Source organism: Dermacentor silvarum, chromosome 9 (genome assembly GCF_013339745.2).
Source record: "Dermacentor silvarum isolate Dsil-2018 chromosome 9, BIME_Dsil_1.4, whole genome shotgun sequence".
Lineage (NCBI taxonomy): Eukaryota > Metazoa > Arthropoda > Arachnida > Ixodida > Ixodidae > Dermacentor > Dermacentor silvarum.
Genome location: NC_051162.1, coordinates 88,243,738 through 88,315,826, shown reverse-complemented (window position 1 = coordinate 88,315,826; position 72,089 = coordinate 88,243,738). Strand labels below are relative to the sequence as shown.

General features: G+C 46.6%; 3 protein-coding genes and 1 long non-coding RNA gene across 4 annotated transcripts in view; all 4 read left to right on the top strand.

Annotated features, from left to right (window-relative positions):
- LOC125940229 (uncharacterized) overlaps positions 1-1,587 on the top strand; it is a 3,718-nt gene extending 2,131 nt beyond the window's left edge. Inside the window, exons 2-3 of the long non-coding RNA XR_007463453.1 lie at positions 128-195; positions 1,453-1,587. This is a non-coding gene — a long non-coding RNA (uncharacterized LOC125940229). The remainder of the gene's footprint in view (positions 1-127; positions 196-1,452) is intronic.
- A 14,969-nt stretch (positions 1,588-16,556) lies between these two features.
- LOC119463726 (dnaJ protein homolog 1) lies at positions 16,557-17,881 on the top strand. The gene has a single exon (XM_037724550.2). The coding sequence runs from the start codon at positions 16,557-16,559 to the stop codon at positions 17,616-17,618; it is 1,062 nt and encodes a 353-aa protein (XP_037580478.1). The 3' UTR covers positions 17,619-17,881.
- A 10,059-nt stretch (positions 17,882-27,940) lies between these two features.
- LOC119463725 (uncharacterized) lies at positions 27,941-30,566 on the top strand. The gene is made up of 3 exons (XM_037724549.1): positions 27,941-27,964; positions 29,081-29,237; positions 30,100-30,566. The coding sequence occupies exons 1-3, from the start codon at positions 27,941-27,943 to the stop codon at positions 30,564-30,566; spliced, it is 648 nt and encodes a 215-aa protein (XP_037580477.1).
- A 14,072-nt stretch (positions 30,567-44,638) lies between these two features.
- Positions 44,639-46,977, top strand: LOC119465367 (acanthoscurrin-1). The gene is made up of 2 exons (XM_037726153.2): positions 44,639-44,858; positions 46,249-46,977. Exons 1-2 carry the CDS (start codon positions 44,853-44,855, stop codon positions 46,933-46,935), a joined length of 693 nt encoding a protein of 230 aa, XP_037582081.1. The 5' UTR covers positions 44,639-44,852; the 3' UTR covers positions 46,936-46,977.
- The last annotated feature ends 25,112 nt before the right edge of the window (positions 46,978-72,089 follow it).

The following is a 72,089-nucleotide window of genomic DNA, read 5'->3' as shown; positions in this document are numbered from 1 at the left end:
CTCGTTCCTTGGTACAAGTACATGCTTTTCGTTATCATCAAATATACGACAACCACCAATTGCTAAGCACTGCAACGTGACAACAAACATTGTTTCGGACATGAGACGCATCTTTTTAATCTTGCAGGCATGGTGTGAAAACGAAGACGCTGCACGGTCGCGTCCTTTAAACCCACACCCACGTAGCAGATACAGGTTTGTGCTCCTATCGTATTGTATGGCGTAAACGTGGTAAGGCATTGAAGTATTGATGTCGCTAACTGGTTTACTGCTATATGTAGATGCACCAGCCACTTGAAGTTGCTATATTTGCTCAATATTCTTTGTGAAACACATGATAGCAACAAATTTTAAAGGGTGCTTTTACAAACCTGTGACCACCGTCAGTATTGTTACATTTTATTGGCGCGTGCTAGCAGACATTACGCATATTTTAAATGCCTAAGCATTTCTTGCCGGCGGCTTTGTCCGTCGCTCCCGCGTCGCACACCCATACAGCGCATGCGCGTCCCCTCCCCCTTTCTCTCCTCTCCTATGCTACCCCCTTTCTCTCCTCTAGGAATCCTGTACGGAGTGGCGCCCACGTGCCACACCCCCACAGCGAATGCGCGTTCCATCCCCCTCTCTCTCCTCTCCTACGTTCCCCCCTTCCTCTCCTCTAGAATTTTCTACGGAGCGGGCCCGCGTGCCACACCCCCACAGCGCATGCGCGTCCCCTCCCCATGTCTCTCCTCTCCTACGCTCCCCCCCTTTCTCTCCTTTAGGAATCCGGAGCGGCGCGCACGACAGGTGGTGCGACAGCTGCATACTCCGCTGGGGGCGCCACGGTAGTTCCGCGGTATGAAAATGATGGAGCGCGTGCGCCTCATTCTCTCTCCTGCGCAGCGCCGCAATGAGCGCTCGGGCCGCTGCCGCGAAACCATCTACCGCTCAAGCTAACCATCTCCCCGCTGCTTCGCATCCACACATGGTTCCCTTTAGCGGGAGATGGAGTAATTTTTTTTTACCATGCACGGGTCGTCATGGTGCGCCATGACAACTAAAGTTAAAATTAAAATAATTAAACAGTCAGGAAAGGCGCCTGATTTTAACTGCGGTTTACTAAAGCCGCGCAGCTGTGTGCAAAAAAAGAAGGCAAAACAGCAAACATGAGGTTTACAACTGCAACTTACCGAGGCTGGACAGCTGTAGGTTGTTTAACTTCAAATAACTATAAAACACAATTCTAGGGTAACTTTTGATGGAGGCGTTAGAATAGCAGCCCCCGTCTGGGTTATCTACATGTATTGTCTTATAAATTTGCAATCAAATTAACTTTGAAGTTTTGCGCAGTTCATGTATCTCACTTCTCGTCCCTATCTATCGTGCCCCGCATGTTCTATTGAGAACAATTTTCTTATTGTGAAGCGCCGTCCAGTTTATGAAAACACATGTGTTTTTGTTCGATTTCAGAGTCAATGTACCACTGAAAAACATGGAAGAGTTCTCTGCCGCCTTCCGCTGCCCTAAAGGCTCTCCTATGCGACTTCCAGATGAAGAAAGATGCGTAATGTGGTGATGCTTAGAGCATATGCATCATAAATTCAGTGGACAAAGAGCAATTCTCTTGTTACGGTCTATTTTATTTCCATCCGTTTAACACTTCATGTGTCTTCGAAACGGAGCCCTCAGGTCTGTCAGAGTAAACGCAGCTCCGACTACTGTTTCAGACTGACATAGTGCGTATGGGTTGGGAGTTGGTAGAGAGTTCCTTGCCTACGCCTCAAAAAGACTGCCTCGCGTCGTGTCATAGATTGACATAAATTGGGATAAACTCTGTGGTATGTACGCATTCTGTCTAATCTTGCACGCCCCGGTCGGAACGCACCAGACCAGGTAATTAAGTACGGTTCACTGGATTGATCCGGAGAGGGAATGAAGTGGCACATGCCACGTCTCAATATATTTTAAGAAGCACAAAGAAGTGTTTGTGTGTGAGTTTGTTATTACATTATTCTGTGTAGATGCTCTCGCGAGAGGAAGAATTAAAGAAGGTGCAATGTTTTATCCCCCGTCGGTAAATAGCTGCGCAGTTGCTATGGACGGAATGTGTTGTCGACAGTGTGGTTATTAATCAGTCATGGGGAACACGAAAGAACGTTGATGGCTTTGATTTTCACAAGACATTCTACAAGATTGGTAAGGTTCAATAAATGAATATGAAATTGATCGGCAATAATATGAAACAGTTCTCGCGCGAGGCTAAGCTACACGACCTTATGTGAACGCATTACATTACGCAGCGCGAACCGCCAACCGAGGTCTATTGAAAACATGCGAAAGGGAAGTGCAACCCGCAGTACTTCTAGCACTACTATCAAATGTTATTGCTATTCATTCTGTATTGAAATACGCAATAAATGTAAGTAAAGAAGGCCATGGAAGTGTGTTTTGTGAATCCATGGTTTCAGTCACTTTGCACGAATTTAATGAGAACAAGAATTACAGACTGGCAAAACCACGCCAACACGTTGGATATAGATTATATTAAGCGCTCTCTGCAGACCACCATGGACTCACGAATAAATTTCCGGCTACTATGAACAGCACGTGCATGACTCCAGGAGATTTTTGCTGTAGGTAAACAGCGAAAGCTACTTTCATATTTGAGTTGAACGGTGTTCCACCAATTTCGGCGGGATTTCTTGTCCTATCACAGCAAATGCTTGAGAAATGGCAGAAAACGTACCGAGCCCCATAGACAGGGTAGAGGTATGGAGAAGGAAATTTGTTGTTTATGTAGTTCATTGCAACGAGCGCAGAGCTTAATGAACGGGCGTATTAGCGTTTGCGGACGCCAATTTTCTGCGAATCCTCTACTTTTATAACCATAAATTCAGCACCTTCAAAGGCTGCGTAGGTTGCATTTCGGCCTGCAAGTGCGCCTATAAGCAATATCACCACGACACTTTAACTATTTGTCTTGACTTACCCAGCAATTCATTCCACATAACATCTTTCTTTCGAAGGCATGAGCATGAACACAGCAGAAGAATGTCTCGTGTCGAAAGTTCCGACTTCAGCGTTACCACAGTAGGGCTTGAACACATGATTTGACTGTTCAGAGTTAGAAATTGTATCGCTGAAATTGACTCAACGATGATTCCAACTTGCAGGCTAGTGTTTTCTTGAATTCAATGTGAAGAGCCCTATAAAACAAGCCAAATAATATCAGCGCAAGCTTTTTTTTGTCAAAACTGTTGAAGTTTGAGCACTTGTGGCGCTGATATAAACGGCTTTAATTAAAATAGTGTCCTCAAGGTCTGCTTTCGACTCCATCTAATGGAACATAGAATCCAGACCGCACTTCATGATGTAACAGAGCTAGGAATTATGGTGACGACCGTACATCCATGCCGGGAGGCCATGCAGATAACTAGGCGAGAGTCTTCGGTTCCAGGGTACATCCATAGTAGGAGCACCCCCTTAAGACGCTCTTCTGCACCCGCATAGATGGGGCGGGCACTCCATTTTTCCACTCCTTCGGCATCTCAGTGACACTCATTTTAGCTTAGAATTTCATTCTACTTCAGTTGTTTTGCAAAGAAGATGTAGTGATTACATGAAAATGTCATGCATCAGCAATAGTGTTTGAAACATGGAAGTGTGTGAAAAAGATGATACATCATGGTATTATGTGGTGATCTCATTAAAGCATTCAAAACAATGATCTGCTCGTTTTTGTGCAACGGAAGTTGAGACCTTGAAACAGCTTGGGTTGGCTATCGCCATCAATTCGTTTGCGTTTCGCCGTCCTCGTAACGTCGTTGACATTAGGCCATCTCCTCACTTTGTCACCTTCCCATTTTTTTTAATTAAATGTATTTAAGGAGAGGTTGGTTCCTATATGTGGCGCCGGCTACTCCTCTTCTCTTGCATGATAGTTGTCCTCAGAATGTTGTCAAAACTCATATAACTCACAAAACTCACAAAACACATGTACGAACGTTCACGTAGAAAATCCTAACTGAAATATAAATAAATGTTCGCACTACAAAAGAGTTCACATAACATAAATACTCACAAAACTGAAGTGTTCACACACAACACATGAGTTCACAAAGCATAAATGTTCTCAAAACCAAGTTCACAAAGATGATGTTGGGCACTTGCGAATTAGGTCCCTCTTGAATGCCGTGCTCTAATTACAACAGTCTTGTGCGCAGACACAAATGCCACATGAACACGAAGACACAGTAAACATGTAATCAAGAGTGCCTGCTAATAATAACAATACCAGCAATAACTAATATCCGACTCAGTATTCTTGTGATATTTTTGATTCCTGCAAAAATTGTACCAAGGCGCGCGCGGCGATGTTTTGTTGTTTTTCTGTAGGCCATGGACCCAAAATTTTTCCTATGGATAGTGGTCGTCTGTCCAAGCCACGTAGTTTTTCTGAAAGCTTCTTACGGGAAGCGTCATGTTTTTTACAGCGTAGAAGAAGGTGTTCTATGTCTTCTTCAGCCTCTCCACATGAGCATGTAGCACTATTAGTTTTTCTTATCCTATACAGGAAGCTTTTAGTATAGGCAGTGCCTACACGAAGCCTATGTACTGTTGTTTCAACCGATCGGTTAATTTTAAACGGAATATTGAATTCTATTCCGGGATCAATATTACATAATCGAGAGTTCTGCGCATCATTTATGAACCAAGTTTCCTTGGACAATTTACCGCATAGTTTGTTCAATAAACAACGCGCGTCACTCATTGTTAGAGGAACTAGTGATAATTCATTCTTTTGATGAGCCTCACGAGCCATTTGATCAGCCGTTACATTTCCTATGATTTCACAGTGACTTGGAATCCACTGGAAAGCTATGTCATGTTGCAGATCTTTCGCTGTGGCATATGTCTTCTGTATTTCATATGCCAATGTGCTGTTTCTTTTTCCTAAGCTGATTTCATTTAGGCTCAGCAATGAGGGTTGCGAATCACTCAGAATTACCCAGCGAAGAGGTCCTGAATGCTGACATATGTAACGTAAAGCAGAAAGTATTGCGTAAAGTTCTGCCGTTGTGGACGTTGTAAATTGGCAAAGCTTATAAGATTTTTTCTCTTGGTATGTAGGTATATAAAACGCTGATGTAGAGCTTTGTTTCCAGCATGATCCATCGGTATATACGTGAATGCGATCTACGTAGTTAGTGTAAAGATGTGATAAAGTTAATTGCTTTATCGCAACTACGGGCATATCACATTTACGACCTACTCCAGGAATTGAAGTGACTATTTCTGGAATTGTAAGTCGCCATGGGGGATGAGTTGCGCATGCAGGCCAGTATTCGTAAGCAGGTAGTAAGTTTTTGCACCGCCGTATTTCATCATGTATGCGTGCACCGGTTCTACCTTGAAGGTTTTGGCATAATGGATGATTAGCGTGTTGTGTTGCTAAACGAAAAAAGTGACGACAAGTTTCCGTAAATCTTAGTGCATGAAAAGTTGGTTGGCGGGACTCAGCAATTACCAAAGCACTGGCAGATGCACGGGGAACACCAAGACATATGCGAAGGCTTCTGGCCATTAATCTTTGAATGGTTTCCTCTAGATTACGGGATATTCCATGTAGTACAGGAGCAGAGTATGCTATTCTTTGTCTAATGATCGCCGAGTGAATGCGTAATAAAGAAGAGGTTGAACTACCCCATCTCACTCCAACAAATCGACGAAGAATGTTGATTAGGGAGTTGACTTTCTCCTCTAATGCTTTTATTTGGGGAGCCCATGATAACCGTCTGTCTATAATAATACCTAAGAACTTGTGTTGTCGCACAAGTTGCAAACGCTGAGAGTCTAGCACAAGTTGGAATCTCTTGAGGCACTTCCTTGTAAAAGGAAGTACAGCAGTTTTCTCAAGTGAAATAATCATACCTCTACTTTTCAAAAAATCATTAATCACTGTTAGGCCAGCTTGTAACGTTTGCTGAACGGCTTGAGTACTCGTGTCAGAAGTCCATATGCACAAGTCGTCTGCATATAGTGAATAATTCAAGGTAGCAGGCAAGATATGGGGTAATTCAGCCATAACACAGTTAAATAAAAATGGACTGAGTACACTACCTTGTGGAACGCCTTGATTCACTTTATGCTCTGTGCTTTTGCCATCAGCAGTTTCAATATAGATTTTCCTGTCTCTTAAGAATTCCGCAATCCATCTCAGTGTTCGGCCAACTATGCCCAACTGAATTAACCCATGCAGTACGTGAGTGTGGCTGGCTGTGTCAAATGCACGCTTTATGTCTAGAAACACTGCAATGGTGACTCTTCCACAGCTCCTCTCGTGATCTACGTATGTAACAAGATCTAAAATTGCATCCATCGTACACCGGCGCCTGCGGAAGCCCGCCATATTTTCGGGCAGTGCGTTGGTGCATTCTGTCCACCATTGAAGCCTAGCATCAATCATCTTTTCCATAAGTTTACAAACGCAACTTGTCAGGCTTACAGGGCGGAAAGAATCTAACGATAAAGGAGTTTTACCCGGTTTTAGTATCGGAACTACTCGCGCAATTTTCCAAGAAGGAGGAAGACATTCCGATATCCATGCATCATTCAGTAATTTTAATAAAGTATTTGTGGCTACAGGACCCAAGTTTTTCAGGGCAGCATATGTGACTCCGTCAGGTCCAGCTGCTGTCCTCTGGCGACACGATACAAGTGCGTTCTTTAATTCTTCTAGTGAAAACGGTTGATCTAGGTCATGATGATCGCTTCTAATAGAAAAATTGATCGTTGCTTTGACTTCTTCGACAGAATTACTGTATTCAGATGTGTTTACTGCTGCACTTGGGCGAGTAATAAGCTGACAAAACTCATTTGCTATAGTTGTTTCCGGTACTTTCTGGACTAAAGCTAGTGCTCTGAATGGCTGTTGGTGCGTTACTGGTCCACTTAAAGAGCGCAGAACATTCCATAATTTTGATTCAGGTGTAAAGGGAGTGAGTGAAGTGCAGAATTCCTGCCAGCGCTTTGTACCTAGTCGCTCTAGCTGCCGACCCATTCGATCATACACCTTTTGGCATTCTCGGTAATCTTCAAGAAGGCCTGTGCGTCGATATTTTCTCTCAGCTCTGCGTCGTATAGCTCTGAGCCTCTCGTATTCAGCGTCTACACCAGCGTAGCCATCAGGAATCTTAACAAATTTTGAACAAAGATTTAATTTGTCTGTTATAAGCGATAATAGACTGTCTGTATCACTGACAGCATCAGCTTGACTTGTAATGTGATATCGAAATGCCTGCCAATTTGTTATTTTTGCAGAGCGCCGATAAGTCAAAAATCGTAGTCTAGGATGCTGTATTAGGATAGGAAAGTGATCACTGCCCCTTGTTTCAATGTCTGTTCTCCATGTTGCTCCACATGCAATATCGTTTGAGCAGAGCGTTAGATCGAGGCAGCTGGAGTAATTAAAACCCCGTAGGAAGGTCACTGAGCCGTCATTCAACAAACACAGACCACTCTTCTGAATTGCCTTTTCTAGCTCATTTCCACGACGGTCGCAGTAAGCGCTTCCCCACATGACATGGTGTGCATTGAAATCTCCGCAAAATATTACATTTTTTGTGTATTTCTGAAAGAGGCCCGTCAATGTGGAAAATGAAATATTTGTAGAAGGCTGTAGATAAACGCTGACAATAGTGATATTTACTCGGCCAAACCGAACTTCGCATGCTACGTATTCTGGGATGTCTGACGCTGTAGCACTTAATAGCGCTGACGGCAGGTCTCTTCGAACACAGATCATCGCTCTGCTCAATCCTGAAGATCGAGAGGATGTATAAACAACGTAGTTAGCTAGCCGAAAAGCGTTGTCTACACCGGCCTCTGTAATACATAACACTGGAAAGGAGAACTGAGCCACCAGTTTTCTAAAATCCGCACACTTAGAGCGAAGACTATTCGCATTCCACTGGAATATGGCGACATTTTGATAACAATTATTCATGCCTCGTCTGCGCAGTGGCTGACGTAGCGTTTTGTAATATCACTTGTTCCATCGACAGTACGGCCTTAACCTCCGGTAGGTTATTTGCCTGTGGAATTGCGACAAGTATGGCTTTTAAAGCAGAAAACAACATTGGAATGACAAGTTCAGCAATAGACGCTGAGGGGGTTCCCTGTTTCGTTACACTTACTGGTTGCGGTGTGCTGGTATTCTGTCGTATGTTAGTCACGGGGTTGTTCTTTTGACGAGGTCCTTCCTGAGGTTCTTGCCGAGCTTGCTGTTGGCTTGGTGATGTCCCAAAACTTTGTCCTCGGTTTTGTGGTCCCCTTGCGACTTTCGCGTATGTCATAGAGGCGTCCTGATGCTTAGGCACTTGTGGCCGAGGTGGTTGCGCTGGCTTCATCGTATTCTTGTTTGGTTCCGGTGCACCACGCTGTTGGGTGCGACCATAGATGATGTCGTGTTGATGTTGAAGAGCTGCTGCCTTATTCTGCGGGCATCCCGAAAATGATGCAGTGTGGGGTCCGTTGCAGTTCGCACACTTAGGCTGTCTTATGGATTTGCAGTCTTTGTGATCGTGGTCTTCTGCACATATTTTGCAGCGCCTTGTTCCTCGGCAGTTTTTCGCTAAGTGACCAAATCTCTGGCAGTTATAGCAGCGCCTGGCTGGCCCCAGATATTCCTCGACTGGATGACTAGTGAAGCCAAGATACACTCGCTCTGGAATTGGTCGGTCATTGCGGAATTGCAGAATCACACTTCTCACTGGGCGCGATTCCACAGTGCCATCTTCTTGGCGTATATAACGGGTCTGGCGTCTAGCTGATGTCACTCCTGCCTCTCTTAAATATTCTGTTAATTGTTCTTCTGTGTATTGTAGCGGGACATGTCTGATTTTGCCAACATTTCGTATGTATGACTCCGGAATAAATGGCTTCACTAGTAAGCCAGCTACTTGCACACATGATAACAAACTCTTGGCTGATGCGAGAGAACTCACAGTCACTGAGAAGCTTCCGTCTTGGTTCACTCGGAAAGAGCTTACTTTCTCCTTTGCTAGCGTAACGATTTCTGAGGCGACAACATTTGGGTTTACTCTCCAGAACGTTTTCGTTTCTTCAATTGGTTGAAATACCACAGGAATACCCTCGAACCTTCTCTTCTTATATGTCACAAGAGTGAAGGGATCTGCCTCCTCATCACATTCAATCTCAATATCTTCTTCTTCTTCGTCGCGAAGGGAGTACGTCGATGTTTTCTCATTCATGTACTCGTTCTGATCTTCGACTCTCACCTTTTTCGCACTGCTTGCTTCGTCCGACATGCTCTCAGCTTTCCTCGTCGCATCCAAGACGAGTGTCGGGGGTCGAATGTAGGAGAACTTGGCGGCTCCAGGCTGGCTCACAGGCTCGTCGGCTCCGAAGCCATGCTGCGGTAATGGCGGCCCTTGCCACGCTTGCACATCTCCGTTGCTGCCCTCCGCCACGGTGGCAGTCGAACGTTAGCGCTTGGTGTCGTCGCGCCGCTCACCGGTATCAGTGATCGCAGCTGATGTTGTCCTCGAAGCCGTAAGAAGTTGACACGGCTGGCTAATACTGATTTGCAGGAGCACAGAAGGCAAAGCGGCGTTCTCCTCACCTTCCCATCTTCGCCACATGGCAAAGGAAAGAAAATTGAGGCAGAAACCATCTTTCACGATTTCCGATGTTGCGCGACGCATTTAGTGAGAGGTGTAGCTTAGGAAAACATGTGCCAAGAGTGGCGACGATGGCGTGAAGACAGTAGTGTAACGAAAATGTGATGGTGACTCTATGATGACCTTGAGATGACGACGCCTGAGTGACGACGATGTTGGGACGATGATGGTGGGACGGCAACTTCGTGATAGTGGTGCTGGGGTTCTGCCTGTGGGATGACAATGTTAAAATAATTGCAGCGGTATGACGACGGTGGCATAATAAGAATTGAATGAGGACGACTGTATGACGACGACCTTGTGTCGACGATGACATAGCGAGACAATAACGAGAACGGTAGAATCCCGGCTATGGCGTCACGACAAGGGTATGATGACAAAGGGTTGACGACAGCGCAGTTACTACGCCAAGTGACGACAATTGAACGACCATGATGGCATGACGACGATTGAATGATGGCGACGACGGCTCGAAGACGGCGTACCGTAACAACGGCGACAACAAGACGATGACAAGACAGTGAAAGAATGATCACAATGTCATATAGGCAATGACTACGACTGAATGACGATGACACCATGAGAACGACGGCATGTTGGTGTTGAAGCTGAAGTCTGCGCTCACGTGTAGCCCCTGCCAACGCGGGTCGCCTTAATTCGTACTATGTCCGGCGTTTGTTTGCAATATGTCCGATATTGGCCAATCACACCGCCTTAATTCGCACTACATCGGGCGTGCGTTTCCACTATGTCCAGTTGTTTTTTGAACCCTACTATCTTCTGGATCAGAACACATTTTTTGGAGACCAAAATTGGCGCGTCCTTGAGCATGACCTTGCTTTGAACTTGGCTTGGACTAGGCAAAGAAATATAGTGCGCGATTAAAAATTTTCCTCACCCTACGATGGCGATCTAAGTCCCTGAGGTAATCTGCAGTTCGTAACCAGGAACAATAGCCACTTTGCTATCGCGTATCCTCCACTTACAATATTTTGCGGGGCGTTGTGTACGACGAACAAGTTGAGATAGGTGCCATCTGCGCTCGTGTTTCAGAGGACACACACTTTAGCGGGCGAAGATCACGCTGCGTTTGGAAATCATATTGTCATAAGCGCCATAGGTAACAAGAGGCTCTCCCAGAAATCTGTGTGCATGCTCTGGAACGTTGCAGGTGTCGAAAATCCAAGTAGTCTTCGATCTCCTCGGAGCCCATGCGCTGCTACGGACGGTTGTAATATACAAAAACGGTCCAGCAGAGCTAGCCTTCTCCAAACGCATATCGCGAAGAGCTGTTCTTTAAAAGGTGGCGATGACCGATGTGATAACCAACCGCATTGAAGCACGCCGAAGGCTTTGATACGGTTCCACTACAATGCGCCCGAGGAGCAAACTTGTAGTTCGGTTCAAAAGTTTATTTGCTGCGGGCGCTTTAACGCAGCAGTTATCCTCAGCATTCTTCTTCCAACGAGTACTCTTCGCTGTCTTGAATGTTGTTCTAGCATTACATTATGGATCAAGCCCACGAGAACATCGGCTATACCAGAGGTCATAAAAATACCATGAAACAAATAAAAACGGTAAATTTTGTAATATCAGGAGAAGAGAATTTCGACAGGGTAAGCTTCACACGCCGAGAGGAAAAACCACAGTCGGAACCACTAGCAGCGTAACCTTCCGAGCGTTTCAACGAACTTATGCAGAACTCCTGTAATGAACCTGCGGCAAGTACGGAAATGGCACGCACCAAAGGGCAATATATTTGATGCTGATAGAGCTAAGCCTAGATTACCAGTCTGAAAAGCGACAAACATCGGCGCAGCGAGGAAAAGTAGGGGCAGGAAAAAGGAAAACGAATAAATGTTTTTGTTACAAGAAATTTGTCGGGATAGAGAAACCAGGTCCACGAAAGATAAAACTCATACGCGGAACACTGCAGTGGAAGCTAAATACTGTCACCATGCATTGTCGTGAAAGCCATTTGCTCATATCGTGTGGCAATTGCAGGTTCCTTAAGTCGTCTATGGTTGGAATGCAATGATTTATTAATGGGGTTTATTGGCACTAGGGCATCTTTGGCCAAACAGCGACGATGAACTTCAGACACGTAAATAGTATAAATCTGAAAAGCTGGAGATCTTGCGTTGGTCTCTGATTCCACTTTCAAAATTACGATGGTTGTAAGAATGGTTTTAAAATAAAGCGAGTCACGTGCCAAACCACTTCGTCGCCCTAGTGTTCCTGTTCTGAAGCAACAAATGACGCTTGCTGCCTGTCATTCAGTATTGGCCGAAAACATTTAGCCAGAAACGTACAACTCAGTACGAAAACTCAGCTATAAAAATCACTTATTTCTGTCAATTGCTTGGAGAAATAATGGTCAATAAAGAGTCGAACTTTTCTTGTGAGCGTCCGTTTTAGCACAGCATTAAAGGGGGCTCTTCACTGCGTTAGATGCAGTTGTGGTCTCAAAACAAGGGTCATGCGAGGGTATTGCGAGTGTATTGGCTATACCACCGCTCATGAAAAGTACACACAACAAAACACATAAAACAATAAAAACGAAACATTACGCAATATTACAGCAACATAATTTTGATAGAGCGTAGTCTCTATACAGAGAGGAAATAATTATTATGCACCAACTGTGCTGGTGTATAATAATTTATAAAACTTGTTGTAATAATTTATTAATTTATAAAAGTTGTTACGCTTCAACAAACTTATGCAAAACTTCGGTAATGGACATGTGGATGGTACCAAACTAACACCCACCAAGGAAAATAGGATGGCTGTTGATGAAGTTACGCTTTGAATTACTATTTGAGAATACCAACCTCGGATCCCCTAGCCGCGTAACTTTCCTGAAGCATCAACCAACCATTCTGCGGATGGAGAAACATTACCGGCAGGAAAGAATAGAATGAATAAATGTTTCTGGTTCCATACATAAAGAGAATAGTTTAGTTATCAAGAAATCAGATTCTCGAACAATGAAATTTAGACACGGAATTCTACATTGGAAGCTTCATATATAGAGCACCAAGCACCACCGTGATAGGCATTCGCTGGTGTTCCGCGAGCGAATGCCTATCACGACGACAATAGGCATTTGATAATAGCAAAATTGTAAGGTGTTAAATTCATATGATGAAACCAGGGTTGGGATATACAATACACTTCAGAAACAACAAAAGGTTACGTATAACGCCGGTCATAAAAGAAATTTAGGACAAATATTTAAAGCGTACATTTGAGTTGGCAACAACCTGTCACCATTGTCGGTATTATGCTGCGCCATCTTCGTAGTTGTCACAGAGGCACCGTCATCGTTGTTACAAAAAAGTTACTCGAACAGGAATTAAGAGTCTTGCACAAGGAAGCGTTGGAGTATTCGGCCGACGAACTGCTGCCGCCGTAAATCATTTCAGCCCCAGAAGAAAATCTTCTGTGTTTAAAGCTAAGCCTTTTGAAGACAATTTCTTCTATGGCGAGTTACCACCACTTTTCCGTATCGGAGATGTCTATTTCTAGCCTGTTTCTTAAAATTAAACTATGGGGTTTTACGTGCCAAAGCCACGATTTGATTGACTATGAGGCACGCCGTAGTGGGGGACTCCGGAATAATTTGAACCACCTGAGGTTCTTTACCGTGTACCTAAACTCTAAGTAAACGGGTATTTTCGTATTTCGCCCCCATCGAAATGCGGCTTCAAACCGCTTTCGTGGGTTGATCCCGAAGACAGGGCCCTCTAAATATAAGTGCCACTGAGGCTATAATTAAGGCATGGGCAAAAGACGCCGTTGGGTATCTGCAACTAGGGTTACTGTGTATGTTATGACTTTGATGATGATTCTGATTACGATGACGGTAATGATTGTGGGGGAGACGACGACGACGACGATGTTGATTGTGATGACGAACATTTCGATGAAGATCATCATTACTGAGGACCAAAATTAGGAAGGCGATTCAGCCTCTAGTTGACGTTGATCAAACTTCGGTCCACCGCGGCTGTCACAATAAGTCATGCTGTTCATGCAGCCAATTCGCAACCCCAACTCGCCTATAAACATCTCGCAAGCTGGTTGCAGCACTATATAGTTCCATGCGTAACTGACAGATTATTGGCCATGCTAGAGTGTTATTTTTGCTAGCTACATAACACTACAGCGATACGTGACATGTTAGGACCTTTGGGCATGCACGTCGTATACCGAGAATTACTGTGACAGTTACCCCCGGTAATCGTAATAGCAACCCTAACCGTGGCAACATGGCGGCGCACATACAGCGCCGACCACCCGCTTCCATCGGAATTCGCGCTTGTTTCTGGCTCTCCGCCCTGTCAGCATGAAACAAGCGACAAAAGCCGTCATCGCTAAGTCTCAGTCAAGTCATTAGGTATGTTTGGTGGTTATTATTGAGGTCGGCGGTTTGTTTTCGAGCTGATAGGACTCCAGACACGGCCCCGAGCCGTAAAACTGGTTTGAATTCTAGTTAGCAGATGGCGCCGTAGCAATAGCATTGCTGATTCGTTGACGATGCGGAACGCTATAAAAGCCTAATTGTTCATTGCATCAATAAATTACAACACCGCTCTAGCATGGTACGCGATGACGAACGTTGATGACGGTAGCAGAGAAAAGCCAAGTAGACGCCGAGCACACGCTGTGGCGCAGGTGAACATTTGTAAGGGCATTCGACCGTTGACGCGCTATACGGAGGCTGCTAGGTAACTGCAGAGAAAGCGTACAGGTAAAGTGAAGCCCCGCTGTCGCATGCATGTAAAGCCAGCTTATGGTTACGGCGTCAAAATACTTTTTTGCGTCAATCCACCAACCATGAAGCACGTAAGTGGATGGCCAGCAGACGCTGAGCAGACGACGCGGCGCGGTTGAGCACACCTCGAGGGGCATTCGGCCTTCCTATTCGCTAAAAATTCGTGTAGCTTCCACAGTTCTGCATCCAGCTTGTGAGTTACATAGGAAGACATTTTCTTTCCTCGACTTCAACTATAGACTTTGAATAGGCCTTCCAACTTTTATTTTTTTGCTTTTCCTCCCACTTTAACTGTTCTGCTGCTTTGACGAGGAGTCCACTTGAGTCGCTGGTTATGTGCTACTGAGTACGTGGCCACATAGACAGATTGCTGCTGGCTCTTTGCTTGCCAAGAAAACATCTTGGGCTACTGGGTATCTGTCTGAATAGACAATTTGCTGCTAGTTGCGACCATCGCAAGTAAACAACGGGTGCAAGTTCCTGTCCGAACAAACAAGTTGGGCCAATGGTAAGTGGTTATGGGTCACTGAGTATGCGCTCGCTTTTGGCCAATCGTCCAGAATGGGCGTGTGCCACTGTAACACAAGGGTGTGTTGCTAAACATATTTAGATATGCGCCGTAATTCCTTGTGCTTAAGCATCTCATCAACATTGGTCGCATAACGGGCGTCAAACATCGCCTTCGTTCTAATGACAGAAACAGCTTACAGCTACAAGCGACGAGGCTGTACTCACGTGATCCGCTACGGCTGCTACCTCTCTAACGCAAACAAGCTTGGTGTCATTTAGACTCCAGTATTGCTTTGGATCGGTTCGTTTCGTTCGGCACATGAATATTTCGAGGCTACAACAAACAAAACGAGAATTAGACGAGGTGGCTTTACTTGAAAATGTTGTTTCGGATAGTCTGACCGCTCGCTATTCCTAATTTTTGCGTATTCTTCTTCTACTTTTCGTTTCTGCTCTTGAATAAAAATTTCAATTTTACGCTACCTCCAGCCGCCCAATTCCTGGCCTATTCCCATAGTGGGTACGCGCCATAAATTCGTATCATGATCATCATCATGATCACCATGAAGCGCAACTGCAGCGCTTACCCACAACCATAGAGTTTCTCACTATAACACCTAGAGGGATAAACTGGCGCCACCAGTCTATGCGAGTTTCTTAAAGGGCTGCCGTGCCCTCATGGGAATGACGGGATATGTGTCTGCGAGGCTTGTGTTGGCTGGTGTTGTACGAGGCTTCGTCTAAAACGTGGATATGGCTACACAAATAACGCGTTCTTAAAATAAAATCTACATAAAAGGCTTTCATTCACCCATATTACATCTCTCAATAAAATTTACTCACCTACATTGCAGCATCAAGCGAAGAAAAGCAAGAACAAATGACAAGTTGTTCCAAAGCGAGCGAGAATCTTGTCGTCTGCCCTCCAACTTTAGCGGCCAGCTGATACTTTTTACGTTTCATAGAATGGTGGATCCAATAGTATGTCCTCAAAATTAAGCAAAACATGTTTTTGTGTAATAATAAAGCTAAAGCAGCTTGTTACGTGCTGTTTTAGCAGGAAATGAATCATTGTGACAGACGGAACAGTGCTAGCCGGGCGCGTCTTCAAGGCGTTCGGGTTCTCCAAGAACGATGCCAATCCGAATCCACAATATACGGCATTCCCTTGCATACCACGGCGCATCAGCGTCACATTTCCCTCTAGGTTTTATAGTTTGAAACTCTATGCCCACAACTGACTGATTACCGCAAAACGGCCGTCGTCTATGGAAGCGCCACTTGCGTAAGGTTAGAATCAGCATGTTGAGGGTATTGACAACCCTCACCAAGCGCTAGGCAACCACGGTATACGGCGTTACCGCAGAGTAGCGGCAGCAGAAAACAAAAGTTGTTTGCACTCTTAACATAATGATTTCGAGCGGCGTTTGCAGGCGGTTAAATAGCGTTTAGTGTCCAGCCGGACCCGGACGCCCCGGGGTTTGGTTGCTAGCGTTCGTATGGAACGCCGCTTTGACATTGCAGTTCGTTGAAGAAGAAGCAGAAGTGTTCGGAGTGTTTCCCCGCCTCAAGGCCTAAACAATATGACCAAGAACTATTACAAGATACTCGGCATCAGCACGACGGCTAGCGAGGAAGAAATCAGGAAAGCCTATCGGAAACTCGCGCTCAAATACCATCCGGACAAGAACAAATCCTCGGACGCGGAAGAACAGTTTAAGGATATCAACGAAGCGTACGGGGTACTCAGCGACAAGCGGAAACGACATGTCCACGACTCGATCATTGACGGCCATTTCCACGGAAACAGCAGCGTCAACAGCAGCTCCTGCAGCAACTCTAACAGCGGCGTAGGAGGCTGGCAGAGCAGCGAGCCCTTCGGCACCACATTCTACCCATGTCATGGGACAACGTTCGAGCCGTACCTCCGCGCCGGCGGAATCTACTGGCAGAACTTAGGACCAGGAGGCTTTTTCGCTCAGCCCTTCGCCGCCGAAAGCAAGGTGAAATATTACTTCAAGTTCACAACGCAGCAAAGCGGCGTTCCATGCGAATGCCAGCAACCTAGCCCCGGGGTGTCCGGGGCCGGCTCGTCCGAAGCCTCTAGGGGAACGCCTTCTAGCAGGGAACCATCTTCTGGAACGCCGGACGGTGACAAGCAGGATCCGGCCGTAGAGCGGGATCTCTACGTTACACTGGAGGAGCTCCTTCGGGGTAGCACCAGGAAGTTCAAGGTCATAAGAACAGTGACAAGTCCCGATGGTGGAGAGGAGTGTCAGGAGAAAGTCATCTCGGTTGCTGTGAAACCTGGCATGGCAGCGGGAACCAAGATAACGTTCGAGCGCCAAGGAGACCAGGTGCCCGGACGCTCGCCAGCGGACATCGTGTTTGTAGTACGCGACCAGGTACACCCGCTGTTCAAGAGGGCCGGAGTGGACATTCATTACGTGGCGAAGGTGACCGCTCAGCAGGCGAAGTGGGGAGCAAAAGTAGACGTGCCTACGCTCACGAAGGGCAAGATTTCCCTTTGTCTCACGAAAGACACCAAGTCGGGTGACGTCTGCCGCGTCGTGCGTGAGGGTCTGCCTTATCCAGTTGACCCGAGGAAGCGCGGTGACCTCGTTGTCACATTCAACGTCCAGTAGTAGGCCGGGTCGTAGCGGGCACGGATACAACTTTCTGTGGCTCACAAAATTGAAGCGAGCGGAGAACGTCGCGGAACATTGGTTTAGAATTGTGTTCGGCGAAATCACGGCTGCATAAACAAATGTATGCTTGTTCTTTGCATTTGGCGAATGTAGTGATGTACGCGTAGGCAAAATTAGGCGTAAATAATCTATTCTCACGTGTTAGCCGGTGCTGTTGCTTATTTATATTGCACTAATAAATACCGACGTACGCAGAAAAATCCAAAGTAATTGTTCCAGCTTGTACTCCTGTCTATCAAGTAGTGTATTATTGCTGCAACGTCTCGGCGCTGACCCTCAGACGCGCGCATTTCCTGCGGCACTCTACTCAATTAACGAATTATTTTTCAATGTATCTAGGTAGAGTCGAGCATTTTCTTTTGAAGATTTGTATCCCGTCGGGCATTTACCAATAGGCGCAAAATTTAATGCATTTGGGAATTGTAAAAAAAAGTCTACCAATTTCAAATAAGAAATGCTTTCGTGTACTCTGACGAAAGCAGCTTGAAGTGACGGAGGACAGAATGCGATCAATAGACAATGTCGAAACATTTTGCTATAAGCCCACTAAAGCTGTGTGGCCGAATGAATAAAACTGTTCTCATGGTCCTGTTTCAATTTCCATGCTTTCGCAGATGAATCTGCATCAGTAAAGTTTGACAAGGCACATCATTGCCAGCATAGGCTTAAGAAGTACGCTTGCTGTCGGAACGCGAATATTCTAAAAGATACCAAGAAAAATTAGAATATTCACTGATGCTTTGTTGTTCTGAGTATGTTCTGCTCGATGGTGGCCGTTAGAGTTCATCACACCCCATCGAATATATATATATATATATTGTAACGTAATAAAGAAGACACAGAGACAGCACCCGTTCCTGGGTCCAGCTGCTCCATCATCCGCCCACCTCCACTTCCTCTACTTCGCTCCTCGCGCAAGCAGCCGAGCCCCGGTTCCGTTCTTCCACATCACAATCGGCCACGCTGCGGACCTGGCAAAAAAAAAAACGAAAGTTCAGTCCAATCAGCGTAATCTTTTCTTGAGGCGTGACACGTGCACGGCGAAGTTATTTCTTTTCCGCCGGTCGAGTCCAAAGCTCGAATCCGAGGTGCTAACGCGCCATGTATTATCTCCTACGCGCTCGGTAATGGTGAAGGGCCCCTCAAACTTTGCGAGTAGCTTCTTGCCCGCGCAGTTGCCGCCTCTTTGCACCCGCACCTCGTCTCCGATGTTGTACGCAGGGGCACGTCGACGGCGGTGGCCATAATAGCGCTTCTGTTTTGCTTGCGCTTGTGTGGCTTTTTCCTTCGCCGCAGCTCTGATCTTCTGGCAGGCGAATGTGCGACTGTCCGAGCCTGTGACGCTAATGGGAGCGTCACAGGCTCTGATCTGACAGTCGCACAGACAGCTGAACGCGGCCTTCCGGCCGCGTTCAGCTTGGACAGCGTCCCATATACTATTGCATACGGCGTCACAATATATATATATATATATATATATATATATATATATATATATGCATGCACATGTTGGAATCCGTTTGAAGTTTGTAGTAAGTATGCTTGTGCATTATTATGGTTACACACTGCAAGTTACCAGAGCCAAATTAGGCAAAAACACAGTGTGAGACATCCACGCAGCGATTTCATCAGGACGAAGGTCATGCATGGCACTTGTCAAGAGGATAGTGGTATGCGCGCAAAGTACAACACATTGTATCTTGTAACGCACAGACCCGCACCCATTCTGGAGAACAGGCCTAGAATGGGCAAACGTACACTCGGTGGTCCCTCTCGGATAGCTAAATAAAAGGCAAACAAGTGAATCATTCAATCAATTGAATACAACGCACTGTTCTAATAACAAGTCGGTGTGTTTCTAGTGGTACCTAGCTACGAGTCGACAATACATGTTCAGGTTTCATGTGGGAATTTATTTCATTATTACACATAACACAGTTGCGCTAACCCACACTACTTTGTTGATCGGCATGCACGGGTAATATAAGCCCGTTTGCTGATAATAACATTTGGCGTACTGCCTCGCTCACTGCTTCGCATAACATCGATTCCCACTGGGCGTGGGATCTGCCGGCTTTTTTTTTCTTAAAAACCAGAAATTAACTTTCGCAAGTCTTGCACTAAACAACGTGGACTGCAACATGCGATCCTGCTGAAAATTTCAGCAAGAACAGTGCAGCAGTGAGCGCAAAACCTTTGATTCGAACATACGCAGTGAAATATGCAGCAGTCTGTATAGTACAATGGCCTTTGGGGCTCTTCACGCCAGCCTACAAGGAGAGCCAATCAGTGTGCAGACGGAGTGAAAGTCTCACCTTTCTACAAGCAGGCGAGGTCTCGTCGCATGCATGGACACAGCTTCATCGGGTCGTCGTACGGTGATTAGAGGTAGACGGAAGATTTCAGCTGTCACTTACAAAGCGCGCATTCGTTGTCAAATCTGGTATATCTTTGGCGTTGATTTTGGCTTACAATTTCGGCAGACAATTTCGGTCGAAGCCATCTCACGATGAATCTCGACGTTAATGCGACTAGCCTCACTGTATTGGCGCACCGTATTGCTACCGCTACTGCCGAAACGCATAATGAGGTGTGTACTGCAGCAGAACTTCTCCCTCGAGCTTTCTTCAGGACGCGTAATGCCACCTAGCGGGCCCGCCGCGACGCTTGCGCGTGGCCTTCGCGATTCGTGGTGCGCCGTGCGTGCGAACGCTCAGACTTGTTTCCTCGCTACCCGCTCGCATTCGTGGCGCAGAGCTGGTGCGTCGTGCTGCGGTGCTTGAAGAATCCATTTGACGCGGGTTCGATTCCAGCCATCACTGCATGAAATTTAAAGGACTTGGTTTTGTCGGTGAAGAACGGCGTGAAATAGGTTAGATATAGCCGTACTACATACATACGTACATACACGCGTACATACATACATACGTATATACATACTACATACGTACATACATGCATACATACGTTCTTCTTTTTGGGGTTTTACGTGCCAAAACCAGTTCTGATTATGAGGCACGCCTTAGTGGAGGGCTCCGTATTAATTTTGACCACCTGGGGTTCTTTAACGTCCACTACAACGCAAGCACACGGGAGTTTATGCATTTCGCCTCCATCGAAATGTGGCCGCCGCGGCCGGGATTCGATCCCGTGACATACATACATACATACATACATACATACATACATACATACATACATACATACATACATACATACATACATATCGAAAATAGTTGAAGCTCCCCAACTCCACTTGACTTCTACGTAATGCGAAACATGCTTGCAATGGTTTGGTAGAAAATTGCTATAAGGAATCATAAGCGTTCTGCAATGAATGGTTAATGATGTCGCGACTTGTGAATCCGACGGGTCTCTCTTTCTCTCTCTCTCTCTCTCTCTCTATATATATATATATATATATATACATTTTAAAGGGTTTAGTAGAGATCGGCGCAGCGCAGCATCGGCAGTCAAACGAGCCGCAGCTTCCAAGCACGAGCACCGTTACTTCTCGCGTGATTGCGTTTCTGTTGAGGATGAATGGTGAGGCACTGTGTCATGTCTTCCTATTTTAGCTTTGAATTTCTTGCTATTGAAGTGTCTAACGTGACGCTGATCCTTCTTTCGTTACATTTTTGTGCTCGTTACTATTGTTTTAAACGTACAAAAGTAAGCCTTGCTTACTCATCGCTTCTGAGCAATATATGGGTGGAGAGACCCTAGTCAGGCAGAGTTCATCTGCCGTTAGTCTCTTCATCCCAGGCAAGGTACGTTTGAATAAATCGCAAAACGAATATGCCACCATGATTGGAGTCAATTCCACGTAATGGAGCTGAAGTGACATTTCGCGACATTTATTGTTACATTCCATTTTAGACGCCAACACTGTATCAATCGCTGTATTGTTGAGAGTAGCAAGTATCTCAGAGGCAATTTACAGAGCAGTTGATTATGCAATCATTTGCGTACAATGTGACCTTGCATGTTTAGCGGAATCTTCAGCTCGGCCGGGGCCAACTTCGATGCCACCTATTCAAAGAAATACTTTCTGATATAACCCCTGGAGCGATTTGAATGAAATTTATTTCATTTGAGCGATAAAGTAAACTCCTTGTGTCTGTAAGAGTTGTATTTTTTATTGAAGGCCTGAATTGTTTTTACAACAATTTTAAGAGATTCGTAAGCTTCAATAACATGGAAGACGGAAGTTTAGAAATCTGTACCGATATCATATTCCTGGCATAGCTACAGAATTGCACACTTAATATACCTTTTTTCGCAATTTCTAACATTTCTCTAATTGACGGCCTAAATAAAAAAAAACATATATCTTTCCACAGTCCCTCGATCCTAACTTTTTCTTTAAATTGTAACGAACCTCATCGAATTTGGCGCAGTGGTTGCCGAAAAAAAAACGATTTCTCCTTTCCTATGTATTTAGATAGGAGACCCAGAGCTAACGCTTCCTCTTAAGTCTCGAACAATGTCGTTTATGTATAGACCAGGAATAAAAAATGTCCTGATCGCAAGCGCTGTTGGCCTTGCCAGCTCTATCTCAAGTTCCGGAGTTTTGCTGCGCTCTTCCACCATCCTCAGATTTCATTGCCTTTGCTCCAGTGTGCAAATGAAATTCTACCTCGTCGCTGCTACCATCTCCAATCTCACTGCGCTCACTCGCCATCCTGTGTTTTTTTTTTTAAGATACGTAAGCATTTATATACCTACCCAACGAGGAAACCTGTCCGTCCGCCACGTAAGGCTAATGCAATGGCTCATACCCCATAAACAATGGCTCATTATCCCGTAAATAATGGCTCATATCGCCATAAGCAAGCAAAAATACAATGGCTGGCTCACATCCCCGTAAAGCCTACTAGCGCTCAGCAAAGTGAAGCGAACAGTGCATGCATTCACTGAAATTGATATCTCCTAATTGTAGGAAATCAATTTTTTTAGACAGTCCGTCTATTTTTGAAGATTTTCTTAATTGCAAAATTAAAAGAAAATTACCGTAGCTTGCACTGTAGGTGGAATGCTAAAGAGACAGCGGAGCTGATGGGCACCTAGCGAGTCCTGGCTTTTGGGTTAGGCTAAGCCCTACCAAGTCAACCTCAGTATTTTCCGGAATTTATTGATTATTGATCAATTAGCTATTGATTAGCATTCGATTGGCTATCGTAAGGTTGTTATCATCATCATCATCAGCCTGTATTTATGTTCACTGCAGGACGAAGGCCTCTCCCTGCGATCTCCAATTACCCCGGTCTTGCGCTAGCTGATTCCAACTTGCGCCTGCAAATTTCCTAACTTCATCACCCCAGCTAGTTTTCTGCCGTGCTCGACTGTGCTTCCCTTCTCTTGGTATCCATTCTGTAACTCTAATGGTCCAGCGTTTGTCCATCCTATGCATTACATGGCCTGCCCAGCATTGAGAGACCGTGTCTCCTTGCCTGACCCCTTCCTTGATAGGTAACGTTCTACTATTCTTGTGTATCGCAAGGTATTGGCCACGTACTTGGGCTAGACTAAGCACCACGAAGTCATCCCCAACATTTTCGGGAATGTATTGATTATTTGTCGATTATCGATTAGCTATTGATTGGCTATCGATTGGCTATCGCAAGGTATTGGCCACGTATTTCGGCTAGGCTAAGGACTATATATACCATGTCACCCCAGTATATTCCGGAATTTTCCGGATTACCTATTGATTGGCTATCGATTGGTTATCGATGACTGATTAAGCTGAAGTAGTCCCAACCATGCTTCGCTGGACTCAGCCAGGCAGAGCTTCGCTAGTTCACAGGGGTATGTGCTATTGAGCTTGGACCCTTTCTGCACTGCCGCCAGGATCGGCGCACATTTTTGGATTCAGCATACACATTACGCCCGACTTAAGCAGCTCCGCAGCTAAAACGTTTGAATATCATCCTTACAACGCTGTAACTCATAAATAAAATACCATATCGCGATTCTGTGCGCTGCACCTAACAACAAATGTAAAACAAATACATTGATTATAGACCACCTGAAAATATATAGCGCGAATTTCGAAGTATATGAATTTTGCAGAAACCTCTTAAACATTGTAACAATCTCGCGTAAGCTGTCAATTCATATATGTGACGCGGGCAGGAGGTTGCGGACGGAGACAAGCATGATCGACCGAACACTGCGTTTAATCTCCGTCTTCCTCCACTTCCAGCTACGGTCGATCTGTCGTCCATCTTTACCTATTCTCCCTCCCCCTGAGAGAGCGCGCGCAACAAGCAGCATGAGAGGGAGTAAGGAGAGCATAAATAGACATGTGATAAGGTGCAGTTACCACAATGTTCTGGCTTTGAACTCGTTACCACTTCCGAGAAATGAGGCTGAAACAGCCAATGGTAAGGCTAGCAAGGCCAAACACTTTATATGTGTTGCTCCTTCCAATAAAGTATCAGTTGTAAACTAGCGCGGTGGCCTGTTGTTCTTCACTCTGTCCCCAGTTCTGTGCGCTATTACCCTTTTAAGATGCTTTACCAACTAGCCCACCAAACCATCCTTGTGGGCGTTGTACCTGCCGTAGCTTTTTTTTCAGCAAAAGCCTAAGCCAGTATAGGCACAGTTAGTGCTTTCTTTTTTTTTCGTTTTTATTCGGAAGGTTGCCCTCATAGGCTTAATACAGTAAGCGCAGTCCTCGCGCGACAAACAAGCAGATAAGACATCGGAATAACGCGAAGCATAAGCGAAAGCAAAGCGCGAAATTGACAAAGGGGGGAAATCCTTCTTTCCCACGGCTGCAGATCTGCGTCCGGACACGGCCGCGTCCGACTCACGTACGCGTGAGCGCATCCGCGGAGACTTGTTGAGCGCAGCACCGACCACCGTTTCCGGGCGTCGGAGCCACGGACGGTGCCGACGGGCTGGGGCGGTTTCCTGCCAACGAGGGAAAGAACCCTGCGGAACGACCGGAAACAAAAGCGACGGCCAAGGACGCAAGGACGTAGGGGATTTTACCACCTATAATGAATGTTAACAACTTTGCTGACATGCCAGGCAGAGCTGTATACATGAGCTGGCACATAGTGCTTTTCGGTGTTTTTTGTTTCGCGAAACTTGGCAACGTTAGAGCTTGGGTTTAGTGGTACTTCACTGTTTTATCGCACGTTGGCTATACTATCTGCACTATACGCATCCACTGCCGTTTGATGCATGTACGAAAGCGCCTGCAGAGCTAAGTCAAACGACTTAAACGGAATTTATTTTTCCTCAGTCTGTTTGAAGTACCAATTGAACAAATAAACGCAAAATAAGAAATTCAGGGCCACTGCGAAGAAGTGAGTAGCCGACATAAGAAATTCAGGGCCACTGCGAAGAAGTGAGTAGCCGACATTACCTAGTTAGCCTAGACGAAGCTAGTGAAACTTCTGGATTTCTTTATGTAACATTATACTTTTTGTACAGCTGCTTACGCAGCTTCCAGAATAATAACTGCGCATACAGACCATATCATAGTGGAACAAAGCAACACTACTCAAATAAATGAAAATGAACTAACTCATTTTGCAAACGCGAACAAGCTGAAAGCCTTATTTCTATTTCAAAACACGGAACAAAAGTGCGCCTATAACATTTTATTTTTAATAAGTCTGTTTCCTTTTCTTTTTGCAATATGTACGAAAGTGAGACTCTAGATATTGCTAAATGCCAAACCCTATTGCTGCATATATGGAGAAATGTGGCAGTCAGGGAGCCTTTTAGCCCGCCTCCTGTAGCGCGCATATGTGCTTACATATTAAATATTGTTCCCTCGCTATGTTTTATTCACAGAAAGGAAAGCTAACTTCTCGCACAGTAGTGGCATAGCTCTCACACTTGCCTCACAAACCAGAACTCACGAGAGATTGGAAAACATTCTTTTGCGGCGAGCAAAGGGTACGGCGCGCCAAATAAATTGCTAAGCAGGCTACGCGTCTTCGTCTGCAGTGTTCAGTGAAGGGGGGGGAAAAATACAGGCTCGACTAAGTAAGAACTATGAGTAAAGTTTGGGGAGCGCAACGTCTTCGTAGTGTAAGAGGGGTTTACTAAGGCCGCCGTTCTGGGTTCCGAAATGAAAGCCCGTAAAGCGCTTGCTTTCCAAGCAGCGTGTGTTTCGTTGACCACTCCGCTCCGTAAGCTCCACCTGAACCACGCTGAGCTTCCAATTCGTTAGCTAGAAAATACAAATAGCTGTAAATGTTTGCGTGAGTTGCCAGATGCACACCAGCTTAAGCATCCTCCGTAGCCATACAAGTCACATATTTTTTTTACAGCGAAGCGGTTAAGGGCTAGGTTCCCCAGGTTCGTGTCCGCGTGTAGAAAAAAACTATCATCATCAGCATTAGATTTCGGTCTATGTGCGTGGAGGTTTGGCTCCATGGGCTTGGCGATTTCCCGCCAGTTGTGCCTTAGCACAGGTGTCAAAACGGATGATTGATGTCCCATTGTTATATTCCTCGCCACCGCCGATGCCTCTTTCTCTTTCATAAGTGTCGCGATACTTGGCGGCGGCACGTCCCACCAATAGTAGTGCCCCTTTGTCTCGGGACGTAAAGATCACGCTACCGCTGTTATCATCTAGCAGTTGCCCTTTGTACTCGCTATGGGACGGACGCTCGTTTAACCACATCTTCTAGGATCCTGATGTCAGGACTCTGACGATGCAATGCAGTGTGTCCTGGCTATGAACGCTGTAGCTCATACGCTAATCTAGGACGATGCGGTGGACTTGGCGCAGCAAACACACTACTTGGCCATCACGCCGGGCGAAGACAAGACCCTGGTGTCCTTGCTCTTTCACGAACATGCTGAAGACGCTCAATATAGTTCATAATGATAATATATAAATTCACTGTACAGAGCAATATTTACTTCGCAGACCCACCATAGTCACAGCTTCGCTGGCTTCTATCTTCACAGTAGTGCAAGGGTTCAGAACTGTTTTTTGTTTACAGCGAGGATATATATATATATATATATATATATATATATATATATATATATAGAGAGAGAGAGAGAGAGAGAGAGAGAGAGAGAGAGAGAAGAAACCGGCGATTACACGCAATACGGCCGCACGACTGGCCGCTTGAGGCAATTTGCGTGTATTCGCGAGCATTCTTCATGCTCGGAAAATGATTTTATGTAGCAAGTATTCAGCAGCAGAAAGCGGTATCAGGAGTTTCTCGTGTTGCTCTGCAGTTTTCTACGTGACACTTTTCATCTAATTATTCTATTTTAAAAGTTGTGTAATAATTCATACTAATTATATAATTAGGCGGAATGCAAAAATAATCTGAGTATCTCCAAACGAGGGCAAACAACATTACCTTGGTTCTGTCCAGCTACGTAGCATTTTTATATTTTTAAAGTTCGGCCCAAGTTAAGTGAAACACCCTGTATACTGTGTTGTTAACAATGTGAACCTACTGCTCTTGTCTATTCTACACACGCCAAACTTATATTTCCTTCTTGTACGTAGTTGCGCGTTGCATTGCTAAACGAATCACGCACTACGAGGTTTACGGCTACCGCAGGCAACTTGTGGTGGTCTTGCCGTATGTAAGTGCGTTGTCTTGAAGGTTCCAGATTTTAAATCCTATGTTTAACGAGCCTAAAAGCTCTGACAGCGAGCGAAGGCATATTCACACGGCACACATGCGCATATCTACTGTTTCAACACCGCGTATCTGCACAGTTTGTGTGCCTCTTGTCTCATCTTATCCACTGTTCACCACGTTGAACGAAAACCAACTGGTTTAGCTCTAAGCTCTCTTGAAGCATCTACTCACGAATCAGCACATGATTTGGAAGTACTCCAGAGAGCTTGAGCTCATGAGTGCTCGCTGACATCCCACACGTACAGATCTTATACTGTGAGCTTAAAAAATAACAGGGGAGCTAGAGAGTATGATATTGTTAGACGAAGCATAAGTTTTACTGAACGCCGGGAGGAACGTCAAAGCACGTTTTAGTTGAGAGATAACGTCTTGACTTTCTGCGATTGGATTCCTTCGGTGCTGGGAGCAGCGGGCCGGCGGCAACGTCTGACCAACTCGTAGAAACGAATCATCTCCGCCGTTTGCTGTGTTAGTGTTTGCACTTGACCGTCTCACTCCAGCTTTGAGTCGGGTATAAAGGGCGCACCACCGAGTGACAGAGATCCAGTCACTGACAACGGTCGATCCACCCCGCTAAGAAGCCCTGTGTCTGTCGTTCAGCGACGAATTTGCTGGAGAATGAGAGTCACCACAGCAATGAAGGTAAGATGATTTTTAGATGAGTAAAGAGTAATCTCGCTAATTTGGAGGAATTGGTATAACTAATTCATTTTTTTACCATTAGATTTTTTTACAAATAATGCAACGATACCCTTAATTGAGAAACAGATTTCAGTAAAAACTAAAGAAGAGGAGGTTCTAAGAAACTGGGTTCTTAATATTGGGACCACATTCTTTCTAAAACAGATAAACAGCTGAACTCGGTGTTCTCTGTTACATGAAACATGCATATAAATGGATAAGAATATCAGAACAATTTAGAGAAGCATGCACCATATTAGCATATGTGCCCCGTGAGTTTGTAGAAAATTGACGACCTTATGAATTCTTAAAATGCATGTGTGGAGGCACTGTTTTAGAAAATACAGGATTTCTGTATTTTATATTTAATTGTTGCAATCTTAAGGAATGATTCGTGGCTCATTCGATGTCATACTTAAGAAATCCACTGTTATATTCAAACAATTGCAACTTAGGTTTTAATTGTCTCAAAATACTTAATTTCCTGAAATTCGTTATCTGTGCGTGAAAATGAATCTTACTTCTGTATATAAGACTGACCGCTAGGTGTGCAATACCTAACCGCTAGGGGTGACCTACGCCTTCTTGAGCCGTAGTACGGAGAAGGCGCAGGTCGGGCGCTTCGCTGTTACTCTACAATATTTACTCTTTAAATTCCTCTTTAATATTACTCCTTAAAGCCTAATATCATTCATAATCCACCTACACAGTAATGCACAGCCCACTCAAACTGGCCTGCAAGGTTACATTGCATCCAGTTCTGGAATCATAGTTCCAAATTAAGGGACCTGAATATTACGTATCATTTTTAATGTCACATCTGTAATAGGCCCGTTTAGGCAGCTAAATGGCGAAATTGGTCGCAAGAAGTACCAGTCAGTCTGTGTAACGTCTGGTATGAGAGAATATGCCGAAAGACTTCACCTTCAACAAGTTACTGAATCCCTTATCGGTCGCCCTGCTGGCGAAGTGGTTAGCATGGGGAGCTATGACAACTCTACACTTGCTGGTTTTCTTCAATGCTATGGTCCTTCCTAACGCTGCTGAATCACCTTCATTCTTTTCTACCAAACGCAGTGCTTCCTGGCCGTCACAGTCTCCGCCCTCGTGGTCTGCGGAGCCTTCGCGAGGGAGGAAAAAGTCGAAGGGCGCACAAGACTTCTGGGAAGTGGTCTCGGAGTCGGCGGCTACGGCCCTATTGTTAGACCCGGCCTCGTCGGCGCTGGTCCCGGAGGTGCAGGATTTTTATTACATTTATTTATGTATTACACATGCCTACAGTGCCAGAGTTGGGCATCATCGTTTGGGGGTTAATTACAAACATGAAGGTCAAAAATAGAACGTCGCGAAAAACAGCATCAAATCAGTTATAGTACTAAAAATACAATCATCGTGATTAGAGAGGAAGACAACACATCCAATACCAAAAACATTCCATTTTAAAATTGGTTACACTATGCATTTTACAGTACAATGGAAGTATTATCTAAAACAGATTCATGTAAAGTTCTCTATGGTAAATGAAAAATTGTGTGCAGACACTATCTCATCCGGGAGTACAATTTAATTCTGCAATTGTTCGCGGAAAGAATGAAAACTTGTATACATTAATACGACTTTGGTAGGGTCTTATTTTCTTGGAATTGTCACGTTTCTCAGACTGATTATGAGGTTGTTTTAAATATACGTTCTGGTCGATTCCTCTGTTACCGCTGTTGATGTTGTGTAAAAGCTTTAACCTGATTATTTTTCTGCGTGTGGACAGCAACTTCCACCCTAGAATTCCCCGGATTTGTGAACCTCTAATTTTGTAGTCGTAGATGCCCGCGACGAATCTTGTAGCCCTTTTCTGAACACGCACTAACTTGTCTTCAAGAACTTTTGTGAAGCGGTCCCACGCTGCGCATGAGTATTCTAACACCGTCCTAATATTAGGAAGATACAAAGTTTCCTTCAAGGTTTTGGACTCATTCTTGAAGTTCCTTTGGAAAAGGTGCAAAAGGCGACACGCTTTAGCACTTTTTAAGTCAATGTGGGAGGTCCAGTCCAATGTCGCAGTTCAAGTGACGTCCAGGTGTATGACTTCGTGAACGCAGCTTACGGTGCAGCAGGGCTCGGTGGTTATGGCGGAGCTGGTCTCGTCCGGCCGGTAGTGGGTGGCGCCGGCCTCGTTCGCACCGGTGGTCTCGGATACGGCCACCATGGTTACGGTGGACTCGGCTACGGTGGCGGCCTCGGCTACGGTGGCGGCTACCAGTCCGGCTACGGCTCTTTGGCCGGCGGTCACCAGGGAGGATACCGCGGGGGCGCTGCGGGCTACAACCACGGATCCGCGGGTTTCGCTGGTCGTGCTGCCAACAGGCACGTCAATGCCTACAACAACCACCGTGGCTACAGCCACACCTCGGGATTCTCGGCCTCTAGCGCCAATGCATTCGGCTCCGGACACAGGCACGGCTCGGCTGGATTCGGAAGCGGAACTGCTGGTCACCGGGGAGGTTACGGACAATCGTCGTTCGGGCACAATGCTGGTTCCGGTTTCGGCGGAGGATACCTCGGCTAAAATGGCACTGTCAATAAAACATGGCCTTTCTTAATGTCACTTGCTTTTTTTTGGAAACCAGGCAAATTAGCGACGTCCGGACGGACGGACGGACGGACGGACGTCCGTCCGTCCGTCCGATGATTGTATTTTTAGTACTATAACTGATTTGATGCTGTTTTTGGCGACGTTCTATTTTTGACCTTCATGTTTGTAATTAACCCCCAAACGATGATGCCCAACTCCAGCACTGTAGGCATGTGTAATACATAAATAAATGTAATAAAAATCCTGCACCTCCGGGACCAGCGCCGACGAGGCCGGGTTTAACAATAGGGCCGTAGCCGCCGACTCCGAGACCACTTCCCAGAAGTCTTGTGCGCCCTTCGACTTTTTCCTCCCTCGCGAAGGCTCCGCAGGCCACGAGGGCGGAGACTGTGACGGCCAGGAAACACTGCGTTTGGTAGAAAAGAATGAAGGTGATTCAGCAGCGTTAGGAAGGACCATAGCTGGTTTTTGTTCAACGTGGTGAACAGTGGATAAGATGAGACAAGAGGCACACAAACGGTGCAGATACGCGGTGTTGAAACAGTAGATATGCGCATGTGTGCCGTGTGAATATGCCTTCGCTCGCTGTCAGAGCTTTTAGGCTCGTTAAACATAGGATTTAAAATCTGGAACCTTCAAGACAACGCACTTACATACGGCAAGACCACCACAAGTTGCCTGCGGTAGCCGTAAACCTCGTAGTGCGTGATTCGTTTAGCAATGCAACGCGCAACTACGTACAAGAAGGAAATATAAGTTTGGCGTGAGTAGAATAGACAAGAGCACTAGGTTCACATTGTTAACAACACAGTATACAGGGTGTTTCACTTGACTTGGGCCGAACTTTAAAAATATAAAAATGCTACGTAGCTGGACAGAACCAAGGTAATGTTGTTTGCCCTCGTTTGGAGATACTCAGATTATTTTTGCATTCCGCCTAATTATATAATTAGTATGAATTATTACACAACTTTTAAAATATAATAATTAGATGAAAAGTGTCACGTAGAAAACTGTAGAGCAACACGAGGAACTCCTGATACCGCTTTCTGCTGCTGAATACGTGCTACATAAAAGCATTTTCCGAGCTTGACGTATTGCGTGTAATCGCCGGCTTCTCTCTCTCTCTCTATATATATATATATATATATATATCCTCGCTGTAAACAAAAAACAGTTCTGAACCCTTGCACTACTTGTGAAGATAGAAGCAAGCGAAGCTGTGACTATGGTGGGTCTGCTAAGTAAATATTGCTCTGTACAGTGAATTTATATATTATCATTATTAACTATATTGAGCGTCTTCAGCATGTTCGTGACAGAGCAAGGACACCAGGGTCTTGTCTTCGCCCGGCGTGATGGCCAAGTAGTGTGTTTGCTGCGCCAAGTCCACCGCATCGTCATAGATTAGCGTATGAGCTACAGCGTTCATAGCCAGGACACACTGCATTGCATCGTCAGAGTCCTGACATCAGGATCCTAGACGATGTGGTTAAACGAGCGTCCGTCCCATAGCGAGTACAAAGGGCAACTGCTAGCTGATAACAGCGGTAGCGTGATCTTTACGTCCCGAGACAAAGGGGCACTACTATTGGTGGGACGTGCCGCCGCCAAGTATCGCGACACTTTTGAAAGAGAAAGAGGCATCGGCGGTGGCGAGGAATATAACAATGGGACATCAATCATCCGTTTTGACACCTGTGCTAAGGCACAACTGGCGGGAAATCGCCAAGCCCATGGAGCCAAACCTCCACGCACATAGACCGAAATCTAATGCTGATGATGATAGTTTTTTTCTACACGCGGACACGAACCTGGGGAACCTAGCCCTTAACCGCTTCGCTGTAAAAAAATATGTGACTTGTATGGCTACGGAGGATGCTTAAGCTGGTGTGCATCTGGCAACTCACGCAAACGTTTACAGCTATTTGTATTTTCTAGCTAACGAATTGGAAGCTCAGCGTGGTTCAGGTGGAGCTTACGGAGCGGAGTGGTCAACGAAACACACGCTGCTTGGAAAGCAAGCGCTTTACGGGCTTTCATTTCGGAACCCAGAACGGCGGCCTTAGTAAACTCCTCTTACACTACGAAGACGTTGCGCTCCCCAAACTTTACTCATAGTTCTTACTTAGTCGAGCCTGTATTTTTTCCCCGCCCTTCACTGAACACTGCAGACGAAGACGCGTAGCCTGCTTAGCAATTTATTTGGCGCGCCGTACCCTTTGCTCGCCGCAAAAGAATGTTTTCCAATCTCTCGTGAGTTCTGGTTTGTGAGGCAAGTGTGAGAGCTATGCCACTACTGTGCGAGAAGTTAGCTTTCCTTTCTGTGAATAAAATAGAGCGAGGGAATAATATTTAATATGTAAGCACATATGCGCGCTAGAGGAGGCGGGCTAAAGGGCTCCCTGACTGCCACATTTCTCCATTTATATGCAGCAATAAGGTTTGGCATTTAGCGATATCTAGAGTCTCACTTGCGTACATATTGCAAAAAGAAAAGGAAAGAGACTTATTATAAATAAAATGTTATAGGCGCACTTTTGTTCCGTGTTTTGAAATATAAGTAAGGCTTTCAGCTTGTTCGTGTTTGCAAAATGAGTTAGTTCATGTTCATTTATTTGAGTAGTGTTGCTTTGTTCCACTATGATGTGGTCTGTATGCGCAGTTATTATTATGGAAGCTGCGTAAGCAGCTGTACAAAAAGTATAAGGTTGCATAAAGAAATCCAGAAGTTTCACTAGCTTCGTCTAGGCTAACTAGGTAATGTCGGCTACTCACTTCTTCGCAGTGGCCCTGAATTTCTTATTTTGCGTTTATTTGTTCAATTGGTATTTCATACAGACTGAGGAAAAATAAATTCCGTTTAAGTCGTTTGACTTAGCTCTGCAGGCGCTTTCGTACATGCATCAAACGGCAATGGATGCGTATAGTGCCGATAGTATAGCCAACGTGCAATGAAACAGTGAAGTACCACTAAACCCAAGCTCTAACGTTGCCAAGTTTCGCGAAACAAAAAACACCGAAAAGCACTACTTGCCAGCTGATGTATACAGCTCTGCCTGGCATGTCAGCAAAGTTGTTAACATTCATTATAGGTGGTAAAATCCCCTGCGTCCTTGCGTCCTTGGCCGTCGCTTTTGTTTCCGGTCGTTCCGCAGGGTTCTTTCCCTCTTTGGCAGGAAACCACCCCAGCCCGTCGACACCGTCCGTGGCTCCGACGCCCGGAAACGGTGGTCCGTGCTGCGCTCAACAAGTCTCCGCGGATGCGCTCGTGCTAATGATGATTGATGATGATGACCGTTTGATTTCTCGTGCTAATGATGTCCGCGTCATCGAATAACCCAGCTCAATGATAAGAATTATGCAACCTGCCTCAGGCGATTTCTAAAAATTCCATAAAACCTTAAAAATTAACGCCCTGCATAATATAGGTAAATGTTGTGACAACTGTAACGGTCTGCTTTCTTTCTGCGTGTTATAGTGAATTGTTGCGGCAACTGTACTCTGTACTTTCTTTTGCGCTGACTGTTGCGGCAACTGTAGGTGTTCTATGTGCTTTCTTAAGTAAAACCAAATTAAATCTTTTAATCTGCTGTCCTACAGAGGCTTTTTTATTGCGATAGCAATTATATGGACACTCAAAGTGGATTTATGCCATCTACGTCGCCGTCACCGTCGCTCTCACCGTCGCCGTGAAGTTCCGTATGGCGTCAAACGGCGATGAAATCGTCGCCGCGTGCCGTATGCTTTATGTGCTAGTGAAAGCGCCCGAGGGACGCGTGCTATCACGGGGAGCGAACGCATGGCGGAGATCAAACGCGCGTTCTGCGCTGTGCTCCCTGAAGGGCTGCAGAATTAAGCGTCTCTTTGCTCCTTTACAATCGCCATATATAGAGAGCAAACGCGACTTCTTCCGTCGCGCAAAAGGCCGTGGGGGGACGGAGGGAGGGAGGGCAGGCGACCTTTAGCTGCGGCATCAAATGCGTATTTATATATAGACGTTGCGAGGCGAGAATGTGGCAAAGACTAGAGAATGTGGTAAAGATGACGAGTGTCCCGCTCTGATCTCGTCGAAAACCTCCGAGCCGCCCCCAGAGGCACCGGCAAAAGTCACCAACGCCGCGTGCGTTCGGTGACTTCGGTGACGGTGTCGACGCCGACGGCGTCGACAACAGTTCTGCGCGTTGCTGGTGCTGCTGCATGTCCAAGTTTATACAGCTGATGAAACTACTATCCTTACTCCGTATAGCTCTCTACTAATTTGCTATCGCAATTGATGCTTCGCCTTTCGGGTGAAACTGCGACATTTGTTTTTGCGGAAACATGGTAGCGTTTCGTGTTGCGTCGACTGTTGTAGCCTACTTTCTATGTCGACTTTCAGTGCAAGTGTTCTATAGACATAATCATAAATCTTAGTAGCCATACGCAGTCATAAGGCATTGTCATATATACCTCCATGGGACACTATACATACCTATGGAACGCATTCCACTTCGAATTCACCTCCGACGGCAGACTCGACACACACCATCCCCTGTCTTCAATTCAAGAAAATCGCCAAAGCTGCACCTACTCAGGATGTCTCACTACTCACGGGCATATCATACCCTCAGACTTCGCACCTACCGTCATCCCTAAACTGCCACCATGGACACTGCATAGACCAAAGGTGCGCCTTCATATACCTGGGATTTCAAAGCAGTCGCGTATCCCTTCCACGGCCTTAAGCCACGCACGTTGACCCAATTGGCTGGGCTATACGGCGGCTCTGGGCACATGTACAAAGAGGGATCGATTACTTCATGCGCCTCGACCGCGGCCTTTCTTATCTCTCAGCTGGGCAGATCTCGCCAATACAAATTGAACCACAAATCGCCCCAACAGCTGCAGAGCTTGTCGCAACACGGGATTTTTGTCCTTTTTGTCTCCGACCTGACACCGCGTACATGGAATATTCTTTCTGACGCAAGATCAGCGCGGCAAGCCATCGATTCTCTCTCGAGGAGAAGCCAGTATTACAGGCTAGCTTTAGAGATCCTATAAATATTTGATCTTGCTCAGGGGAACGGGCACTGAATTACCATCCAATGGGTACCTTGTCACTGCTGGCTTGGCCGGCAACGGGCTAGCTGATGCGGGAGCAAGAACCGCTGTTCCTACAGTTGTCGAAGTAAATATTCCTTACTCGCGAACCGATGTAAACTCTTTGATGACTACACTCACGCGAGATAGCGCAGCACATATCTGGGCTCAACCAGACCATCGGTACAGGCTGCTGCTAGAAATAGACTGTGGCAGGACTTTTCGCCTCCCGGCTAAAGTCAAGCGATGGCAAGCAAGCATGCTTGACCGGATTCGCCTGGACGTCGCCTTCACTCGACGCTATGCACATCTTATTGGCCGTATGGATAGCCCGAACTGTGAACGTTTCCAAGTGTCTGAGACTCTCCAACATCAGTTTTTTAACGCGATAGCGTTAAGGGCCCCGTGTCGCTGAAAATCCGGCGTCGGCGTTAAGCATCGGCGTCTGGCGGAAATAATCATGCCGAACCACATCATCCCAAACCACCCCGACCGGGTGGGCCATCCGCGTCGCGCAAGGCGTTAATGAAAAAAATTGTTTCAAAGTAAAATACGTCAAAAAAATCGTAAAGTACGACTTAACCACAAAATACCAACGTGATAGCGTCGGATTGTAATTTGAATATACGAGAAAAAATTATAATAAGCAGGCAGGGACCTTTGAATGCTATCGCGTTCCACTCTTAATGGCGACGCTTAAGCATCCTCCAATGCTGATGGTGTTTCGCTGCCCTTTGGTTCTAGGAAACATTAAGGGGAATGTTTGAAAACCGAGCTTTTCCAGATTTTGATCGGGCCCCAGGTCGCAGAATATATGGTGTGTGTCGACGACAACGGCGTCCTACACTATCGCGTTCCACTCTTAAAGGCGAAGCTTAAGCATACTCCGAGTTTTGGACACACGCACCACGATGGCAATAAATACCCAACATTAACGAAAGGCCGCGTTTCTAGCGCGTTTCTAACGCGTTTGTGCTAGCGCGTTACGGCCCGTGTAAGAAGCTGGTGTAAGACGCTGTGGCCTCTCCGCCTTACCTTGAACGCGTTTCGAACGCGCTGCCCAAAGCGGTGGCAAGTCAAGTTCAAGTCGAGGAGCGTTTATGAATACGGGGGGTATACTCTCTCAGCAGTCATGTGATCGCGTCGGCAAACGCGGTGCACGTTTCTAACGCGTTTGTGCTAGCGTCCCCTTAGGCGGGAGATCCGATGATTCCCTCCGGAGCTTCGCCCACTCATCATCATTCACCCCATGGATATGCTGTGATTTTTTTTTCTTTAGACAGCTTGGCTAACGTTAGTTCGGATACCATATATATATATATATATATATATATATATATATATATATATATATATAAAGCGTGTGTCTGCATCAAGGAGGATTTTTAAAAAATGCTGGAGTGGAGCTGCTGTCTCAAAATTGAAGCCGGACCGCCGCCATCTTACCAGAGGCAAGCAATAGCGTTAGGAAATGGCGGGGAATATACAAAGCACTTTCTTCCCACTCCCTGCTGTTTGTAGGTGGACAATTTAACCGTGCAGATATCGTTGGACGTCTTCCTTTCTGTCGCTGGTTTCAGAAGAAAGCCTTAAGTTATTTTCAAATTTTATGGCACATCATGATATTAATACACAGAAAAAGGTAATATTTTAAGCGAAAGGTTCGAGCTTTTAATTTCAAATTAGCCTAGCATTTGCAATAACTGACCAAAAAGATGTGAGCTGCTAGCAGATTTCAGCTGTCACGGCCCTCTTTCAGAGTAGAAGTACGGGCAAACTGTTGCTTCACCTGTGCTGGTAAGAAAGTGCGGGGACTGCCACTCCAGCATTTTTTTTAAATCCTCCTTGACACCATCAAATCTTTGGGTCGTAGACCGGTATATAAGCCAGGCGGCACCCCATGATCAAGTGCAGCGATTTTACGAAGCACAGGTCCGGTGTGGACCCGGCTGAAGCCGGTCATCCAGCGGCCTTCAGCCTATTAAAAGAAGAAAAAAAAACAGAGGAAGTTGAACGCTATACGTTCACTGTCGTTTAAACAACGATACAGAACAACACAGTTCACGATGCAATATGTCGAATTGGGGTAGCAAGCGCCATGGTGTGAACTTTGAAACGGGGCTGCGACAAATAGCAAAGTATAGCCTGCTTGAGTTAATCACAAGGTAGATATACCTGGTAGCGAAGCTTCCATAGAAGCCCATACGTTCAAAACATGGCGGTTTATCAGCGGTTCATGGGGCTTAGCGCCATCTATGAGAGGAGGGAACACTTCCGGCGGAAGAAAAAATAATGTGACGTCATATTCGGTAAAAACAGAAGTGACGTCATTTTGTTCTCAAAGGTGCGCAATTTGTTTTCGGAGGCCTGCCACTACAGCTGTATATTCAAATGCCCCGCCATAAGTCTTGATGGGCGTTGCGAGCTTTCAGTGCGGAAAGCGATGCAAGAAAAGGTCAGCCGTAAGGGTGTCGAAATCGCAACGCTGCACAGAACATACTTTCTTTGGAGGCCGATGAACGCTGTGGGCGTAGAGTGCTCGTCCTTTCCTCGGACGTCAAGCCTGTCGGCCAGCGCTGTCAGACGAAAACAACTAAATTAAACAATTATCTGGTGGTCGCAACTTACTGCTTTTGACTGAATAGGTTAAGAAGCAATGAGACGACCCACGTCAGCAAATTCAGACAAACGTCGGCAAGCAACACAACACAACATGTGAGGGGGAAGGGGGGGGGGGGGCGTATTGTAACAGGTTGACTTTACGAGTGCGCCTTTCTGCCCAGTTCAAGGGCTGCATTGCAGCAAGTGATAGCGGCTTCAACGGCCGCCGCTATCGGTGGGCGCGCTTGCGCTGGGCGCTGAAAAAAAGAATTTATCGATAATGATCGAGTAAAACAGAATTGTCTCTTCCTTTCTCGCCATCCGTATATAAAGTGATTAGGAACTTTCTTTACGTTGAATGAATCTAACTGTGTCTTTCTTTATTTATAAAACGCTTTTTAGGGGCGAAGCTCCTTAGGGTGTGGGTCTGTCCCTCCTCTGTAGTATGTAGTAGTAGTAGTAGTCGTCGTCGTCGTCGTAGTAGGTAGCCACGTCTAGTTTTATGAAAAAAGAAATTCCGAAAGTTGCGTCCGTAGCGCGGAATCGAGCCAGGGACCCCTCGCTTCCGAACGCGCGGCGCTAGCCACTACGCCACGAAGCACACATGGACACACGCACCACGATGACAATAAATACCCAACATTAACGAAAGATTGCGCGTTTCTAACGCGTTTGTGCTAGCGCGTTACGGCCCATGTAAGAAGCTGGTGTAAGACGCCGTGGCCTCTCCGCCTTACCCCCGTATTCATAAACGCTGATGGCGTCGGCAAACGCGGTGCACGTTCCGGCATGTGTAAACGGCTGCGTAAGACGCTGTGGCCTCTTCCCCTTACTAGAGAGTACTGCACGTTTCTAACGCGTTTGTGCTAGCGTCCCCTTAAGCGGGAGATGGTGCAATTATAATGAAGGGCGCTGTTATAAAATAGCAATTACGTCACATATGGCGCGTGTCATTAGTGGAAGTCAATCGTTCGATTTAGTGCGGCGAGACTGGGCGAATTACACGGAAGATTCACGGTTTACCGATGATTCCCTCCGGAGCTTCGCCCACTCATCATCATTCACGCCGTGGATATGCGGTGTTTTTTTTAATCCTCCTTGGTCTGCACGCGCCCGCGCGCGAGCCTCGTTCAGTCGCGATTGCTCTTTCGGTGCACACCATCAAATCCTTGGGTCGTAGACCGGCATATAAGCGAGGCGGCACCCCATGATCAAGTGCAGCGATTTTACGAAGCACAGGTCCGGTGTGGACCCGGCTGAAGCCGGTCATCCAGCGGCCTTCAGCCTATTAAAAGAAGAAAAAAAACAGAGGAAGTTGAACGCTATACGTTCACTGTCGTTTAAACAACGATACAGAACAACACAGTTCACGATGCAATATGTCGAATTGGGGAAGCAAGCGCCATGGTGTCAACCTTGAAACGGGGCTGCGACAAATAGCAAAGTATAGCCTGCTTGAGTTAATCACAAGGTAGATATACCTGGTAGCGAAGCTTCCATAGAAGCCCATACGTTCAAAACATGGCGGTTTATCAGCGGTTCATGGGGCTTAGCGCCATCTATGAGAGGAGGGAACACTTCCGGCAGAAAAAAAATAATGTGACGTCATATCCGTTAAAAACAGAAGTGACGTCATTTTGTTCTCAAAGGCACGCAATTTGTTTTCGGAGGACTGCCACTACAGCTGTATATTCAAATGCCCCGCCATAAGTCTTGATGGGCGTTGCGAGCTTTCAGTGCGGAAAGCGATGCAGGAAAAGCTCAGCCGTAAGGGTGTCGAAATCGCATCGCTGCACAGAATATACTTTCTTTGGAGGCCGATGAACGCTGTAGGCGTAGAGTGCTCGTCCTTTCGTCGGACGTCAAGCCTGTCGGCCAGCGCTGTCAGACGAAAACAACTAAATTAAACAATTATCTGGTGGTCGCAACTTACTGCTTTTGACTGAATAGGTTAAGAAGCAATGGGAATCGATGTTGATGATGTTTCGCTGCCCTTTGGTGCGGGGAGCCTACCAAGTTGCCGAAACGACCATGAGGACACCAGGACGTAATTCGCTGCTTCATGACCTACAGTGACGCGAAGCAGTATGCGGGGAGCCTACCAAGTTGCCGAAACGACCATGAGGACACCAAGACGTAATCGGCTGTTTCATGACCTACATGACACGCATGTCACGACATTCATGTCATGAGTTCCTCAGGAGTCCCTTTAGCTAGGCCTAAGAGGCCTTAAGGCGAAAGCCTTAGTCAAGCTCATGATTATGACTTTGACCATCAACATTTACATCAGCCTTTTCCTTCACTTAGTGCCCACGCCCGAACCCATTTCAGTGTTAATGTTTTCTCGCTGAGTAATTGTCCCTTTTGCTGAGTCATGCTCAAGACTATGACTTCTATCATCATCATTTAGTGTTTCTTTCACTTAGTACCCACGTCAGAACCCATTTCAGTGGGTTCTGAGCGTTAATATTTTCTCGCTGAGTCATTGTCATTCTTGCTGGGTGATAATCATGACTATGACTTCTACCACCATCCTTTAGTGTTTAGTTCATTTGGTACCCATGTCTGAACCCATTTCAGTGGTTTTTAAATGTTAATATTTTGCTTAGTAATTGTAATTTTGCTGAGTCATGCTCATGACTATGACTTCTACCACCATCCTTTAGTGTTTCCTTCACTTAGTGCCCACGTCCGCACCCGTTTCAGTGGTTTTCGAGTGTTATTTATTTTGCTGGGTCACTGTCATTTTTGCTGAGTCATGCTCATGAGTATGACTTCTACCATCATCCTTTAGTGTTTCGTTCACTTAGTACCGGCGTGCAAACCCATTTCAGTGGTCTTTGAGTGTTAATCTTTTTTGCCGAGTCATTGTTATTTTTGCAGTCATGCTCATGAGTACGACTTCTACCATCACCTTTTAGCGTTTCCTTCCCTTTGTACCCACGTCCGAACCAACGTGGTCTAAGAACGTTGGTCCGAACCCCTTTCAGTGGTTTTTGAGTGTTAATGTTTTTTCGGTGGCTCATTGTCATTTTAGGCGGCTGTTTCATGAACTACATAAAACGCATGTCACGACATTCATGTCATGACCTATCATTTATGTTCATCACGCACTGTTGTCATACTATGCCAATTTTGGTACCTACCAAGTTAACGAAATGGCCATGAGAGCATCAAGACGTAAACGGCTGTCTCATGACCTACATGCCGCAAATGTCATGATATTCATGTCATGACCTATCATTTATGTTCGTCATACACTCTTGTCATACTATGCCAATTTCGGTAAATACCAAGTTAACGAAACGACCATGAGAGCACCAAGATGTAGGCGGCTAGATAGATAGATAGATAGATAGATAGATAGATAGATAGATAGATAGATAGATAGATAGATAGATAGATAGATAGATAGATAGATACTGTCAAAGTGGCAAATGTTCGCCAAGAAATGCTTCGCATTTAGAAAATTGGAGCCCGCTTAAGCTTCGCCTTTAAGAGTGGAACGCGATAGCGTTATCGAGCCCCGTTCGTACCGCATTTTTGTTTCAGTGGGCTTCACCTCAACACAGAAAGTGGGAAAACCAGCTTACAAAGACCAAGCTTACACCAATAACCTCAAAGTCGGCTTCACTTTTAAACAGAAGTGCATTGCTGGGAAGACGTTTTTCCAAGGACCATATAAGTCGTCTTATATTAAAATGTGAAGGCCCTAGCACCTTTTTTATTATTTTATTAATTGTTTGCTATTGCTCCGATGCGCGCGCGTGTCCTAAATGCATTAGGCAGGCGAAGTCTCAATTTGACCTGCCGTAGGGAGCCTACATGCAACGGCGTTGCATGTAAGCTCCCTAAGCTGCCGAGGAGGCGAGCGCCATCTAAATAGCATTTTAGAAAGTAAATGAGCCGAGCGCGTCGTGTTGGTATGATAGAAATGCTGGAAAAGAGGTTTGTGTTTGAGTTTCCTCGTAACAGAATTATGTTTTCTCGTACATTCAAATTACAATCCGACGCCACCATGTCTGTAAGTTGTGGTTAAGTCGTACTTTATCATTTTTCTGACAAATTTCACTGTGAGAAATTCAATTTTTGTTCACCAAAACCCTACCGCACGTGGAAGGCCTGCGTGGTCGGGGTGGTTCGGGATGGTTATCGCCTACGCTAACACCTTGCGTCACGCGGAGGGCCTGCGCAGTCGGGGTGGTGGGGGATTTTTTTCCGCCACGGACGCCCGAACCTCTTCTTTTCAAAGCCACTAAACAACTATGTTTACGGGAGCCTCCCTGAGAAATGTGACGTCAATCCGAGCATTTTCGGACGTGTTTTTATTACTCTTTGCGGCGTCGGCCATAGTCACGCAAGGGCACCGCCAACATAGACATCTAAGCTTATCGCCTTAAAGCTTAACTGAAACTGGTAAATAAGTACGAGAAACGCCTAATTTTCACGTAGAACGGTTGAACCGACGTCTTACACCCTTTCTTTGCAAACTTTTGCCTTCACCTCTGTAGCAAAGGCTCTCCCTCGTTTTGTCTTACCCGCCGCGGTGGCTCAGTAGCTAAGGTGTTGCGCTGCTGAGCACGAGGTCGCGGGATCGAATCCCGGCCGCGGCGGCCGCATTTCGATGGAGGCGAAATGCAAAAACGCCCGTGGGCTTCCGTTGTAGTGCACGTTAAAGAGCCCCAGGTGGTCAAAACTAATCCGGGGCCCTCGACTAGGGCGTGCCTCATAATCAGAACTGGTTTTGGCACGGAATACCCCAGAAAGAGGAAGTTTTTTTTCGGCTGTTGAAAGGTAGGTATCTTGCTTACAATTTAAGGCAGTGATTTGTCGATTTCTTCTGAAACAACGCTTTATGACCTTTTATAATTTAACCAGTTATCCGCGGTTTAGGTCACGTGAGTTAAATAAATAGAGTTTGATTTAAATTTCTCAGTGGAAATATTTGGCGATAGCGTAACAACTTCTTTGTGGCTAAATATAACAAATTCTATTGTTATTGCTGCTGTTTAAATAGCTGTGAAGGAAGCAATGACACAGAAAATACAGTGACTCGCACGAGCGGTGAATATGAACAGAACGTACATTTGGCGAATGATATTCAGCGCTTTTGTGTGTCAATTCTTTTACCTGGTTCAGTGCACTGTTTTTTCACCAGAAAAAAAAATTGGTCAGGTTATCACCTAAGTATTCATTGGAACTGACTCATAAAATTTATAGTTCCTCCGCATCGTTCATTTTGGGGGCCTAGAGTGCGTATTGTAGGCCATACAGAGTTCCATAGGCACTTATGAGGTCAACAAGTCGCGTTTTACCGTATTCCGCTAAACGTTGCCGTATAATAATTGCAGCTTTATTTTAAAGAAATGTTTAAGGGAAGAACCTGTAGTATGAGTGCTCTTCCGCGTCTTCAGTCAAATTTATATAACACGCTCACATTAACTCGCACGGGGACTCAAAATTGCAGTTGGCCAATTTACACAGTTTCACGAATTGCCTTTTCAATGTCTTATATAACTCTAAAGCACCAATTGCGTGATGTAAGCCTGTCACTGATAAAAGCATAGGCGCGTTTTTTTGGCAATGCTCAGACATGGTCATGTTTTGAGACGTTTTTCCAAAAAATGTGCCATTACCTACATTAATTTTCTGTGTAGCTCTGCTATAAGTAACTAAGGAAGGTGATTTCGAGAGAATGACGTGTTGCAATTGAAATCATCCGCCCACCTGTTTTTTACCCATCGCAGGCAACTCGGATTACTTTGGGAGGGCCAACCATTTCCTGTTTTTTTTTGTGTTTCTGGCGCTGTTACACGGCCTAATACTATGTGCACCATACACCCGAATGCTTGAAGCTGCTACACAGAGAAGACTTGTAGCTCTCAAGCACCTTTTCTTGCAGTTAAATGTTTGAAGCATTTCCAGACCATGGAAATAGAGACACAAAAACAAGGGATCGATACGTCATTTAAACAAAAGAGTTGCGCACATTTTCTTGGTGCTTAAACCCAGCCAGCCCACCTTGTAACTTCTAATTCTGTCGAAACGTTTATGGAAAATACAGGACGCGAATTTCAGGTACACTGAAGAGCTAGAAATCCCGAGTGCTACCGGACGTCCGATATATACACATTCTACACTTAGGAATTAGAAAAAAATATCGTGCGTAGTGGGGGAGAGGGGAAGTGTTGGGTGGGCTGGTAGGTTTGTAGCCGAGGGGCGAGCGAATAGTACAACGTTGAGCGGAAATGGCGTTCGTTTCGCAGAACGCCGATCGTCGCGTAGTTCCCTCAGACAGATTTAGGTTGAGAGATGGCGACTTCGACTTCTCGCGTCTGAATTCTTTCAGTGCTGAGAGCATAAGGCCGACGACGACGATGGAGTCGTGGAAACAAATCTCCGTCATATCCTGTTTTCTGATTGTGTTTTCACTTAGTGGTCTGGGGCCAGCTTCAAGTCGGGTATAAAAGGCGGGCCACTGAGCGACAGATTCAGTCACTGCCAACGATCGATCATACCGCCTAAGGAGTCCTGTGCCCGTGGTCCGCGAGTAGATAGACGAGAATCACCGCAGCAATGAAGGTGAGGCTGCTTCTGCTTGTTATTACGGTAACATCGTTAGTTCAGAAGGATTATTGTTAGTGCTTCCTTTTAGCAAATATCCAAGAGAATGTATCTATTATATCACTAAGTTAATGTGTTTCCGAGCAACTTAGTGCTTGATATTCTTATTCCTTTAAAAGGAAACGCAATAATGAGCAGTTCTTCAAGAAATTATGTACCAAGTAAAGCGCATAAAACTGCAGAAAAGAAAATGTATACACAGAGTAGACTTGAAAACTTGAGTAATTACACGATAAAAGACAACATCGAATTTCAGTGCAGTTTATGATGGTAGTATATTGTAGAAAACGCAGGAAATCGTAAAGCTAGGCTCCATGCCGAGTCTGTGGATATACACGGCTTCTTTTTTCCACATTCCATAATCCGTAGCCGTTTGAAACCGACTGTAAGTAAACAATACATTTTATATAAATACCCCACATCTGCTATAAAATAATTCCGCTAATCTTCTAATTATTTGAAAATTATTCCAATACCAGACGCTGTTTCACTTTATTCTGAAACATTTCTTTTTTACTCTTGTTGCAGTTTATTGCTTGTTCAAATAAGGTGATATTCAGACAGCACTCGTTATCTTGACAGTAACAGATAATTTTTCACTCAAATCCTCAAGAAACAAATGATTGCCACACCTTCTACCCGGGGTCATGATAGTGCAAGCTAAACAGATTTGCTCATTTGAAATCACCTTGAGGGTTGTTGAAACGTTTGTTTCAAGCAGCGTCGTCTTCTCCATGGAGCGACGTTCAAAGAGAAGAAGAAAGAAGATTGGATGACCGCGCGTGTCATAGCAGCATGAGTTGCATGGGCACGAGATAGAAAAAAGTATGGTAACGAGCCGACGCGTTGTGTCTCGGTCTCAAGACTTGTATCTCCCCGACAACAGTCTGGTCCTTCTCCCGAATGGGCCCTCGCCTTTACAATTACTGACAATACAAGGGAAATAAAAATGGACCTGTATAGATGGTGGGCTTCATTAAATGAATTAGTAAGAATGTCCATCATTCTGCTGAATTAGGGGCAGGTGCATGCGCCGCAGCTCACACGTCGTACCACTGCAAGATTGTGTATGCTTTTCAATATCATAACAAACGTTCAGGACAATGAAAGGACGCTTAACGACATAGATGCGTCTCCACGACCTCCAGTTGGTCCGTGTGGAACATATTTCTGAAAATATTGAAGAAACTTCACTTTATTCTAATAAATTACTTATCGGTCGCACTGCAGACTCCAAGAGAGTAAAATGGTGAGTATTGGTGTAGGTTTATTAGTTGATTTGAGCGCTACGGTCCTGTCCAATTCTACTTAACGACATGGCATTACATTCTTCCACACGTATATATAGTGCTTCGTCGCCATTACTGTCTGCGCACTCGTGGCCTGCGGTGTCTTCGCCAAGGAAGCCGCCAAGAAGGAGAAGGTTGAAGGGCGCGGAGGACTCCTGGGCGGTGGTCTCGGAGTCGGCGGTTACGGTGCCGGTGTGGGACCCGGTCTCGTCGGCGGTGGTCTTGGAGGTGCAGGTATCGGAGTTGCTGGACTCGGCAGCTATGGTGGAGCCGGTCTCGCTGGCCCGGCTGTGGCTGGAACTGGTCTAATTGGAACCGGTGGTCTCGGATACGGTGGTCTCGGATATGGTGGTCTCGGATACGGTGGTGTCGGATATGGCCGTCTTGGCTATGGCGGTCTCGGCTATGGCGGCGGTCTCGGTTATGGCGGCGGCTACCAATCCGGCTACGGCTCGTCGGCTGGCGGCCACCAGGGAGCATACCAGGGTGGTGCTGCTGGGCACAACCAGGGATCCGCGGGCTTCGCCGGCGGTGCCTCTACAAGGAACGTGAACGCCTACAACAACAATCAAGGCTACAGCCACACCTCGGGATTCTCGGCATCTGACAGCAAGACCTTCGGCTCTGGACACAATCAGGGCTCGGCTGGATTTGGAAAAGGAGCTGCTGGTCACCAGGGAGGATACGGACAGTCGTCGTTCGGACACAACGCCGGTTCTGGTTTCGGTGGAGGATACCTCGGCTAAAAGCGCCATACACGTTACAATAAAACCTGTTTTTACGATACACTTACTGTGCTTTGAATTGCGGTCCAAAACGGAAGCAACGATACAAGATTTTTTTCAAGTCAAGAAACGCGCCAAGCACAACAAAAAAGGTAGCTACGCAAGTTGTTTCTATTAACTAGTACTCGAGGTTAGCTCGGGTTTCCGAAACCGAGCACGTTTACGTAATCGTAGAACACCAGCGCTAGGCTGGTTTTGCTTCACTGCTCTTGAATGTTTTTGCAGCGTGTCGGACAAAATGGAGAATGCCACTATCAGTTCTCATGGCACACACAATACTGCCAAGTGCTTGAACTGAATTGATTCAGCCTGCTAGCACGCCGGGATGTACTAAGACAAAGTAAGGGTATCTATGGTACACCTATACAAGTACAATTTACTTTCTCACGTTCCGTTTTCCAAGGCAAGCGTAAGAATTTATTTCACGAGGTACATCTTTCATTCCTAATAGGATGTTACTGCACTGGACGTTTTCAAAGCCTCTTTTAAACAGGCTTGCACATATAAATTTAGAGCAGGGTCCTTTTATAAGCAGAGCTGCGCTTAGCATCCAAAATACTGCATTTTTGGCTCAAAAGTAACCCGCAACTTTTGTGTGAAAGTTTGTACTGCAACTGTACTGCTCTGGTGAGAGTGCGGCTGGCGTAAGAGACGACGTACTCGTCAAATCCACACTTGCGTTGGGCCAGAATAGCACCGAGTCCGACACCACTTGCGTCCGTGTGGATTTCTGTAGGAGCGTCCGGATCAAAATGGCGCAAAATAGGAGGGGAAGTTAGGAGACGGCGTAAAGTGGCAAATGCGTCGTCGCAAGCGGGAGGCCAAGCAGATACGTCTTGGTTGTCGGCAAGAAGCTGTGTCAAAGGGGCGATGATGGACGCAAAGTTGCGGACGAACCGGCGAAAATATGAACAAAGGCCGATAAAACTGCGAAGCTGTTTCATTGTAGTTGACCGAGGAAACTCAGCGACGGCTCGAAGCTTCGTATAGAGTCCGCAAGAACGCCATCCTTGCAAACAACGTGGCCTAAGATGGTGAGGCGGCGTGCAGCAAAATGGTACTTCTTCAAATTGAGCTGCAGCCCAGCATCTCAAAGGCAAGTGAGAACACTCTTGAGGCGGGTGAGATGAGAATCAAAGTCCCTCGAAAAGACTATGACGTCATCCAGATAACACAGGCACGTGTGCCATTTGATCCCGCGAAGGATGTTGTCCATGAGGCGTTCGAAAGTGGCAGGCACATTGCAAAGGCCGAATGGCATCGCGTTTAACTCATATAACTCATTGGGGGCGACAAATGCAGTCTTTGGGCAGTCAACTTCTTCCATAGGTACTTGCCAGTACCTATGGAAAAACTCTGCTCCTTGCAGGTAGTCGAGGGCGCCGCGGATTCGGGGCACAGGATAAACATATTCGCGTACGATTTTATAAAGGCGCCGATAATCCACACAGAATCTGATGCTACCGTACTTTTTCTACACCAGTACTATTGGTGAGCCCCGAGGGCTGTGTGAGGGCTGTATCACGCCGCGGTGAAGCATATCATTAACCTGGTCGTCAATGACACTACGTTATGCATGGCAGACTCGATACGGGCGCTGGCGCAGAGGTGCGTGGGTGCAGGTGCTAATGTGGTGAACGATGGCGGATGTGCGGCCCAAAGAAGGCTGTTCATGGTCAAAAGATGTCCGGAAACGGTTGAGGAGCTCCAAAAGCTGGGTGCGCTGGTTGTATGAGAGTTCGGAATCAATTGATTTGTTGAAGACATCCGAGGATGACGAAGCACTTGAAGTAGCAGAAGTAATACTGGTGACAGGAAGGTCGGTCATATCATCGGGCAATTGACGAGGATAAACGGAGTCAATGTCCTCAAGCCGACCCAGATATTCACCACGGAATAAAGTGACAGATGACGATAACCGATTCGTAACATAAATTGTTCCAGAAAAGTTATCATTCGTGACAACGGCAATAGGAAGCAGGGAGTTCTTGCCAGAGGCGAAGGCTTCGGAGGGTGAAAACTGAGCTGTAGAATTGGGCGTGGAGTAGCAAGAGAAAGGCATAAGAACAGAAGAGAAAGGAGGTATATCAGTGTCCACGGCGACGGCCACTCGGGGAAAAGGAGAGAAACACGGCTCAGATGGAGCATCACATATCGGCCATAATGCAAGTTCAGCACGCGCACAGTCAACAACGGCATGATGTGTGGAAAGGAAATCCCAGCCCAGAATAACGTCGTGTGAGCATGGTGTCAACACGACAAATTCAACGACATATAAAACATCCTGAATGACAAGCCGAGCTAGGCACGACTCACACGGCTGGACGTGGTGCGCGGTTGCCGTACGCAGGGAGAAATCAGAAAGCGGAATCGTTATTTTTCTCAACTATCGACATAGTTCACCACTGAGCGCAGAGACAGCAGCTCCGGTATCAACAAGCGCTTGTACAGCCGCACCCTCAATACACACGTTGATATCGTTAGCAGGAAAACACCGAGGCCTTGCAGTTTTCGACATGAGCGCAGTTCTTGCCGCCGGAACTGCGACGGTCAGTTTTCCGCTTGGACGGGCTGGGTGCGAAGGAGCATGGGGGAAAGTGAACGGCGACGTGGGGAAGGTGAGCCGAAGGCGCGGTGACCTGAAGGGACAGATTCAGGCGCCGGGCCAGACGAAACCGGGTGTGGTGGTGGCTCAGGACGAGCGTAGCCTGGACTTCGGTTGCCGTCACGTGCGCGGAAGTCGCGGCGATTGCAAAAGCGTGCGACGTGGCCAGGAAGGTGGCAGAAATAGCAGATCGGCCGGTTGTCTGCAGTACGACAAGGGTTTGCAGGTGGTGGGGCGGGACGCGAAAGAGGGAGTGGGTCCGTACGTACAGGAGGCCGTGCCACGTAGAAGGCTCTTGATGGTTGCCCGGGATCTCTGGCTAGGGAAGCCCGAGGCGTATCTGCCATTTCAGCGTAGGTTAGAGGGGCGGAGACAGGCGGATGTTGTTGTGCATGTGGCATTGGGCACTGGGCAATAGGCAGCGCCTCGGAAACTTGCTGATGAATGGCGTGTCGAAGCGACGGAGCGAGTGATTGTGTTGGCTCCGGGATGCTTGGCGTGCCACTTCTTCGCGAACAAACTGCTGTATTTGCTGCAGCAAGGAACTATGGTCAACTGAATCATCGCGGACGGTGAGAGCCGAAATGTTAGTCGAGTCAAAGTTATAGCGCCGCGTGCAAATGCGTTGTTTCCTCAGCTCGTCCTAACTTTGGCAGAGCTGAATCACGTCGGCGACCGTTTGAGGGTTCTTCGCAACGAGCATGTGGAAGGCGTCGTCCTCGATGCCTTTCCCAATTTGTCTGATTTTGTCAGCCTCAATCATGGAAGGGTTGATGCGGTGGCAGAGGTAGACATTATCTTCAATGTAGGCGGTAATGTTTTCGCCGAAATTCTGGGCGCGACCACGCAAGCGCTGTTCGGCGCGGAGCTTGCGCACAGCGGGTCGGCCGAATACCTCTGCGAAGCTCGTCTTAATAGACGCCCAGTTCGCAACGTCAACTTCGTGGTTGCGAAACCATAGAAGGGCCACGTCGCTCAAGTAAAGATGACGTTGGTGAGTTTGTCGGCGTCATTCCACTTGCTGTGCGCGCTCACTCGTTCGAGGAGGACAGTCAGTTCTCCACGTCATGGTCTTCGGTGCCACTAAATCGAAAAGTGTCGCGCTGCCTTGGTACGACGGAATAGATGATAGCCGTGGGTGGCGTAGCTTCTTGCGGCACCATGTCATCAGGCATAGCCAATGCTGGAGGTAGAGTCCGAGTACGGAGTTCCAGGGTGACGATGGAAACCAGCCCCTCCACCAAATGCAAGCAGACGTTCAGGGCGTGATTTGTATAAATAATCAGGTGACACGAAAACGGTGCCAATGGTGCCGCACTCAGAAGGAACATCGCCAAAACGGAGAGTGCTCTCGGCCTCATCCGGAGGATCGCCAGCAGGCACCGGGGAATCAAGGAGGACAATCTCATCTGCATTATACATGCTTTTGTGCTCTGCCACCTTTCATACTCGGCAGCCATGCATAATTGGCATGTTGCAGAGAGGAACAAGTTAAATTCCCTCATCAGAAAGGTCTTCCAGCTTGCCCTCGGCTTACCTGTGAGCACTCACACCGAATACCTGTTAAAGCTCGGAGTGCACAACACGCTCGAAGAAATAATAGAGGCGCAAGAGCGTTCACAGCTGCTCAGGCTATCCGGCACCCCGGCGGGCCGCAAGATACTCGATGAGATGGACCTCTACCCTGTCGACCATTGCCCCGACGCCGTGCGCATTCCCAGCGACATCAGATCTCAACTACACATCGCGCCCATTCCCCGCAATGTGCACCCCGCACACAACGTCGGCAGACGTCGGGCCAGGGGTAGAGCTCTACTCGAACATGTACGTAACAACCACATTGAGGCAAGCTTCGTGGATGCCGCGGCATATGTCCAACAAGAGGCGTTCGCCGTCTCCATCATCGACTCTAATTCCAAGATCCCTTGCTGCGCTACAGTACGCACTTCGAAGCCATTTGTAGCCGAACAGGTTGCAATCGCGCTAGCTGTGCTCGATGGTCGCAGAGAGGTAATATATAGCGATTCTAAGGCGGCCATTAAGGCCTACCAAACCGGGATGGTCTCCCCTCAGGCCCTTCGCATTCTCCAAAGCTTGAAAAGTATCTCTCCGCATTCTCTCATTTGGTTTCCCGCTCACTTGGGGTCGATTGAGGGCTCTCCCTCTAACCCTAACGAGAGCGCGCGAGGCCACGCGAGGACTCACTGACCGCGCCGCCTCCGCAGTCCCCCTACCCCGCGGGGAACCATTGATGACGTATAATGAGATCACTAAGCATTATTATCTGTCAAGACGGGTATTCCCCCTCCCGCACCCTGCCTTATGCAGGGCGCGGGCGGTGACCCTTCGACTTTTACAAGCTCGTGCCTATCCCAACCTTGCGGTTCTTCACGCTATATACCCTGAAAGGTATCCCAGTGCGGACTGCCCTGCCTGTGGACTAACGGCAACATTTAACCATGTGTTGTGGGAGTGTGAAGCCATCGGCTCCGCCTTCAGCGAGGATAGGTGGGCTGCGCTTTTGGGCAGCCCCGAACTCAACGACCAAACCCTGGCCGTCCAGAGTGCCCGCGATCGGGCCGTCAAGCTCGGCTTGCCGGTCCCTACGTGGGACTAGTCGGGTGGCGCGGGGTGTCCCCTGCGTCTTCTCTGGACCTCAATAAAGTTATTTCACTCACTCACTCACACGAAAACGGTCCGGTGAACGGCAAAGCAGAGCGAGCGCGAGCACCAACAACACTCTTCGTCCTCGTCTTTCCCTTGCGTCCGTGTTTGTCGCCACAGTAATTTCTGAGTTCTGAAAAAAAAATAAACTCCAGATCGAACAATACTGCGAAATGCCAAGTCAATACTGCGAGTCAATACTGCGAAATGCCTCGCGCTCCCGCTCTCGTTCTCGCTCGCGCTCCCACTCGGTCAAGCGCGCGAGCTACGCCGATGTGGCAAGTGGCTCGAGCGCCCGAGTGGTACGAGCAGCTTGGACTCCTCGTCGACCGAAGCCACAGCCATACGGGTCCTCGAAAACAAACAGCAGAACCAGCAGAGCAAACTGCAGAATCAGCACAGCCAATTGCAAAGCCAGCAAAACCTCATAGACAAACTACTCCGCAGTCAACAGAGACAGCAAGAGCTCACCGACAAACTGCTCCAAAAATGCAAGGAACAGCAAGAACTCACAGACAAGCTGCATCAAAAATGCCAGGAGCTCGAAAACATTAACAGACAGTCGGGAACGACGCTGACCAAGGCGGATGTCGAAGCCATAGTAGATGCAAGGTGCCTGATATTTCAAGAAGCCTTTATGAACAACATTCACGCCACGATGGAAAAATCGTCCAATCAGCAGTCGAAAAAACAGCCGCAACCTTCGAAAACAAGATCGCCACGCTAAACGCCAAGATCGATGGGATCGCGCCACAGCTCAACAATTTTATCGCGCATGTAAAGAAAAACTATGTCACCAATGCACAACTCGACAATTCGCGCCACACGACTCGGAAGAAAGCGCGGGCGAACAGCCACAGCGACTCTCGCTCCATCTCGCCCACTCGCGATCGCCGACGCGAATTCGAATCCATCGACGATGGCGACCACTAACCACAAGGCGAAGAACCAGCATTCAACTATACGCATATGGCAATGGAACTGTCGCTCGTACCGCCCTCGACACGCAAGCCTGCAAGAATTCATCAAGCTGAATCAACCCGACGTCATAGCACTTCAAGAAACCAACACGCAGAATGTCCGACTGCAAGGATACACCACTTATGCACACACCCAACGCACTGCCATACTGGTCAAGAAAACTCTCACGGCGCAAGAACACGACATAGAAAACACCCAGACAGAACACACCCTAATCGAGGTTTTACCGGAACGAAAGACGCAGAAAAGCCTATTCGTGGCCAGCGTGTACAGCCCCCCTCGGGACCAGTTACCGGACTTCGATCATTTTTTACGAAAACTCAAGAAGTCCACGAATGGCCACGAAGTCGTAATAGTGGGGGACTTCAACGCCTCGCACACGGCATGGGGCTATCATACCACCACGAGGAAGGGTGCTAGAGTGCACGATGCCGCCCAACAACACAGACTCACCCTCTGGAATGATCCTCTCCAGACCACGAGAATTGGAAACAGCGTCTCCAGGGACACAAACCCCGATCTTACTTTTACGGCGGACGTCCCCTGGGCAGAGTGGAGTCGGCTTCCGGAAACCCTAGGAGCGATCACCATATCCTCCAATTAGATGTAGCACACACCCGTAGACAGACCAAGACCGGAATTGCACGACTAACTGAATGGAAATCCTTTAGGGACAACCTAGGTTCCGGAGCAACTATAACCGACATTGACGAGTGGCTCAAAAATGTGCTAGATATAGCAGAACGCCACACCAAGGTCATACAACTTGATGCCGATACGCCCGCGGTTGACGCGCACCTTCTCCACCTCTGGGAAGCCAGAAGTGCCCTCCTCAAGAGATGGAAGCGACAAAAGCTCAACAGAAAGCTAAAGACACGCGTCGCTCTCCTTACCAAGCAGGCTCAGGAATATGCGGACCAAATCGCCAGGCAGAACTGGCACGCTTTCTGTGACAAGCTACAAGGGACTCTGAGCACCAAAAGGACATGGCACCTCCTACGCGCACTCCTAGCCACGGAACCTACCAAAGCGGAACAGAAGCAGCATCTCCACAGACTTATCCACAACCACGACGGGTCAGAGGAACACCTCCTCCGAGAAGTACAAAAGAAGCTCTGCGGAGATGCACCTTCTCGCGCGTCAACTAGCAGCAACGTATACGCTGGAAAACCGAATCTAGAACTCGACCGACCCTTCACGCAGGCAGAACTCCACGTAGCCCTAGCCAAGCTGACTAGAAATACCAGCCCCGGCAAAGACCGGATTGCAAACAAGCATTTACGCAACCTACCGCAGCAGGCCACTGCGGCTCTCCTCCGGTACTACAACGAGTGCTGGGAGAAAGGAGAACTGCCTGCTGTATGGAAGCACTCGGAGATCACTATGATACCCAAGCCCAACAAGCCTCTCAGCTTGGAGAACCTACGCCCGATCTCCCTCACCTCGTGCGTGGGAAAGCTCTTCGAACATATGGTGCACGACCGCATTACCCAGTACCTCGAAGATAACGGTCACCTACCAGACACCATGTTCGGCTTCAGGCAGCACCTTTCAACGCAGGACGTACTCTTACAACTGAAAGAAGGCCTCCTCGATCACCTTAACAATCGAAGCAAGTACTGCATACTGGCAGTAGACGTCAAGGGAGCCTTTGATAACGTCAGTCACGACGCGATCCTCCACAACCTCGAAGGCACCGGCTGCGGCACTAGGACCTACGCGTACGTCCGAAACTTTCTGACAGACCGCACGGCAACCGTCGGGATCTGTAACATCCGCAGCGAAAGCTTCCAACTTCCAAACAGAGGCACCCCGCAAGGGTCGGTCATCTCACCGCTACTCTTCAACGTGGCTATGATCAAGTTACCCAAACTCCTCGAGACCATACCAGATCTGCATCACGCGATGTACGCTGATGACATCACGCTCTGGACCAGAGCTGCGAACATTGGAAGGCAAGAAACCGCCCTACAAGAAGCCGTAAACACCATCGAAAGCTATCTCCAAAACTGTGGCCTCCGCTGCGCCCCCGAGAAATCTGAGCATCTCGTCCTGAAAGCAAGAACGAGAGGCAGGCCACCCAGCTACGAAGAGCCCGACCCCTGCGTCACCCTCAATGGGACGCCAATCCCGAAAGTCGATACGCTACGAATACTGGGACTCCTTATTCATAAGGACGGATCCGGAGCGGCCAGCCTACCAAGACTACAACGCACCCTTCGCAGCTCACGCACCTCGTCAAGAGGATCTCAAGCCAAAGAAGCGGCTCAAGGAGCAAGACACGCTCAGAATAATACAAGCACTGCTCACCAGCCGCATCACATACGGTATGCCGTACCTGGCTTTAAAGAACGCAGAGATCGAAAAGATCAACATCATGATAAGGAAGGCAATCAAAGTCGCCCTGGGACTCCCCCCCATGGCTTCTACTACACGTCTCCTTAAGATGGGCGTCCACAACACGTGGCAAGAGCTCGCTGAAGCGCACAAGAACAGCCAACTGGAACGACCTCAAGCTTACACCCACCGGGAGATCAGTACTCCGACACCTGAACTACAGTGAGACGTACGTCGCAGACACGGAGAAGAAAGAAACGAATTCCATCGGACGTTCGAGAGTCCCTCTGCATTGCACCCATCCCGCGCAACATGCATCCCATATACCACAAGAGTAGAAGGCAAGCTAGAGCCAACGCCATCAAACGAAGATTCAAGCAAGACCCAGACGCCCGCTACACGACGCGGCCAAGTATCCGCATCGAAACGCATACGCTCTCAGCGTCGTAGACTCCCGAGGCCGCGAGTTAGCATCGGCAACCGTCAAGGCTCGCAACCCGGAAACGGCGGAAGAAGCGGCAATCGCTCTCGCCACCACCACATGCACAGACGCAGCAGTCATTTTCACGGACTCTCAGGCCGCCTGTAGAAATTTCTCGAGGGGCCGCATCTCGGCTGATGCACTCAAGGTACTGCAACGACGTAGCACTCCGCTCCCGTACACCTGCGTAACGTGGGTACCCGGACACGAGGGGCTAGAGGGGAACGAAGCGGCCCACACCGCTGCCCGCGAGCACGTCAGCCGGGCTCCCCTTGCCCCACACGCCCTCCGACCCGCGGCAGAAGAGGTGGAAGCCGTACCCAACAACTATTCGGCGATATTGCAACACTACAGGCTCGAGCGCCGCGTGTACCCTCCACCGCACCCAAACCTCGGCAAGAAGAAAGCGTGGTCCTCAGACGCCTACAAAGTAATACCTACACACACGGCACTATAATGCACCGCCTCTACCCGACATCCCACAGCTACCTCTGCCCACTATGCAACGTCCCCGACACCCTGGCACACTTGCTCTTGGAATGCCCGTGGCATGAAGACAGCGAAATGCAGCCGGAAATGGACGCTAACAGAGCACCACAAGCAAACGAAGACCACCTGTTTGAAAACGTGGGAGGCCAAGCTCACCCTCGGGGACCTGGAAGACCAACGACAACTCGTCGCCAGGGCCAAGAGGGCAGCCAAAGCCAGAGGGTTCCTGGACTAAGGACCTTCCCACCTCAGGGTGATACCGGGCCTCGCTCGGGACACTGTTTCAATAATAAACGTTTCTCTCTCTCTTGCTCCTAGTTTTATTGACATAGCAGGAAAAGCTGTTCTAGGCCACAAATAGGTGACTGGCTCTTTATTTTCACGTCAGCAGGTGCTACAGCTTTTTCTTATGTCCATGTGAATGGGGCCCTCCGTCAAGAGTGGATAAGAACTTAATTGGCATATTTCACCCCGACCACCACGCATAATGTTTCATAATTGCATATAGTTTGTTCACAAGAACGAGAAGAACATACAGGTAAAGCACACGCTGACATTCTTACACCAAAGATAAAACACCACAAGGACATTACAAAGAAGCTTTGGAACAAAAGTGCAAACAAAAGCGACCATATCACATCTCGTAAAAAGCGAAAATACAAATTAAAAACAAAGTCTTTTTACATCACTTAGTAAACTCATCAATGTTGCTATCCTTAAAAACGGTGTTCATCGCTAGTATGGAGCACTTTTGCATGCCTATTTTTGGCCAAGGGTACAATAATTTCCTAACCAAATGTTGATTCGCGAGGTGCTCTTTAGGTAAGCTTGTTCGTACATTTGTTTACACGCCACTGGTTCGGCATGGAAGTGGTACCAGTCAACGCTTCAGTCGGCCTACTGTAATCCTGTTGGTTGCTTTCTGTGGTAGTGGCGTTGCTATGTTACTCTGAATATGACAGCCACTGCTTTTCATTTTGTGTAAAACTGGAAACATTTAGCAGTGTCATGTGTGAAATCTGCACGCTTCTTGTCCCCCTTCACATTTCAGCCTTATGGAGTGTTAAAAAAACTGTCAGCCCGTCCACTGGGGTGGAGATGGAAGACTAGCGAAGCTGTACTATGGTGGGAATTATTATTTCCAATTGTGACTATTGAGACGTGATACTCTAAACGGTGACTTGAACTATGAAAGAATAAGAAATACACATGATCCGGTGGCTTTAATTTATTTAGTGACCACAGTGACCATGGCCTTATGGTCGCTACGGTACACCCCCATAGGGTGTACGAAAAAGGTTGGCACGTTCTTCAGAAACACGTCAACAACGCCGCACGCGTTCGGTGCGAACGCGAGCAAAACGCCGCCGCCATCGACAACAGTTGTGAATGTTGTTTGTGTGACCGCACACAACCTCTGTCAAAACGCTGGCGTGAGCATGCGCGCCATCAGCAGCGAGCGAAGGTTCATGTTGTCTATCGCTTCAGCGGAAACTGAGCGGCGAAAGCACAGCGCATGCAAAGGTAGCAGCCGTGTTGCAGATCGCTTTCAAGATACGGTGCGCGCGACCGCCCGGCGCCGCGCAAAGTACAAGTTGCTCTCAGAGCAGAAGCCGCAAACCCTCTCTCCCGCGCTGGCTTCCTGCTGTCCACCTTTCGCCTGGGAGATTGAGTCGCCAGTTCCTCCTGCGCCCGGTCGCAAGATACGCATTTGGTGCCGCAGCTAAACGTCGCCTCCCCTCCCTCCCTCCCTCCCTCCCTCCCTCCCGTCTCCCCACGGCCTTTCGCCCGTAGGAGTCGCGTTTGCTCTCCGCCGTGCGTTCGCTCCCCGCACATACAGCATACGGCTAATGAGTTTTTTTCTACATCCGGACGCGACCAATGCAGAGTGAGCACTTAACAGCTTCGCTGTACAACTGGGAATATACTTCACAACTCTGTCAAACAGATGACGGCTGCAGGATTTGTGACTTCGCAAGTGTGCTGTTGAAAATTGTGGGCGCCGCCGTGTGCCCGCTAGAGCGATTCCAGTTCGTCAATAAATGAAACGTGCGTGTTTCATTCATTTCATTTACACTTTTTCTTGACGCAGAGTCGGTTCGTTGGTACTTCAAAACTGTAACGGTATTAAAAGAGGTTTCCGGCCAGAAAACGCAATTTCCCGTTCAGAAGCCCCATTTTTAATAAGTTATACAATAATATGTCTCGACCAAATAGCGCTGGCCAAGTATTAATCTAAACGCTCCGAGAAAATTCCCAAATTTTGAGGTTCATACGTTAGGAGGAAGATTTAGCTCGGGGTCATCTCCGATGCCGCCTTTTGAAATACATATAAAACGCAAAAAAGATTTTATTAGACAAATGCTCAATTGATTGGAATAAAATTTCTTGCTTTGAAAGAAAAGCGTTTATTCGATTGACTGTAGGAACCAAAATGTTTTTATTTAGGGCCTGAAATTTAACTGCGAAAGCAGTTGAGTGCTCCAATTTGGTTTTGCCTTGTCCGTTCCATGCATTTGTGAGCCCACTACGACCGCTGTCGCCATCGACGATAAGCAACGACGATTCATGTCAATCATTAAGGCCATCTCATCAGCTTTCTTTCGTCAGCGCACCCCGCGTCAAGAAAACAAAAGATATCGTCACTGCAATTTGAACCCATGCCAGTTAAGGAATCTGCGTGTAGGTGTCGCGCCGCTGACTACTGAGCTGTCGCGGAACAACTGCGGTGGGCATCCACTGCAAGGCTTTGCATTGCACAGAGATTCTGGTAATAGTGGCGTCCGTGCATGCATTTCGGAGCCCATAAATAGCAATAGTTTAGTAGACGAGCAATACTTTATGTGGCGTCGCATAGCAAATCGTATAGACAAGATGGTCGTTTGCATGCGTAAAATTAATATTGTCACGCTCCTGAAAACAGGGTCGGGCGCAGAGAGGTGGCGTACATGACAATAATTATGATCAGCCTGACACACGGCACGGACCCACACTTGAAAGAGAGAGAGAGAGAAACATACTGTAATTATATGCTGGAGATGTTAGCCTGGCTGTTCGCCTCACGTGCTATTCCAGGTGCTGGGTGATGATTAGGATAAATACTGTGAGGAACACTTAACGTGGCGCTCAAGAATGTCAGCAGCGCTTTAGTGCCACGTAACCCACACTAAGGGCTGTGCTAAATGTAATGCAGTTCGAGAAAACCACATCGAAATCATCGACATCAATGCCAACTGCACGTCGCAGCGACCATGCCAGGTAGTCTACACGATAGCTCACAGGTTTCTCAGCCGCCAGGTGTCAGATAAGTCATAAAGAAAGGAAGTTTCGTGCATCAGAAATACTTTTTTTTCACCAACTGCTAGGCTTTCTCTCTGAGAAATTCGTGTGGGGTTCTTACGTAGCTTAGTGCTCAATTCAGGCGGATGAATTTTTTTCCCTTTCGCGTAGTTTGCCTCCTCTTCGGGCTTCCGCAGAACAAATTTGCCATCACAAAGAAATAAGCAATTATTTATCTAATCCATGCTATTGTTTTTGTAGTATCACATAATTAAAATTGCCTTTGAAATATAAGAATTTCCGCTTGCTTTAAAGTGATATATTTTTATACTGCCGCAAACCTCCCCTCGCCCAAACCACCACTATCACCGCTGCGTTCTTCTCTAGTTCCCCGTGGTGGATGAACGCAAATATTTAGAGGGAAAAAAAAGCAGTCAAGCGGCTATAACATTCTCGTCTTCACTGTGCAAGAATGCTGCTGTCAAGAAAAGTGAGTTTAATGCTGAAGTCAGTTGTCTTACCTGTATTACATTATTTTTGAAACTTAGTAAGCTAAAAAATATGGAAGCCTGACGTTTACAACCTCCTACCTCGGCAGCAAATACAGATATTGCAGTGCTGTAAACTGCATCCGCGAGAGCACATAATAAAGTATACAGACTTGATGTCTGTATGCTTTATGCAGACTTTCTGTAAGCAAACTGGAAAATTTGTGAATTAAAAAAATGTATGAATTTGTATTACGTAAATGCCTCACCATATTTACGTTACCATCTTTGCAACAGTTCCATGCTCAAATTACCTGTATATTTTAAAGGAGCGAATAAAACATCAATTAGGTCCACTTCAGATCTATTTAGGTGTACATGAAAATAATTGTAATATCCTTCTTTTTCTTGTTTAGTTAGAGTTGTAAAGTTGAAATTTCGTTTTGAATGATTTTGCAATTTTTAATAATAATTTTAATAAAGCGGCGACGGCGTAAATGAAAAAAACTATTTAATACACACACTGAATTCTAGTTTTTTTATTTTATATGCAACATGCCTCATCAAATTTGTTGCAGTGTTGCTGCGAAGAACAATTTACCGTTCCCAGGTATTTATACACGAGCCACTCAGCTGCAACTTCCACTTAAGGAAGAGTAGGAGAAAAGTACTCACTCACATCTTAGCGTAGATGTTGTTCACACCAGTCGAATTGACACGTTTAACAACGTCTGTCGAAACTTAAACTCTCAAGAGTACACTGCCAGCTAATTGCTAGAAAACACAACTGCGTAATGAGAAAACGATCCTAAATACTAAGCGAAGCAGTGTTTCTGGATTCCACGTCATGAATACCAGTTACTTGTGCAGCATTTTTATTGGCACCAGTATGACCTACGGCTTAAAGAAACACACACACAGCCACGCCAACATGCAGACGCACACACAAATGGTAATAAGAAAATTGAGGGGAAGGAAACGATATTAAAATTGTAAAGCACTGAATGCAAATTCACAAAGTGTCTGTAGGATATTACGCTATCAAAGGAAAGTACTTATCCAGGCTACCTGTGAACCGCGCCCTTAAGCAACGCTAAAATGCACGTGTCCGTGCTACGAGCAGCAGGTTTATCAGGCATGAAATGCAATTAAGGGCTGTTAAAAAGTATTTATCACAATTACGTAGGATTGTCTAAATTGTGCAACTGTATCTGAATGTATTGTAAAATATCTGTGGCGCTTGCTAATATTTTTTGACAGTTCATGATAAGGTATGTGTTGCTGAAACAGTTCTTCAGTACAGGATTACTGTAACAGTTCTTCAGTTCAGAACAGGTTCTTACTGTACAAACATCAAATGATAAGTTTTGCTTGACCCCTAGTGGAAGTGCAGGATATTCTTAAGGCTGTTTGTTTATGGTTTGTTCATCGTGCGCAGGGCTCAACATGGTTCATCTTCGATTCTTTCCGGCAATTCGCACAATGTTGATTGAGTGCAGAGCTACAGTAATTGAATAAGTATGCAGAATAACACGAATAGGTGCACTTCTCCAAGGAATGATTATACAAACCTTGCTCGTCCGCAAGCACTATGATGAAGGCCTTCAAGGAAAGGTTTCGTGCCAGTGTCACGGCATGCTCCCATGAATCGTCCTGACTCATTTCTGCATACACACAAGATAAAAATTGGAACGCCTTACGTGGGCTGTTACGAGAACATTAATGGAGCAGTTGCCGAGATTTGCACGGCTTGATTGTCTATATAGTATATAGATTGTTTGTGTAGTATAAGAGCTGAATTGATATACAAATACCACATTTATTTGTGGCAGCGGATTTCACAAATCCAGAATGAGAGGCGCCGTTTAACTAAAATGGAAAATCTAAAGGAAATAGACGACCGGCGGTGGCAGCGTTGGTCATAGCTTCCGGCTGTGGCTGCGGCGATTCCAGCTGCAAATCGAGAACTCCCAGTCACCTCCGAATGTATTCTTTCAAAATGTCGGTAATCGAGGGCATTCGAGGAGGAGAGGCAGGGAACATCTTACGCAGTTCTTCACGCCCGACGGCCCTGAGTGTTTTTTTTTTTTTTTTTTTTTGCGTTTTGTCAGAACCAAGGTGCTTGGACTTTGTACTTCGACGCAAGCACTTTGCGGTTATATTACCCAATGTCCATTTCTAGCGCCTTCTCTATGGCCGCGGCTTCCGTTGAGAACTCCATGACACTCTCGGGTGGCTTGCGCAATAATCCTGGGAAGAGTTTCCTCACTCCCCGCATGAGGAAACAAACTTCCTTTTCCTCAGACATATTAGGGGTGGCATGGTGGAACAGATGGGTAACCTCCTAGGTCTAAACGGTAATGTTCTCGTTCGGGAACTGTACTCGGGCTTTTAGCAGAGCTTCTGCCCTTTCCTTACGCACGACGCTCGTAATGGTCTGCAGAAAGCTGTTGTGAATCTGGTACCATGTCGTTAGGGTCGACTCGAGGTTCTCAAACGCAGCCCTCCCGCCGTATTATAAAGAGAAGTATACACGGCGCAACTTGTCCTCAGAGTTCCAGTTGTCGCGGTTGTTTAGTACGCCTCCAGCCAACTTTCCGCGTCTTCAGCTGATGATCCACAAAAGTTCAGTGGCTTCCTGATTGTTGGAGCATGATCGGAGGCATGGGTTCTCTCTATTCGGCGCTTGGATTCGCCTTGATCTTCCGACACGTCTCGGGTAGAAGCGGCGAAAATTTTGGGGGCCTGCGGTAAGCTCGATAGTGCTTCGTGACTTTGACGATGTCTTCACGGCTTGGGCTTGCAAGGAGTTACCGTAACACAACGAAGCACCTCCACCAGATCTCCCGTCGTAGTGAGGGCGAAGGAAGACGCTGTGTCAAAACTGAGTTACGTATCGAACTCTTTATTGGGTGAACCTGTGCAGAGCAGAACAAGTAACATTCGGCGCAACGATAGCGGTGAGACACTCGTCGATTGTCGAACATTTTCATCCGTGTATCAGACGCGTTAGGTATTTATGCATGACACATCGCATGTTGCAGTGTAATATCTGGTGCTCACGTAAATTCTGTAAGGTGCACCGGTATTCTCGTCGTACACGCAATCTGGTTACCCAATGCTCGTCAACTACATAAACAGCAACCCAGTGGTTTAGCAGCTATGGTGTTGCGCTGCTAAGCACGCAGTCGCAGGATCAAATCCCGGCCGCGCAGGCCTCATTTCGACGGAGGCGAAATGCAAAAACGCCCGTGTCCAGTGCATTGGGGGCGCGTCAAAGATCCCCTGGTGGTATAAATTAATCCGGAGTCCCCCACTACGGCGTCCTCATCATGAAATCGTGGTTTTGGCGCGTAAAACCACAGAATTCAATTCAATTCACAGATAAACAGCAGGTAGAAATAGCGATAACATTCGACAAACGTTCCACACAGAAAGCGCATCTTACGCTGGGCGACAACGTTTAACCCTTGTTAGCTGCAGAAAGGCGGTCACTGGGAAAGGGAAATAAGTAGGTGTTCCAATATACTTCCATGTTACTGCACCATGCAACCTTTGCTCTAATGCATTGCTACATGTTGTTGACTGAACGACTGATACCATATACAGCTATTTACATGCTGTAGTTTCACGGACGGAAAGCTGGCGAAAGCTCTTTAGGTGCAGTGCTTCTAGTCAAGAAAGTTTCGGCGTGCCTTCTGATACGGTAGGTGGGACCAGCCAAATCATAATGTGATGTGCTCCTCACGCCAAGGTCCTATGGGACTTCTGATTATTAGGCGCTGCCTCAGACAAGGTGACCTGATCAAGCAGCTGTAGTGAAGCCTGCTCCCAGTAAGAAACAGAATAGCCCACTGTAGAGAAGCATCGCTCGCAGGTGGAAGCGCAGCGCAGGCTCTAGGGGGAGAACAGCCTGCCTGCAGGCTGCCTGTCGACGGAAGGATCACCGCGGGCCGGTTTGCTGGCCTCGACGAGTCAAATCTGGCCCACGTGCCGCAGTTTCAGACCCTTGCTTCAAATGAACGCCCGCAACTTCGAAACACTAGAAAAAATGCGGGCAGGGCTCTTAATGCCCCAGATAATTTACTATAACAGCTTCCCTAGGAGCCAGCTTCGCTTTGGTTTTCCGCAGGGTGGCCTGTGTCATGAGGTAGAAGGTGGCTACGTGGGCGTCAAACATATTGCATTTTGCCACATTGTTCCAGTTCGCTCGATCGTCTGCCACGCTCCTACTATTTGCGCGGCCCGATGGAGCAGCATAGCGAACGACTCAGAATGTTGGTGCAACTGCCATAGCATCACTATGTTGTGCCATCAACCTGAGCACCTTTCGCATCATGAGGTCAGGATACATACCAAAACTTATTCACCTAGGAGATAATATAGAAAGCATTCAGTGAATTTTGAGCTCGCAAATACATGTTTCTGGGGTTTGGAGGTCGTTGACTTTTCTTCGAAGCAAATAAATGCAAACAACGAAACGTCATGCCAGTGCTCGTCGTAGCGCTCAAGTTTATGTAACCATTTTTTTTTTCATTTGGACGTTTTGCAATAAAAGTGCGCTGTTTTGAACTGTCACCATATCAATCTATTAAAGGAACACCAAGCAGGATAGTAGAAGTTAATGTGTATGGGTTAATAACATTATTGCAATTTCAAAGCGCCAATCCTTCATGTCAGACGGAAATAAGCATAGACGCATAGACGAAACGAAGTACGCTGCTGCCAACTCAAAATTCTTGCACACTCTCACCGCGTCATTAATTATTTTTATAGTGTCTACTCAGGTTCAGTTAACTTTTACGTAGTAAAAAAAGAGATGAATTACATACTAAAGGAACTAAGAACACAACGTAGCAAATTTCAGAATACCTCCTGCGCCAAGGCTGACAAATACTTTAAAAATGCATTAATATTCGTGGTGTGTGACTGACGTCAAAAAAGTGCCGCTTGGGTGCAACCTTACATTAAGAGAAATTAAACCCGCATTTGCGCTGCTACTAATAAGCTATTTGACCGCCAAATAAGCAAAACAGGAGCTCAGAAGGCTCGATTACCCATCTAAACTAATCTACCACTGATCTTTAGCACTCCTAAAGCTGTATCCGCTCCGCTGTATCCGCTCCGCTGTATCCGCTCCGCTGTATCCGCTAAAGCTGTATTGTATGCAACCTTAAGCTTCTGTTTGGTGTTCATATTGCTATGAAGAAGATGGGAGAAGGTGGTCATTATCCTGTACATGCTACAACTTTCTTTTATATCTTGGAGACTAGCAGCTGCAGCGCCAAAACTTGAAATTTGTGTGGGACACTTTGCAAGATGTAAATATTCCAGAACTTGAATTCTGCAGTCAAGCGCATCGTGAAGGTAAAAAAAAATGTGAAAAAAAGTACGAGCTCAACTTTTTTTATGCATATAAGAAAGCATAACTCCTCGTATGTTCAATATACAAGGCGCCTTCTATTCAATAAGTTTTCGCACTTTTATAAGATCCGCATTCCAAGGGAAAATAAGTTGGAGCGTCTGTTGTAGACGAAACGTCTAGAATCATCACAAGACGCATGAAAAGAAAATGATGCATGGTCAATATCTTAAGCTATGTGCGATATGTACTTATGCCCCCTATTCGCCTATGCAGCTATTTTATTGTACGTGCAAGTCTGCTTTATAAATAAAAACAGCACGTGGCGCATTCTGTGAGTCGTCGCTATGCATAACAATTAAGCACACATTAAGCACCGTGTATTAATTGTAAGCACAGCAATCACACACTGCTGATATACGGCATATTCACAACTGACTGACAAAACTTATCCATCAATGTCCTTCAGGCCGAGCCAAGCCTGTGCCAAGAAATGCCCAAGAAATCAAAAGCTAATATCTTGTCCGGCATTTTATTTTCATCGGTCCACAAAAGTTCGCCAAGACATTAATCACATTTTCGCATCAACACCATCCCTCCAGCGCACTCTCAAACAAAGTATTTTCTGTCGACGAATGCGAAACACCAACCGCATTTTGCACACAGCTTCAGATGGCGCCATTTTGCTTACCTTGAGAAGAGCCTACTTTCAGCAGCAGAAACCACATCAAAATCATGCCTCAACCGACACGAGGACTACCGACCATGTGAGTTGTCCACAGAAACTGCCGCGTAGCGTAGGCCGTGAGGAAGTATAAGACGTTGATGCCAAGAACAAGCCAATACTCTCTCTCTCTTTCTCCTTCACGAAGACAATAGTCCTTGCTAATGTTGGATCGATGAAATGCAAGTATCTATCATTTGTTCTTGATGGAAACAACAGCAAGGGAGCTAGCTGAGGTGAGTATGGACGTACCTGTTCGTCAGGGTGCGGCGGAGTGGAGGGAAAGAGGGAGAAGCCTGCTACATCTTGTTTGCGCCTCAGTTTTGTTTGTGCGGCTTTTGCCCGATGCTCGTAGTGTGGAAGGTTTCCGAGAATCGAGTGTCTAGAATTGTTCACATATCTGAGTATTTATTTGTATGTTCCACTATAGCATGAGGGACAGTCCAAGTGTGCCAGTCTTTGTTATTGAATGCAATTTGCTGTGTTACACTGTGCGCATCACGTGGTAGCGACAAGAACTAAACTTTGTGGGTGCGGCCTTTTCTATGTCTTGAGCTTTTTCACTTAACGATCATTTTTCCCACCTCCTCTATGGCGCTTGTTGAGGGAGCTCAGCTGTTAACAACCACACAATCGGAGCACTAGGAAGTCTGAAAAGCAGCGAGTTGGAGAAAAGGCGCCGTAATTGCCCCCTTTATTGTTAAAAGGCCGCCTCCGTAAGCAGGCTGTACGTTATCTAGAACTTCGAGAAGCGATGAAATGGTCCCTGCCGCCTTTTGAAGACAAACGAATTATCGGCAGGTGCACTGTCACACTCCTTCAAGACGAGGCACGCCCACCCTAATGGCTGCGGTCAATTGTGTCGGCTAGCTGTTCTGGACATGCGCGAACAGCACTCTTCGATTGGTTGGTCGAGGAAAACAGCTAACGGCGATTCCTTGCCGCCGAGAGCTAATCGAACTTTGTTTGATTGGAAAATCGATGTCCCTTGAAAAGAAATGTTCTCTAGAAAAAAAATTGAGAGATGCCGACGGAGACTAAGCTCGCTGGTGGTGTTTTTCTTGAGCGCCACCGTTAAAATGTGCTAGCAAATCAAGCTTTAGTGGAAACAAGGATTAACTGTCATTGCGACTAATAGAGGAGTTAAGTCAGCTCAACTATTCATGTTGTGTACATCGCACATCAACATCATACTTCAAATTGTCAATCGCTTGCGTACAGACAAATAACGCCGTGACACAGTTCGTTCAATTTTCGTGCGAGTTCATACGATTGGACGAAAGGGGGTATTTGGATACGTTTTCCGCAGTAATACCGCTTATATCGTAAGAATGTGGTGGGCGCGGCTGTGTCCTACCGTTCCAAGATTCACGAACATATAGCCTTTTATTTTTAGCCTGCGTGGATAGCACGGCAAACAAGTGTGAGCGTATATAGGCATACCTCTCATGCGCAAGGCTCATGGCAGTCACATCGCCTAAGTACTTTCCTGGCAACGAGCATGCTCAAGTGTATCGGATACCGCACATCCTCGCTGCCATGCTGTTACTTTTACTGAAGGATTTCGTGTTGATGGTTAACGTGTACTGGAGGAAACAGGTGGAGGAAAGTTGCGCGAGGTTGGCAACTTGGTTCAGTTGACTCAGTGGGGCACAAGCGCAGATCAATGTCTCTTACACCAAAATCAGAGCGACAGATCGAGGGCCCTACTCACAAAGCAACCAGTCGTTTGCTTGCCTGGAGGAGTGCTGAAGATCAACGTGGTGACGTGATCCGAAGTGCCGGGTTCCGTTTTAGAGGTACGCAGCTGTAACGGTGATAGCGCTATGCGGTGTTCCTATAGTATGCAATAATACGTTAATGTTGTCTCAAAGCGTCTATCTTTAAGCAAGCAATGATTTTATGTGCGTGTGCTTTTTGCCACGTGTCGCCGGCAAGCGCAGTTGCTGCACACTTCGTTATAGAGCCGTGAGACGAAAATGAGAAACCTTCTTAAGGCTGTTTCGCATGCAGCGACAAAATCAGCGACCAACAAAATGCTGTTGCCGCGGGCGTCGCAGTGATTTGCGTCGAGAGCCTTTATCGTGCACTGTTCACCGACTTGCTTTCTTAATGGTGCGTTCTGTTATAACTCATACCCGTACACAGTGTGCGGTTTTATGGGTGGGGGTTGCACACCGATTTGGCACCCTTAAGGTCCCTTAAGGGTGTAAATTGGTTTACAGTGTGCGTCTATGATGGCACCATTTTCGTCGGAATTACGCGCAAAGCTGCCCCCAACGGCGCTGCTGTTGGCCGCGGCAATCTTACGCTGTTGGCACTGCTGCCTGTCAGGCAGAGATTTTACACGTTCATTAATATCATTTTTTTTTTCATACTGACTAAGCTTGAATTCTGGTGCTGCGACAACGTCGTGCCTTCTTTTCTGACACTGAGGGTCTGTGAAATACAAGCATGAAGGCTTCTTCAGTTGCCTCTTTCAAACAATTCACTGTTTAATCTCTGAAGAGCTCGTTCTTTTTCAGTTGTCACGCTTTGGTTTTGGCGAGCAGGCGACGCCAAGAGAAGGCGCCAACGTCTCTTCACATGCATTTAATAAAATAATTTGTATGACCCTCTTCTATAGGACAATGACTTGTGCGTAGTACATGCTTTAAATATCTGTCCTTAATGCGATCGACTATGATGAATAACTGTCAAAAATGCTGAATTAATCATAGCATCGCGGTGGGACATACATCAAAATATTTATGCAGAATGTAACAAGCTTTGCCTTCTACAATGTGCAGCAGCATGAAATTCCCAGTAACGCTCATTTAAAATTACCACTAAGTACTTTATACTATGCATGCACTCAAGTGTTTAATTATTTACCATAGGCGCTGGAATTCTTATGTACTCTTTTGCATATTGTAGTACATTTGCCAATTAAGTTTATTCGTATATGAGATCACTTCTTTAAAAGAAATTAATCCGTGGGTTTCACGCCCAGGAATTTTGGACATTGCCCCTTCGGAAATCTGTTGAACTCGGCGACTAAACCTCAACGTAACTCAATGGGCATCATTCTCAAAAAAAAAGTGTTAATTCAAAAGATGTAGTGCGTTTCAACAAAGTTGAGGTGGCGACATCGAGAGGGTATTTCCTTCTAATATCATGCGCATTGACGGCACTTAGCGTATTTAATCAAATGTAAGTATAAGACAAATATAGGTTGATCGCGATATATTGAACCCGCCGAGAAGTAACATAATGTAATTCGAAGAAAAGTCGAACGCTATGTTTTATCAAAACAAGAACTTTTAACACGACACACGTTTGCTTACCGAAACAAATCAGCTCTGCAGAATTCGGCAACGTCGCCGCAGTGTCTCCAAAGAAATTGTCGCACCCCCCCCCCCCCCCGGATTGTAACGCTAAGCTATAGAAAGGAATGCCATACTGCCGGGTTGCTCAGACAGAAAGCCTTGCAGTTGAGGATGCCAGTTTGCCCTTCCATGACATTTGTTCCACCTTGCCGCATTCCGCAGAAGTGATTTGTCACATTGAGGGGCCCAGTGCTTCGAGTTCTCGATCAACTTTCAATCGCGCTGTGCTCTGCCAGACTCCCGGTTAGCTCAGATTGTGTAGCGACCACCCCGGAAAGGCGTTGGTGCCGGCTTCGAATCGCGGACCAGGACGAATATTGCCTCCACTGCAAGGATTTCTTTCTGAGCAAACCGTATGGGTTTCCTTTGGAGCTTCCCGATACAATTGGGTGGATCACAATTTTTCATTTCAGTTTACTTACCGTAAACTTTACAACTAAAATCTCGTTAAAAGGCGCCACAAGCTGCATCCTCGTCAGAACGGCCAGCGAAGTCGTCCTCGTAGGATGCTTCGAAGGCGCCCTCAGCTCCCCAGACGACGTCATCCTCGATGTCGCCGAGTGCGTGTGGCATGCAGCACTTCTTAGCACCAGTCTGCATAATCTAGTGGCTTGCTTTACGACGGGAGCGACGAAATAACTCCGTTGTCTCGGTACGTTTGCTACCTTTGTTCACGAACATAGGTCGAGATTCTTCGGTCACGAATATAGGTCGATATCTGACTTCGGGTCACATTTTCAGCAAAATAGATCAAGTTATATACGAATAAATACAATATATGGCACTTAGTTGCTCATTGCTCACAGTGATTTCACTGTTTTGTTCATGATTAAAACATAGGTATATAACATAGCACTAAAAGATGATTAAGTGCCTTAAATGCATATCTTATTAGAATGGAGTACCCTCTCAACGTCGCTAACGGAACGTTGTTGCAACTAAGCCAATCTCTCAAAATAGGCTTTTTTTAATGCAGCTCATTGAGTTACGCTGGTATATCGCGGCGAAGTTCAACTGACTGGCATCAACTTATAGTTAAGAATAATATATTCCTTCGATCAACGAATCACCAGCTCACATTAACACACTGTCGTGATAATATATTCTTGGACAAAAGATGAAACAAAAAACAGCCATAAAATTTTTGTTAACACAAAAATATAATATAGATTAGCGTAAAGAAAATTAAGTTTATTGCAACGGAAACGAAGGATATCTTAATTACTACATTTACGCCATGTAATCCGTTGAATGACCTAAGAATATTTTATTCAGGCATTTGAAGCAGCTTAGCATTAGGGCATTTTGTTTTCACTGTCGACCATTTCGTATATATATTAATACCATGGCGCCTTCTAATTGTTCCCTGTGGCATCGGGGAACGCCTGGCGAAGAACTTGGAATACGAGCACCCGTCGGCGAAGTGGGGCGAAAGGCTATGCACAGTGTGCGGGCGGCGCGCAGCAGACGACACGTCGGGATGACGTCACGGTGCATGCGCAGTAGCGCGCAGCTGATGGGATCACGGTCGATCCGCCGCCAGAGGCGCCTGCTGCAGTCACGGACACCGCGAGCGTTCGGCGCTAATGAGGGGAAACGGAGACGCGCAGGTGGGCGTCGGCGGCCCCTCATTGCGTTGCCTCGTTGGTGCTGCTACAGTTTCGTTCTCTCTCTCTCGCCGTCATTTTCTCTTTCTCTCTCCCGAGCATAGCGCGCGACGCTCCGCGAGTTGGTTGCTAGGCAACGCAGTGGCAGGCGGTACACATTACAGCCGGCTGAAAGAGCTCCGCTGTTAAAAATGCGTAGTTCATTTATTTAACAAACAGTGTCGTAAGGGCTGCCTGAGATTTTCTGGATTTCTCTCAAGAGCACCTATTTCGGGAAGGCATCCAGTCTTCAATGGCTGCGGGAAGAAACGATTTGTTGAATGCAAGAGTCGAACCACGAAGGCGTTGAACGTTATTGGGGTTGAACAGGCGGCGAGAAGTTCGAGCGGGTGGCAGTAACAGTGTACCATGCAGACAAGAAAAAATTGTGACATATAGCTTATGGAAAAGACGGAGTCTTGAAATTCTGCGTCTTACTGCTGAAGGGGGAAGTTCAAGAGATGATTTAATGTGAGTTACGCTGACGTGTCTATTATAGTTTGATGAAATAAATCGGGCAGCACGATTATCGACCGACTCGAGAGAGGTAATTAAATAATCTTGGTAGGGGCTCTAAATGTGAGAAGAATATTCGAGTTTGCTCCTAACGAAGGTTTAGTAGGCTATTTTTCTATTTTCCGGAGGGGACAGACGTAGTGTTCTATGTAACCTAGTGACCTTGATCTATCCG

Coding starts and splice junctions, on each gene's coding strand:
- LOC119463726 (XM_037724550.2), top strand. CDS start 16,557: ATGACCAAGAACTATTACAAGATACTCGGCATCAGCACGACGGCTAGC.
- LOC119463725 (XM_037724549.1), top strand. CDS start 27,941: ATGAGAGTCACCACAGCAATGAAG. Junction 27,965..29,080: donor GAGTCACCACAGCAATGAAG/GTAAGATGATTT, acceptor TACCAAACGCAG/TGCTTCCTGGCCGTCACAGT. Junction 29,238..30,099: donor CGTCGGCGCTGGTCCCGGAG/GTGCAGGATTTT, acceptor TCGTGAACGCAG/CTTACGGTGCAGCAGGGCTC.